This window comes from Bombina bombina, chromosome 3 (genome assembly GCF_027579735.1).
Source record: "Bombina bombina isolate aBomBom1 chromosome 3, aBomBom1.pri, whole genome shotgun sequence".
Lineage (NCBI taxonomy): Eukaryota > Metazoa > Chordata > Amphibia > Anura > Bombinatoridae > Bombina > Bombina bombina.
Window position 1 is genome coordinate 315,821,662 of NC_069501.1, and position 72,089 is coordinate 315,893,750.

The window sequence follows — 72,089 nt, forward strand, 5'->3', positions numbered from 1 at the left end:
TGCTGCTGGCACTGGGGAGCTACAGTTTATTGAGGGAAACATGAATGCCAACATATACTGTGACATACCAAAGCAGAGCATGATCCCCTCTGGGACACAGTGCAGTATTCCAAAATGATAATGACCCCAAACACACCTCCAAGACAACCACTGCCTTGCTAAAGAAGCTGAGGGTAAATGTGAAGGACTGGCTAAGGATTTCTCCAGACCCTATTGAGTATCTGTGGGGCATCCGCAAATGGAAGGTGGGGGAGCGCAAGGTCTCTAACATCCACCAGCTCTGTGATGTTGTCATGAAGGAATGGAAGAGGACTCCAGTGACAACCTGTGAAGCTCTGGTGAACTCCATGCCCAAGAGGGTTAAGGCAGTGCTGGAAAATAAGGGTGGCCACACAAAATATTGACACTTAGGGCCCAATTTGGACATTTCCACTTAGGGGTGTACTCACTTTTGTTGCCAACAGCTTAGACATTAATGGCTGAGTGTTGAGTTATTTTGAGAGGACTGCAAATTTACACTGTTATACAGGCTGTACACTTACTACTGTACATTGTAGCAAAGTGTCATTTCTTCAGTGTTGTCACATGAAAATATATAATAAAATATTTACAAAAATGTGAGGGGTGTACTCACTTTTGTGAGATACTGTATATGTATATATATGTGTGTATATATATATATATATATATATATATATATATATATATATATATATATATATATATATATATATATATATATATATATATATATATATATATATATGTGTGTGTGTGTGTGTTAAAGTCATTTGTTTGCCTTTTTTCAAAACACCTGAGACCTCATATTTTTTATCCTTTATATTTTTTGTGTGCAATATTTTTTATTAATATTTTTTATTAAATAAGTTATGAGTTTAAGTGTACTTTGTAATGTATTTTTGAAGTATTTTGTGAAATGTTTTAGTTTCGCGAAACACTTAGCCAAATGTGCAATGTGATTTGTTAAATTTATATTTATATTATAATTTGCAAAAAAAAAGAAGAAAAGCAAAAGCAAATTAATAAATAATCATGCATACAGGAATTAAATAAGACACAGAAACACACTTATAGGTTTTGTAAAAAAGGGCCTTTTAAATTTGAATGAGTTAAGGGGAAGCAGGATTCAAGGGATATTATAAAGGTGATAATGGTTGAGGGAAGTGTCTGGACTGAAGGCAAAGATGGTAAGGTTGAGAGAGAAGTAATAACTGGAGAATGGATCTACAAAGTGCTTCTGTAGGAAACATGAATTAGGGCATAGTAACACTGAACGCATATACAAAGTGTTGATTGTCTGATGAGTGAGTTGAATGGTAAGATAAAAAGGCACCATAATTATTAAAGGACAAGTATATACAGTAGATTTTTATAATCAACAGATACATTGCAACAAGACAATGCAATAGCACTTATGGCGATATTTATCAAAGTGTCAACTGATAATACGCTGGAATCCTGCGTCGTATTTGACGCAAGATTGATCTGCCATAGTTAACAAAGCGTCAAGATCATCAAATGTTGAAATGTGTGATGAAATATAAGCTCCTGCGATCTCAATCCAACGCCGATCAATGCTTGCATCATTACAGATGTTTTGAATTCACATTCGACTCTTTTTGACCCTTTTCCCAATGTATCAAACATTTAACAGGTACGCTCACACCTATAGTATGATGCAACATACCTAGTTTTAAAACTGCCACCCTTGAGGCCGCGGATGCCATAGAAATCAATGGGAGTCTGAAAACACAGAAAGCTTATGTTCGATACTGCAAGAGAATGAAGCATATTACATAATAAAAGTAAATTAGAAACTTTATTAAAATTGTATACCCTTTCTAAATCAAACAATATTATTTCTCCACATTTGGTGGACTAGTAGATATAGGGATAAAAATGAGAAATATATTACTACTTATGGATTATGTTACATCTTTGTCTCTCATTATAAAGCAAGGGGACAATATTATTTCTCCAAATTTGGTGCAAAGTTTTGCCCCAAACTTGTTGCACTAATAGATATAGAGATAAAAATGAAATAAATACACAACATAATATAGCTAATTTCCTTTTTATGTTTTTGATAAATCTATTTGCATCATGTTTAAGGCATATAATACAAGTCCCACTCTCCACTTTGCACCAAATTTGACGCAACACTTACACCAATTATGATGCAAACTCCTTAACATCCCCCACACTAGTGAATTTTTCAACCACTTTTAATTGGAATATGCATAATCACATGATTTATGACATCAGCCAATCTGATTCAAATATAGATTTTAAACTATCACTAACAAATCAAATTGCTCGATACTTGTGTCATTGATCACTCATCAGAACTTGTAAGCGCCATTTGTTACATTGTGTATTATACTTTGAAAGTATGTATATGTGAATTTAGTATTAAAGATAAACATTGATGCTGAAATTGGGACACACAGTGTAATATTTTAGACAATGATTTTAAAATTCAAATGATGTTCGATTCTTAAACTGATAGCTCAAAGGGATAGCCCACCTAACATTAAACTGTCATGAATCAGATACAGCAGAAATTAAAATCACCTATTTACTGTCATGCTATTTTCAGTGTATTTCTTCCTTCTCTTGAATTTCTTTTTCAGTAAGAAATGTCATCGCATATGGAAGTTCATTTTGGAACACCTGTGTAGCGGTGGTTTTTAAAACTAGATTGCAATCAGGAGGGGTTACACAGGTACAGAGGAAAAACTGAACCAGCTCATAAAATATCAATTGATTGCAAATAAATACATATAATACCCTGATTACATGTTATATTCACAATTATTCCTGCTCAGAATAATAATAAATTTACACTATATACAAATATACATAGATATAAAAGACAACATTGTTTAGAACAAAAAAAGGAATTTAGGGACATGTAAATATGTTTGCAAATGATTTCTGATAACTGATTTTTTGGTATAACAAATAAATATATAAAAATAACTTTCGATGAGATATTGTTTGCTCAGGTATTAATCTAGCTATTTCTTGGACATTAACAGATGAAAAATAAAAGATTAGCTGTAGAGAAATGTGCCTGTTCATAGACAGTAATGAAATGGTATTAATAAAGTTGGGAAAAAACAGAATAACCGCAACATCAATGACTGTTAGCTAACAACAGTCCGATGCTCATCGCGCCGTACTTGACACACGTGTTTTTGACTGTTTTTTTAATAAATAAGGGCATCATATGCAGATATATTGATGCTGGCGAATGCACCGAGATTGACCCTTTGATAAATATTTCCCTGTGTCTGATCTTCAAATGAGTAGTAATTTTTTTAAATTTTTTTTTTCAAAGTTATGTCTATTTGCACTCCTCCTGTATCATGTGACAGCTATCAGCCAATCACAAATGCATATACAGTTATTCTGTGAATTCTTGCACATGCTCAGTAGGAGCTGATGATGCAAAAAATGTAAATATAAAAATACTGTGCAGATTTTGTTAATGGAAGTAAATTAGAAAGTTGTTTAAAATTGTTTAATTGTTTAAAATTGCTTACTATATCTGAATCATTAAAGTTTAATTTTGACTTGAGTGCCCCTTTAACCTTTACCAATGAATGAGTTTTTATGAAAGCACTGAGGCTCTAGATTTAGATATGACTTGTAATCTCTTGGCTAACAGCTCTAAATAATCTTCCATTATATGTTTTTAATATTTGCAGCTATTTGCATGTGAGTGATTGTCAGATGCTTTTTGTTGTTTTCTTATATATATATATTTTTGGTGTAATTCCCTGGTAGATTTTGTACTCCGCTTGCCTTAGATTTGCTGCCTGTGTCACTGAGTGTGCAATAAGATTTACGGAGAATGTTTTGTGAAAAGCTACCAGTTTATTTTTAAATATACTTAGTCCACTTTGACAGTGCAATCTTACACACAATATATTACTATTTTTAATGGAACATCCGTTTTATACAATATATTTAACTGAATTGCAGAAGTAATTTATAGAAAAATCAAACAGCATCTTTAAACCAGTGGTTTAAAGTACATGAAAACATGTGTAATCAATAACATAGGAGCTTTAAAATACTGAGCTAAGTAAAATGATTGATTAAATTTACATTTTTCTATTTTTAGAAGAAAAAGTGCATTTCTACAGAGCACATTTTAAAGATCTCTGCAGGGTATTCATTAAAGACCTTTTCTTCCAGCCTGTCCTAAAGCCTTCAGTTATTTGACTCAGGACATCACAATGCACAAGTAAATATACACTATATACAGTAAAATGGATTTAGTTTAACATTCCCTGTTTGCCTTGACTGTCCATTTAAAGTAACCTTTAAAAGGGCTATATTACAAGGGCAGTTGTAATTTGCGCTCCCACTCATGAGTTAAATCTTCAAGAAGTAAGCTTTTAGTGCGCATCGGGTAACATTCGTATAACAAGGTGAAATTAAAAGATTTACGCATTAGCACTAACCAGACGTGCGGATAAAGCCACTCATGGTATATCATGACCGCGTTAACGTATTCCCCCATAGACCTCAATGGAGCGTGAAAAGTGAAATACAAAACTAACACTCAAAAAGTTGACCTGAACACGTTTTCTCAAGTGGAAGATATTAGCTTTATGCCTCTACACAGTATTGTCTTTTGTTCTGTGTTACCTGGAGGAAGCAGATAATCTAAACACCTACCCGCTTAAAGAGATACTAAACCCAATTAGTTTTTTTCATGATTCAGATAGAGCATGTCATTTTAAGCAACCATCTAATTTACTCCTATTATCAATTTTTCTTTGTTCTCTTGCTATATTTATTTAAAAATCAGGAATGTAAATCTTAGGAGCCAGCCCATTTTAGGTTCAGCACCCTGGATAGTGCTTGTTTATTGGTGACTACATTTAGCAAACCAACACGCAAGCATAACCCAGGTTCTGAACCAAATATTGGCTGGCTATTAAGTTTTACATTTCTGCTTTTTCAATAAAGATAGCAAGAGAACGAAGAAAAATTGATCAATTGCATGCTCTATCTGAATCATCAAATAAAAAATGTGGGTTTAGCATCCCTTTAACCCCTTACTGACCGCAGCACTTTTCAATTTTCTTACCGTTTGGGACCAGGGCTATTTTTACATTTCTGCTGTGGTTGTGTTTAGCTGTAATTTTCCTGTTACTCATTTACTGTACCCACATATATTAAATACCATTTTTCTCACCATTAAATGGACTTTATAAAGGTACAATTATTTTTATCATATCTTATAATTTACTATAATTATTTTTATAAAATATGATGAAAAAATGGAAAAAAACACACTTTTTCTAACATTGACCCCCAAAATTGTTACACATCTACAACCACCAAAAAATACCCATGCTAAATAGTTTTTAATTTTTTTCCTGAGTTTAGAAATACCCAATGTTTACATGTTCTTTGCTTTTTTTTTGCAAGTTATAGGGCAATAAGTACAAGTAGCACTTTGCTATTTCCAAACCATTGTTTTTTTCAAAATTAGCGATAGCTACATTGTAACACTATCTGTCAGGAATCGCTGAATAACCCTTCACATGCATATATTTTTTTTTTAGTAGACAACCCAATGTATTGATCTAGGCCCATTTTGGTATATTTCATGCCACCATTTCTTTCACCACCAAATGCGATCAAATAAAAAAAAAAAGCTTTAACTTTTTCACAAACTTTAGGTCTCTCACTGAAATTATTTACAAACAGCTTGTTCAATTATGGCACAAATGGTTGTAAATGCTTCTCTGGGATCCCCTTTGCTCAGAAATAGCAGACATATATGGTTTTGGCATTGATTTTTGGTAATTAGAAGGCCACTATATGCCATTGCGCACCACACTTGTATTATGCCCAGCAGTGAATAGGTTAATTAGGTAGCTTGTAGGGAGCTTGTAGGGTTAATTTTAGCTTTAGTGTAGTGTAGTAGACAACCCAAAGTACTGATCTAGGCCTATTTTGGTATATTTCATGCCACCATTTCACCGCCAAAAGCGATCAAATAAAAAAAATCGTTAACTTTTTCACAATGTTAGGTTTCTCACTGAAATTATTTACAAACAGTTAGTGAAATCAGGGCACAAATGGTTGTAAATGCTTCTCTGGGATCCCCTTTGTTCAGAAATAGCAGACATATATGGCTTTGGCATTGCTTTTTGGTAATTAGAAGGCCGCTAAATACCGCTGTGCACCACACTTGTATTATGCCCAGCAGTTAAGGGGTTAATTTGGTAGCTTTTAGGGTTAATTTTAGCTTTAGTGTAGAGATCAGCCTCCCACCTGACACATCCCACCCCCTTATCCCTCCCTGACCCCCCTCAAACAGCTATCTTCCCTCCCCCACCTCACCATTTTCAATGCCATTTTAAGTACTGGCAGAAAGTTTGCCAATACTAAAATAAAAGGCATTTCTTTTTTTAGAGTTATTCTGCAGTGTTGGATCCCCCATTAGCACCCAACCTCCCTAATCCCACCAAAAGCTCTGTAACCCTCCCCCCTCTACCTAGTTGCCGCCATCTTGGGTACTGGCAGCTGTCTGTAAGTACCCACATTGTTAATAATTAAATAATACCAACATTTTCTGAAGTGTAGATGCCCACCCTCAATACTCTACTCCCCCGTACCCCCTCCCAGATCCATTGCCAAATATTGGTTTCCCCCCTCCCACTCCCTCCTCATACAATTTAACACTAGGCAAACTAGGAAAATGAAGCGAGCACAACCCCTGCCCCCCCTGCACGTTCCCGCCCCCCCCCGCACGCACTCTACCTAAACAGAAACGGGAACTTAACTAACGATGGGCCGACCACCCGCCTCCCTGCTATTGCTCCCACCCACCAATGATCGGCACCATCAATGAAAATACAGCCTTCAGTATTGTTTGTTTTCTGTTATTTCTCTGCATAATTGGTAGACATACACCAAGAGGGAGTGCCGAAGGGGCCTGATACCTACCTGCCTAACTACTAAGAGCTGTGTTATAGCTCAAAAATGTGTGAGTACCTGACCACTCATAAAAACAGTGATTTGATAAAACAGACTTCACTATTGTCTGTTTTCCTTTTCCCCCTGAGCTCTAATGCCAGGATTAACCCATCACTCAAAAGAATCTGGCGAAAATCTAAATCTGTGGGACAGTGGCGTATTTAGGTTTTGTGCTGCCCTAGGCACTCAAAATTCTGCTGCGTTTTACTGAAACAATATTGTTTTATAAACATACTTGTTTGACTCAGCAATAAAGGGGAGCATCCTATATTCTCATGAATCTCATTTCTTTGCTTCCAATGTTTCTGCATAGGTAGTGGCAGATAGCTTGGTCCATGGAGGGATATGCAGAGCTCTGGACCCGGTACCAATAAAGGGGGACTTCCTTGAGTTACTTCAGGGCAGACTAAGGCATCCGGATCCGGCCCTAGAACTTCCACACGGATCGGTATTGATCTGACTTGGTGTACACCCAATTTCAAGTATCATTGGAATTTTCATCTGATGTTTAAGGCCAAGCATAAACATTCGCTATTACTAAATCTTATGCTGTTTAGCTGCAATGTTTGATTTCAATCTGTGCTGGCTCTGTTGATTGGTTTCAATGCTGGGATACGCTCCTTTATTGGTGCCAGCCGGGTCACTCCAATGCCCGGATCAAGAAGCGATCGCACGACGCACATTACGTTGTCAAGGGTCTGATGCCTTAGTCTGCCCTGAAGTAACCCTTTATTGGTACCGGGTCCTGGTGATACTAGTCGAGCACTCACCTGGTGGATTGACAGTGCAGGTGGTGATTTATGAGTAACTACGTTCTTCTGGGATCTCCTGAGTCTCGCTGTGTAGTAAACCAAGCCGGTATGACTGTGGCAGTCGAATGAGGAAACTGCCACAGTCATACCGGCTCGGTTTACTACACAGAGAGACTCAGGAGATCCCAGAAGAACATAGTTACTCATAAATCACCACCTGCACTGTCAATCCACCAGGTGAGTGCTCGACTAGTATCACCAGGACCCGGTACCAATAAAGGGTTACTTCCTTTAGTTACTTCAGGGCACTGGGCAGACTAAGGCATCTGGCCCTTGACAAAGTAATGTGCGATCACATTTTGATCCAGACATTGGAGTGACCCGTCCGGCACCAATAAAGGGGCGTGTTCTGTCTAAAAACTGCAGCTGCAGGCAGACCCTTGGGAGCAGAGCACTGGAGGAAATGACAGTTAGCGCTGGGCTTCATTAGCAAATATGCAGCTATGAAATGTAGGACTCAGTCAGTTATTTCTTGCTTAGACAGAGTTGTTAGCACTGGGAACCATTAGCAAATATGCAGCTACCGGATATGTAGGGCTTAGCGATTTCTTGCTGAGACAGAGTGACTGTTCAGCTGCCTACTGAGGCTGTAAAAAGTGCCGCCCCCCTCATTCTGCCACTCTAGGCATGGGACTTTTTGGCCTAGGCAGTAATATGCCCCTGCTGTGGGATTAAAGGACTATATCCTTTTATTTTTACTTTATTTTACACAATTGTTTTGGCATGAAATATGAATATTTCACATTCCAATGTACTTCACATAGAAGAATTTTTTCTGTTTATTCATAACTACATATTTCTACATATATAGGATGTGTTTTGTTTGGTAAAATATGTATCTATACCTATATATACATTATATATAAATTATTTTATATAGGTATAGATATATACAGATATATTTAGGAATATTTACAGTAAATACGTAATTAAAACCTTTTCAGCTACTTGACTACTAGATCTCCAATGCACTTATATATACGTCTATTTATGTATACATATGTATTTATGTGTTTATATGTGTGTATATATATGTCTGTAAATACACATATAAATACATAAATACATTTGTACTCACATATGCATACATTTACATATTTAGACATTTGTATGTATGTATCTATATGTTAAAGCCTTTTGCATGCCTTTTTTTTTCTAAGACCTGAAACCTCATATATTTGAGCCATTATAACTTTATATTGCAATTTATTATGAAATACTTTTTATTAGATAGTGTTATTATGAGTGTAAATTTATTTTTGATGTTTTATGTGCAACTTTTTAGTCAAATGCAATAGTTAACCAGAGCTCTGGTCACGCTAACCTGATGCGCCTTAAATTCAATTACTTTTACGCAAACACAATTATTTTCCATTTTTAATATATGTGCTATTGCCAATGTGTGCATAGAGCCGTGATAAACCCCCTTTTGCTCACGAGCAACTGTTGACGTGCCACTCATAATATATTATATATATATATATATATATATATATATATATAAAATCAGTAAACATTTAAAATAAAAATGTATAATTTCTGTTCATCCATTTTGAAGTTTACATATAGCACTTAACATAGAAGATTCAAGAAAGCTTTAACTGGAATATTATATAAGATATAAATACATGGCACTGAATTATTTTGATGACTCATTGACTATAAGAATGAAGGTTCAGTCGTGAAATGTCTTCATTCCCAAGAGATAACAAGTGTTATGTATTAGTATTAAAATGCTTAGGTTTTACTAAGCAATTGTGTTAATCTTTAACGTAGCACATAATTCAATTTACCATAGTTTAACTGACTCCAATAAGTAGTAGTAATACATATTCCGAAACAATGTGCTGGGGTGAAATTTAGCTTCCTTTTCTAAGCCATTACAATATATCTGATTAGCATAAATTTGAATAATAAAAAAAATAAATTAAATTACACAACTAATTTAACAGTTACATTTAGTTAAAGGGGTTGTGCACTTTAATATTGATTTCATCTTAATGTGTTTCCAATTACTTGTTATACCAGCTTCAGAGTTTAACATATATGGGGAATTGTTCCTTTAAGTTTTATTTGTATATGAAATAGCTGATTTTGCTAATTAAAAACCACAGCCCACAGTCTGACCTTATTGGAAAAGCAGATCTCCTTGTCTTATTTGTCTCATTATTTATACAGATTCCTGGTTATCCTTATCTTATTTCTTACTGTTTACTCAAAGACCAATACTTAGAAAACAATGGAAAATTACAATTTTAGGATCTCTCTTTCAACCCCCCCTCACACACACACTGGAAGCATGATTTCATCTAAATGTCCATGTTTTTCTTTAACTAAAGTACTGAATTTGTCAATATTGGTACAACAGGCTAAGGGCAACATACATTTTTTTCACTGTAAGAGCAAATTGTGGAACTCCTTGACTAAGGAGGTATTGAATGCCAATATTTTACATACATGTAAAAATGGGTTTGATACATTTTGGCTAAACAGAATTCATGGATATGATTACTTGTATTACATGGGTTGGCTTTTATTTGTATTTAATGTAAGTTGGAACTTCATTACTTTAAATCCGGTAGGATCGGTTTAGGTTGAACTGAATGGACTTCTGTCTTCTTTCATCCGTATCTACTATGTTATTATGTTACCTTGTAATTACAAGAGTTTTCTGCAGTCTTTAAATAAATTAACATACCAGCACAGGGTGGAAAGTTTAGGAATACATTAATATCTTTTTTTTTTTTTTTTGTCTAAACCTCCTCTACCAAAATGCTATTAGAGTTGTCATGTACTTAGAAAATTACATACAGTACTGTAATTTGATTAATGGCACACTTTAATCTGTGTATTTAAATCCCTGAAAGCCAAAATTAGACCATATCAGGTCTCCTTGTCTCCGGTCCCCTTCACAGAACTCAGGGCTTAAGCAGCCATTTTATCTGCGGTCGGCTCCGCCCCCCCTAGTGTTAGGTTTTTTTAAGATTTTATTGGGTGGGTTTTATTTTTAGGTTAGGGGTTTGGGCTGCAATAGAGCTAAATGCCCTTTTAAGGGCAATGCCCATCCAAATGCCCTTTTCAGGGCAATGGGGAGCTTAGGTTTTTTTAGGTAGGGTTTTATTTGGGGGTTGGTTGTGTGGGTTATGGGTTTTACTGTTGGGGGGTTGTTTGTATTTTTTTTACAATGCCCAACAAAAGGCCCTTTTAAGGGCTATTGGTAGTTTAGTTTAGGCTAGGGTTTTTTTTTATTTTGGGGGGCTTTTTTTATTTTGATTATTAGATTAGGTGTAATTAGTTTAAATATCTTGTAATTTGTTTTTTATTTTGTGTAATTTAGTGTTTGTTTTTTAGTAATTTAGGTAATTGTATTTAAATTAGTTAATTGTATTTAATTTAGGTAATTTATTTAATTGTAGTGTAGTGTTAGGTGTTAGTGTAACTTAGGTTAGGTTTTATTTTACAGGTAAATATGTATTTATTTTAGCTAGGTAGTTATTAAATAGTTAATAACTATTTAATAACTATTCTACCTAGTTAAAATAAATACAAACTTGCCTGTGAAATAAAAATAAACCCTAAGCTAGATACAATGTAACTATTAGTTATATTGTAGCTATCTTAGGGTTTATTTTACAGGTAAGTATTTAGTTTTAAATAGGAATTATTTAGTTATTAATTGTAGGTTTTATTTAGATTTATTTGAATTAAATTTAAGTAAGGGGGGTTAGGGTTAGACTTAGGTTTAGGGGTTAATAACTTTAGTGGCAGCTGCATTGGGGGCGGCAGATTAGGGGTTAATAATTGTTTAGTAGGTGGTGGTGATGTTAGGGACGGCAGATTAGGGGTTAATAATATTTAACTAGTGTTTGCGAGGCGGGAGTGTGGCGGTTTAGGGGTTTTTATGTTTATTATAGTGGCAGCGATGTCGGGAGCGGCAGATTAGGGGTTAATAATTGTATTTTAGTGTTTGCGATGAGGGAGGGTCTCCGTTTAGGGGTTAATAGGTAGTTTATGGGTGTGTAACACTTTAGTTATGAGTTTTATGCTATGGCTTTGTAGTGTAAAACTCATAACTACTGACTTTAGAATGTGTTATGAATCTTGCGGGATAGGCTGTACCGCTCACTTTTTGGCCTAAAAAAAAAGCTTGTAATACCGGCGCAATGGAAGTCCCATTGATAAAAGACTAGATGCAAATTGCGTAAGTTTATTTGCGGTAAGGCAAAAAAAGTGAGCGGGACAGCTGTACCTACAAGACTCGTAATAGACTCGTCATGAGGCTTAACGCTGCTTTTTTACTCATAACGCAAGACTTGTAATCTAGCCGTAAGTAAACATTAAATGCATAGTGAATTCCCGTAACAAAATGAATCTGCTGCAAAATACATACAGTGCATAAATACCATTCAACTATTCATAATACCACGTTTGTCACATTATAAGAATACATTGATTCAAAGTTATATATCCTCGCAGGTATTGCCTCATGTGAGTCAAATTTGGATAAGACATTTAGTATAATATATACCAAACAGATAAAAAAGCAGATAAAAAATAGCTATAAATGTGTATTTTGTAGTGTAATACATCTGATATCTACATAACACTCTGTCATTATGGCAATTTAATCGTCTTATAAGTCTTATCGTAGCTGTATGGACACTGTTCAAACTGAATATGGTCAGAATCAATTAGTAAGTCTTAAAGAGATATATAGCCATTACATACTGTATGTAGAGAAAATTCATACATACAGTAGAGTGTCATAAGGTGGATATATTGCTAACATGATCATGTTATTGGGTTATATTATCTTACTTGCGGGTAACTCCTTCCGTGTATGACTTTATATACGCTGCTAAGCAACAGCTGTCCGATCTGTAACGGATTTGAGCGCAATTTACTGGGCTGACTTATACGTCAATTCTGGTATGACCCAAACACATGGCTAATTAGCATACTGTTGTGACGTATGCTTCACCAGCGCTCCGTTTAGATTCAGCGGGGATAAAGAAAGTTAAGCATATTAAGCTTCTATCGTACATATATATGCCGATCAAGTGCATTATTCTATTGCATATAATTAGAATCAGTATCTACTCATAGGACAAATCCTATACCTATCTGTAAACCACGATGTGTATAATCCGTTGCATATACTATGTATATATCAGAAGGTGTCATAGATGTGATCGGTGGAAGATGATATCCTTAAAGAGTAAAGCAAAACATGTAAGATCCTACCTTAGAATAGGGCATAGTGTATGTCAGTCATGTAAGTGGCTGTATATTAACATTATTTATGTAATTTTATGTAATTATATATATATATATATATATATATATATATAGAGTGCAGTAATATAATATACATCAGTATGCTAATTTATAAGTTTACTAAAAGAAATAAAAAAAAATTATCCAGTGAAACTGGTATTATATAAGGTTAAATAATGTATCAATAAGTTAAAGTAAATAATTTTGTCATTTGAATGTATCAGAAGTTGAACAACAAGAAAATGTGATACTTAACAGTGATATATATTAAAGGGATAGTAAACCCCCAAATTTTCTTTTATGATTCAGATAGAACATACGATTTTAAACAAATTTCCAATTTAATTCTATTATCAAATTTTTTGTTATCCATTGCTGAAGGGACAGCATTGCACTACTGACAGTAAGCTGAAAATATCTATTTAGCCAATCACAAGAGACAAATGTGTGCAGGCACCAATTAACAGCAGCTCCCACTAGTGTATATGTGCATATTCATTTTTTAACAATGGATACTGTGGGCTCTATTTATATATGTGCGGACAGATATGATCCACTATAGCGAACCATGTCCGCCGCACATTGATAAATGCAGACAGCATACGCTGTCGGCATTAATCATTGCACCAGCAGTTCTTTTGAACTGCTGGTGCAATACTGCCGCTAGCAGTGGGTGTCAATCAGCCCGATCATACATGATCGGGCGGATTGCTATACGCCTCAGAGGCGGCGTATGAGTTTAGGAGCAGCAGTTTGTTTCCGGCAAGCCTGAAGGCTCACGTGGAAACAAGGGGAACAGGGCCATTCGGCCCTTGTTAAATAGACCCCTAAGAGAATGAAGCACATTTGAAAATAGAAGTTAATTTAAAGTGTCTTAAAGTGACATGCTCTATCTAAATCATGCTAGTTTAATTTTAACTTTCCTATCCCTTTAAAGTCTCAAAAGGTCTCAATGTGTAGCAAATAGATTTAAATTAATTTATATCTTTTTTTAAAGGAAGATTAAAAGATATGTTTAACATATCCAAGACATTTTTTCCTTATCTTGTTTTCCTACAAGTTTATGATATAATGTACCAGTCTTCCGTTATATGAACAAGTGGGACCTTTAACCTCCCAACTGGGAAACAGAACTTTTGTTGTAGTAATCTCTTTTTTTTTTGTTTCTTTTTCTCCCATAATATATTTGATTTTTTTTTATTTTATTTTATCATAGCATATGTTATTATATGTTTAAATAGTTTCTGTTCATTGCTATCACAATGTTACATATTTAGCTCACAAGATGAATAAATTCTAAGAGACTCATCATGGTTTAAAAGCAAGACATCAATTTAAAAAGATGAATTTCTTCTATATCAATATTCCTTATACCTTGCAGCAACATTAGAGTAGATGTGGTTCCTACCACATAAATTCCCTTATCTAAATGAGCAATGCAAAATGAGACTGCAAATAAATAATCTTATTAAAATTAAGGTTGAGTCAGTAAAAACTCTGGCTGACTAAAACATCTGCCAAAACAATTTCCTATTATTGGAGGTCTCCACATTTATTAAGCAGGAAGTTATAGTAATCAAAACTAGTAAATCTAGTAAAACTAGTAAAACACACATATCTGTATGTGCAAAGACATTTGTGTGTCACACTTTTTCTTTAAAAATCTGGTGCCAAAATGATCCAAGTGCACCAAACTGATGCCATTTTCATTCTTAATTTCACTAACATGCCAAATAATGAAATTATGCACATCCTTAATTAAAACCTTTTTAGTGAATGAGGTAACAATTGAACAAATTTGTAAATAATATATATATATATATATATAAATATACGTATATATATATATATATATATATATATATATATATATATATATATATATATATATATATATATATATATATATATATATATATATATATATATATATATACACTGCTCAAAAAAATAAAGGGAACACTTAAACAACACAATGTATCTCCAAGTCAATCACACTTCTGTGAAATCAAACTGTCCACTTAGGAAGCAACACTGAGTGACAATCAATTTCACATGCTGTTGTGCAAATGGGATAGACAACAGGTGGAAATTATAGGCAATTAGCAAGACACCCCCAATAAAGGAGTGGTTCTGCAGGTGGTGACCACAGACCACTTCTCAGTTCCTATGCTTTCTGGCTGATGTTTTGGTCACTTTTGAATGCTGGTGGTGCTTGCACTCTAGTGGTAGCATGAGACGGAGTCTACAACCCACACAAGTGGCTCAGGTAGTGCAGCTCATCCAGGATGGCACATCAGTGCGAGCTGTGGCAAGAAGGATTGCTGTGTCTGTCAGCGTAGTGTCCAGAGCATGGAGGCACTACCAGGAGACAGGCTAGTACATCAGGAGACGTGGAGGAGGCCATAGGAGGGCAACAACCCAGCAGCAGGACCGCTACCTCCGCCTTTGTGCAAGGAGGAACAGGAGGAGCACTGCCAGAGCCCTGCAAAATGACCTCCAGCAGGCCACAAATGTGCATGTGTCTGCTCAAACGGTCAGAAACAGACTCCATGAGGGTGGTATGAGGACCCAACGTCAACAGGTGGGGGTTGTGCTTACAGTCCAACACCGTGCAGGACGTTTGACATTTGCCAGAGAACACCAAGATTGGCAAATTCGCCACTGGCGCCCTGTGCTCTTCACAGATGAAAGCAGGGGCACACTGAGCACATTTGACAGACGTGATAGTCTGGAGACGCCGTGGAGAACGTTCTGCTGTCTGCAACATCCTCCAGCATGGCCAGTTTGGAAGTGGGTCAGTAATGGTGTGGGGTGGCATTTCTTTGAGGGGCCGAACAGCCCTCCATGTGCTCGCCAGAGGTAGCCTGACTGCCATTAGGTATCAAGATGAGATCCTCAGACCCCTTGTGAGACCATATGCTGGTGCGGTTGGCCCTGGGTTCCTCCTAATGCAAGACAATGCTAGACCTCATGTGGCTGGAGTGTGTCAGCAGTTTCTGGAAGACGAAGGCATTGATGCTATGGACTGGCCCTCCCATTCCCCAGACCTGAATCCAATTGAGCACATCTGGGACATCATGTCTCGCTCCATCCACCAACTTCACTTTGCACCACAGACTGTCCAGGAGTTGGTGGATGCTTTAGTCCAGGTCTGGGAGGAGATCCCTCAGGAGACCATCCGCCACCTCATCAGGAGCATGCACAGGCGTTGTAGGGAGGTCATACAGGCACGTGGAGGCCACACACACTACTGAGCCTCATTTTGACTTGTTTTAAGGACATTACATCAAAGTTGGATCTGCCTGTAGTGTGTTTTTCCACTTTAATTTTGAGTGTGACTCCAAATCCAGACCTCCATGGGTTGAAAATTTTGATTTCCATTTTTTAATTTTTGTGTGATTTTGATGTCAGCACATTCAACTATGTAAAGAACAAAGTATTTAATTAGAATATTTTATTCATTCAGATCTAGGGTGTGTTATTTTAGTGTTCCCTTTATTTTTTTGAGCAGTGTATATATATATATATATATATATATATATATATATATATATATAGTAGTAAAGAATGGAGATGCACTCACCAGGAATTCCAAAGTTACCATTTAATGTAACGTTTTGGGGTGTTATCCCCTTCGTTAGACAAAACAAAATACAATATTATTTTGTATTGTCTGACGAAGGGGGTAACAACCTGAAACGTTACATTAAATGGTAACTTTGGAAATCCTGGTGAGTGCACCCCTATTCTTTACTACTATCAATACCATGGAATCACCCTGGGTGGATGAAATTATATGTAATTTCTGAATGATCCAATGATCAATGAGGAGCACCAGGTAGATTTGTTATATAGAACTTAACCTTTATTCAGCACGTTGGCTTTCATAAAACATCATTAGATTAGACAACACATGAAAGATAGCTCAGAATTCCTCTTGCTTACGCGTTTCGGCAATAGCCATAGTCATAGCTTGAGAAATTTAAATACATAGGACACTTTTAAAATCCCCACCACAATTTGATTGGCTGTAAAAAAAAACTGAACTGCTTGCTACCTGATTGGATGATTGTCTGTGACTAGACCTCCCTCATGTCTACCTGAATAGACCTGTACCGCTTCCAACTTCAATTTATTAATATATGCGGTCACTGTTGCTCTAGCTGAGTGTTTCTACAGCTTAACCAATATGTTGTTTAATTTAGATGGACATCAACAGAACACTGCTCTATATGAACATTACTAAATCGCCATTCACAAATTTTATGATGTTAAGTTTTCCATTCAATTAACTCTGATGATCGATTAAATATCAATGATTTAACCTTCTGTACTGAGCTTTATGTATCGTTTCAACTTAATCAATCTATCTTCTAAATACATAGGTAAAAGTGGTCTGTATAGTTTTCCACACTACTCCACTTATTACAAGCGTATGATACACTCTCTCGTTATGCAGACTGTTGGCATTTTAAGATGAAATTAAAAAATAGTTATCTCTCTATTACATTTGACCTTTTCAACATTGAAATGTACAATAAATATAGAAGTTAATCATAATCATATATGATGAATATGATTATAATCCTACCTGAATTCCTTTATAATAAGCTGAAGTTAGTATAAATGTCTCCTTAATTAAAGCTTCAATTCATTTTATTTGCTTATAAAATTTATAACATTGTATTTGAGAAAACATTGGAACTCAGTATGATTAACTATTTCATTGACTATGTATTCTGCTCTCTCTTTTGTTGAAAGATAAGATTTACTGGAATATTATATTTTATATTTTATTTATTATATTTATTGTAATCTATTCTGTTTAGATTAGTTGTTTCTATCACTAAGTTATCAATCATTTTAGAATGCATGTCACTATTTAAATTTGCCAAAAGTTTATTAGATCGTACTCAGTGTTTAAGCCTAATGGTATCCTGGTTTTGAGTTTATGTATCCAGAATACTTCTCTCAGTTCCTTTTGTGGGTTTCTCTATTATTGTCCATTTAAGGGAAATTGGATTACTTTGATGTTTCATTTTGAAATGTTGTACCATTGGTGTTGTTAGTGTGCCTTTTTTGATACTTCCCTTGTGGTGAGCCCCACATATTGTAGGTCACATAGAACACATGTTAATAAGTATATTACATTGTTCTCTCTGCAGTTAAGGCACATCCTGTGGCTAAATGTCTGTCCTGTGACAGAACATCTAAACTGGTTTCCAGGTTGCAGAAACTCAAATGCCAACAGTCTGAATAACGAGAGAGTGTATTATACGCTTGTAATAAGTGGAGTAGTGTGGAAAACTATACAGACCACTTTTACCTATGTACTTATAAGATAGATTGATTAAGTTGAAACGATACATAAAGCTCAGTACAGAAGGTTAAATCATTGATATTTAATCGATCATCAGAGTTAATTGAATGGAAAACTTAACATCATAAAATATGTGAATAGCGATTTAGTAATGTTCATATGGAGCAGTGTTCTGTTGATGTCCATCTAAATTAAACAACATATTGGTTAAGCTGTAGAAACACTCAGCTAGAGCAACAGTGACTGCATATATTAATAAATTGAAGTTGGAAGCGGTACAGGTCTAACCTTAAATGTTATGCATCCAAATGATTTTAATATACAGAATATAGTATATATATCAAGCTGTATAGATACATTTTTATTTAATGTCTTTGTTCATTCAAGTTTAACACTACATCTGTTCAGGTACACATGAGGGAGGTCTAGTCACAGACAATCATCCAATCAGGTAGCAAGCAGTTCAGTTTTTTTTTACAGCCAATCAAATTGTGGTGGGGATTTTAAAAGTGTCCTATGTATGTAAATTTCTCAAGCTATGACTATGGCTATTGCCGAAACGCTTAAGCAAGAGAAATACTGAGCTATCTGTCATGTGTTGTCTAATCTAATGATGTTTTATGAAAGCCAACGAGCTGAATAAAGGTTACGTTTTATATAACGAATCTACCTGGTGCTCCTCATTGATCATTGGATCATTCAGAAATTACATACGTTTGGGACCAAACGAGAGAGCACAGGTAAAAAAGGAAATAAGAGTCAGACCCTGGGAACAAAAGCAAAGGTGAAGTTCCTGTAAGCATTGCAAAGAATAAAGCGACAGACCAAAGAGGAAAAACCTGAACGTCAGAGCCATCATAGGAGTGATCGAGGAGGGAGCTAACCGAGTGAGTTTATCTGCTCCTGTGGACCGACACCTTTACATTGACGGGGACGCGGTTTTACACCACCACAGTCCAGTGCAGCAGTAAAAGCAGTGGAAGCCATTTTCTGGGTGATCGAGGAGGGAGCGAGGCTAAGGAAAGTCTGTGCATGTACTTCTGTGGACCGACACGTACACACGGACGAGACGCTTATTTACAGCACCTGCATTCGTCGGAGAGTGGGTAAGACAAAATACAAGTCTAAAGGCATTGTTCATTTAACATTTTTTATGGGAAGTAAACATAATAAAAACAAAACAGAGGGGCGCCTCATGTGTAGATCAAAAATGCCACCAGCAAAAAAATATCCATAGATGCCACATGGGTACTCACATGTAGCAATAGCACCCTTATGTGCTGGTAGTTGCAGGCTGATAACCTAGGGTGTATCAGCTAAACCTTGTCCTGGCTTCAGACTGGAAAACAGGATGCAAGTTCCAAGAACAGTAGGCCCCAGGATGCAGCCCCAACAGATAATAAGGTGCTTGCACTTAGCTTTTGTTAAAAATGGTTTATTTAAAAATCACATTAAAAACATCAAGCAATAAGTGGAGGGGCATAGATATATAGCCCCCTTTATGCAACGTGTTTCTCGGCTTCTAAAAAAATCACTGTTTCATCAGGCGATTTTTTTAGAAGCCGAGAAACGCGTTTTTAATGTGATTTTTTAATAAACCATTTTTAACAAAAGCTAAGTACAAGTATCTTATTATCTGTTGGGACTGCATCCTGGGACCTACTGTTCTTGGAACTCACATCCTGTTTTCCAGTCTGAAGGGTTAGCTGATACACCCTGAGTTATCAGCCTGCAACTACCAGGACATAATTATTGTTACATGTGAGTACACATTTGGCATCTATGGATGTTTTTTTGCTGGTGGCATTTTTGATCTACACATGAGTCACCCCTCTGTTTTGTGTTTATTTCTAGTGCCTGATCTGGATTGATCTGAGAGGAGGAGAGCAGCCTTCCAACCTGTGCCTTCTGTTTGGATACCACACACGTTTGTGGACAGTGCATAGCACTACCCTTCCTTTTTGGGACTTTTTATTACTCTACTATTATTATCAATTTTGTATCTGATTGCATTATATATGATATTGTGATGCTGTTTACCTAGCTGTTGTATCTTTATTGCAGCTTGTTTGTTGTACGGGCTTCAGTCCATTGTCCTGTTTTTTGTTAGAGAGCGCCCCCTCTCATTCCTGGTTATATTTGTTTTTATGGGAAGTAAATGTATATAAAGTTATATTATTTTATTTTAACTTGTATAAAACTAAAAAAGGATCTTGAGTATAATCATATTATCACTAGTGTTTTTCCATATATTTTTAATAAATGTTTAAATTTAAAGGGACAGTCTACCATAGAATTGTTATTGTTTTAAAATATAGATAATCCCTTTATTACCCATTCCCCAGTTTTGCATAATATATATGTAGGCGTTGGGATAAGCACTCTAGAGGGGAGCTCACCAGATATACTCAAATGTAGATTATATATAAAACAATTTAATTTTTTTAAATAAAGAAACCATGTGACATATAAAAGGTTTAATATAAAGTATATATCAGCAATATGTGAATACCGTAGTATGCTGAATACCGTAATATACAATCAAACAGTTAAAAAATATATATATATATGATGCCGGCATCAAATGAAATAAAACATTAATAAAAGAAATTATCCATATACAATAGATCGATAATAGTACTAAGAGTAATAGGTAGTGAAATCTAAGGGTAATATTATGCCAATATATGAAAAATAATCTAGGCTTAACTCAGGTAGAGATATGCAATATTATTACAATAAACACAGAAATTGCTTGTACAAATAGTGTTACTAGAAAAGCATGTAGAATCCAAACAGCTCTTAAACCTAGAGCGAGTGTTAGATATGTCCGATCTGTTGACCGTTAGAAACAACTATGGGTGAAAAGCCGTGAGCTGTGAACGTCATGTCACCTGACTTGTAAGAGTCCTCCAATCATGAGAGCCAGACTGGATACAATGATTATTTGAAAAGAGATTCCAGTTGAAAATAGACACTTTATGTCAATTGTAATACTTGCAAGTATCCAATGATTTTCTTTAGAATGTGTGACGGTTTTTGGTTCTCAGCTGTTCAGAACAGCACAATGTTAATCCTTCTTTTATAGTCCATCTTCCATCCGAGTAGGCTCCAAACAGTTTGGTGTCCGCTGTGGTTTGCAAAGGATTTTTGCAAAAAGGAATGATGCTATAGTAAGAACCAAAATGTATCAAACAGGCACACAGGGATTATTCATATATCTATCTCAGTGTGTTCAGGGATGTAGAAATGAACCTGTTTAAGTGCCGCAGGAGAGAGGCTGTAATTAGCACTGACAAAGTTGCACACAGGAATTACTCATATATCTCTCTCTATATATATCATAGAGATCGAAATGAACCTGTGAGCTGCAACATATAACACAAAGTGTAAGTGGATATCAAATATCAAAGTAGAAGTAAGCAAATCTACGCGTTTCGGCAGTGTTAGCTGCCTTTATCAAGATGCTTACTGAGTGTAACCGATGCCTTATATAGGGGAAAATGCAATCAGCACCAGGTGTGATAGTGTGTGATCAGGATTAACTCTATGCTGGCCTTATGGTGACTTTGTGAGAATAGGAGTTGTCAGTTATAGGTGTACATATTAATAGTGTATATGTAGAAGCGGTTAATACATGAGTAAACGATGTGAGAAATATATCAAGAAATTTATATAAACGGTAATAGATCATTTATAGCTTCACATATAACTGATATATATAATATAAAAAAGATTTCCTATATATAAGTTGAGATTAGGGATTGACATATCAAACTATATAATAGTTTTTCCATACGCAGATACTGAACTAACAAAAATATTTTGGAAGAGTTTCTGTTGAGATAAATAAAAACAGATATTGAAGAGGGAAAAAAAAATGTTATATGTATTTATTATTAGTGTCAAGTCTCCAAAATTGTTATGAGATGCAGCAATTGTTCAAGGGATCAGTGATGTTGTAAAAATGGATATAATCTAAATGGAATGAAATAAATAAATTATTACATAAATTAAAATAAACAATACAAGTGTATATGAATATGTCTATCATATGTGAATGAAACCTTACGTAGAATCATATTTATAGATCTATCCACTTGGATCTGAATTTATATAAATAGATATGAATGCAAAAATGTGAAAAAAGAAGTGTTGTGTTAGTGAGAACCAAAAACCGTCACATATTCTAAAGAAAATCATCGGATACTTGCAAGTATTACAATTGACATAAAGTGTCTATTTTCAAATAGGATCTCTTTTCAAATAATCATTGTATCCAGTCTGGCTCTCATGATTGGAGGACTCTTACAAGTCAGGTGACGTGACGTTCCCAGCTCACGGCTTTTCACCCATAGTTGTTTCTAACGGTCAACAGATCGGACATATCTAACACTCGCTCTAGGTTTAAGAGCTGTTTGGATTCTACATGCTTTACTAGTAACACTATTTGTACAAGCAATTTCTGTGTTTATTGTAATAATATCGCATATCTCTGCCTGAGTTAAGCCTAGATTATTTTTCATATATTGGTATAATATTACCCTTAGATTTCACTACCTATTACTCTTAGTACTATTATCGATCTATTGTATATGGAAAATTTCTTTAATTAATGTTTTATTTCATTTGATGCCGGCATCATATATATATATATATATATATATATTAACTGTTTGATTGTATATTACGGTATTCAGCATACTACGGTATTCACATATTGCTGATATATACTTTATATTAAACCTTTTATATGTCACACGGTTTCTTTTTTTTTTTTTTTTTTTTAAATAGTTTTATATATAATCTACATTTGAGTATATCTGGTGAGCTCCCCTCTAGAGCGCTTATCCCAACCCCTACATATATACCTTGCACCTACAGTCTGTATATGGAGATTTACTAGACTACCTAGGGATTCAAGCATACACCATTTTTTCTTTTTTAGCACTCACACCATTTTTCCATCGTTTTCTAACTCTCTAATCTCCAGGTGTTTGCAGTTGCTTTTTTATATATATATATATATTTTTTCTAAGACCAATTTTTTCTAAAAATATCCACGTTTTTTGGGACCTTTTTTTTTCTCTACACAAATCTTTATTTTTTTCACATATAAATATTATTATTATTATTATTTTCTTCACTTAGACTATGGAATTGTTCTCATTTAGAGAAAATATCCTCTCTGAAATTCAAATCACAGATTTTGAAACACGAGACTTACCACTACCAGATGATATTAATTTACACAACACATGTAAAGAACTAGAAGACACACTATTAAAAGAAATAAAATACTCAGTAGAATTATCATATACTCAAAAATATATAGAGTCTAAAATGGTCCTTAGAGGACTTAGACTAAAAAAAGATTGCACTTTTGAGCTCAATGAAGACCTACTTATTGAATGGTATAATATTTTAGAAAATGCTTCATTAGATCTGCTAAAAGTACTAATTAAATCAAGAGATCGTTCATTAACCCAAATGAAAAATGACATTGAAACATTCAAAGACAAACTGAAACCTTTCAGTAATGATAAAGAATATAAAAACAAACAACAAATTATGATTAAAAATATCACAGAATTTAAACAAATGCTATTAGAAGGAAAAAACAACAAATTTAAAAGGGATATAGAAGACTATAAGAATGCTAAAAAAATTGACAGTACTTCACCACCAATAACAATAGAAGAAGATGAGAATGACATTATCCCTTGCTCTTCATCCACAGTAGACCATATAGAAAAATCACATGTTAACACCAATGTACTCAATACCAATATTAATTAATCTATTTTCAGTAAACATAAAACAGGAAAAGATAAGAAAGTAACATATAATAAGGAACATAGTAATACACATACTGATAAAAATTATAAACCGATTAGAAATTATAAGTATCAAAACCTACCATATATTCATAAAGATCAACCCACATTCAAACACAGAAGATTTAATAAATCTAATAATTTTAATAACTTTAATAAAAATCATTATAATGATAGAAATGACTGAGACTATAGATCGAATCACCAACAATATGACCATATGTATGGAAATAATGACCATATATATAGAAACAATGATTATCGCAATAGACATCAGTATGGTGAAAACAGATCTAATTTTAACAGCTATAATAGACCCCACCAAAACAGATGTAACAATTCAGAAACAAACAAACCTTCTTTTAATACCTAAAATTACAGAGAAAGAACTAATACAAACAACTGGAGGATCCCTCTATCAAATAATTTTGAACCATTGTCAGACATTCATGAAGACACAGATAATGACTCCTCCAAAAAATAAATAGTCATTTTTTAGGGCTCAATCCACAACACACCGGACATGAAAGAAATACTTTAAGAACTCAAAATTCAATTTGGGGAACTCCAAAAGGAAAAAGAGAAAGAGAGGGAGAAGAGGGAGAAAACCCACAAAAAAGGCTCAGATAACTACTCCAAGAACTGACTCCAAAACAGGTATATTTAATCTAAGTAAATACAAATTAAATATAGATTAAGAACGAATCCTTAAAAAAAGCCTCACTTTCGCACCTAACTGCAAAATGAATAAGTTTGAAACTCTAATAAATGTCAATCAATTTGTTCGCAAACTAACTTTGAAAAAAATATTTTCTAACCACTCCCCTCACTAGAACACAAAACAAACCAAGCAATTACTCACACTCTAATTTAAAAGAAAAATCAACCTTTTATCCTATGCAAGAAAAGGGAGATTTTATCAAAAATTTTGAAATAAAAGTTAGAGAAGACATAGATAAATTAGAAACTAATAACAAAATAAAAGAACATCTCAAACCAAATGAACGCAGGACATTAAAATCATTGAAAGACATTAAAGAAATCATAATAAAGCCCGCCGATAAAGGCGGGGGCATTGTAATTATGGATGTACAATACTACCTAGAAGAATCATATAGACTTCTACATGACAATGCTACCTATATTGGTCTCAAACATAATCCTATAGATTCTCAAAAAAAGAAACTGAATGCATTGCTAGATAAGGCTAAGACATCTGGGGTTATTACAGATTCTGAATTCAACTTCCTTAAAATAGATTTTCAAAAAAATCCAACATTTTACTTTCTGCAAAAAATCCATAAACATCTCACCAAACCCCCAGGACGCCCCATTATATCTGGAATAGAATCAATATCCTCCAACCTCTCTCAATATGTAGATCATTACCTTCAAAATTATGTCACACAGCTACCATCATACTTAAAAGATTCCACTCACTTTCTAAATATATTAAATTAAATTAAATGGCAAAATAATTACACAATGGTTACATGTGACGTTAATTCATTATATACAAATATTGACCATAACTTAGGACTGAAAGCGATTGCACATTATTTAGATAAAGACCATAATCTGTTATATGAACAAAACAAATTTATTTTAGATAGCATAGATTTCATCTTAAAGAATAATAGTTTAATGTTTAACAATGAATTCTTCCTCCAGACCAGGGGTACCGCTATGGGCACAAGGTTCGCTCCCAGCTATGCTAACTTATTTATGGGTCTTTTTGAAGAATCATTTGTGACCAATGGCCAATGGAGAGCGAACTTTGTGCTCTATAAAATATATATTGACGATATATTCCTGGTCTGGAGGGGTGATCACGAGATTTTAGAATTATTTCTAGAAGACATTAACACTAACAATGTAGGCCTCACTTTCACATATGAACATAGTATGAAATTATTGCATTTTTTAGACATTGAGGTAGAAATTGTGGATAACTCCATTAAAACCAGAACTTACTTTTTTTTTAAAATATTTTTATTGAGGTTATAAGAAATGTTACAGAAAATGCTCGTCTCTTAACACTAAGAGTTTGGTATTGAAACATATACAGTATAACCAAAAACATAATGAAAAAATAGAAATATAACAATTCTGGGCATGTATTCTATGCTTCTCCAGAAGAGTAGCAAAACAGTAGCTATGTAATATGAAACTATATCTGGTATTCTTATTGTACAAGTTGTGAGTAGCGTAATTTGTAACAAATATCTAGTCAACGGAAATAATGTTATAAGATATAGATAACTGGTAAAACCACAAATGAAATTGAAACCTCATTTTTATATTATAGGAATAATAAACCTGGTCCCCACATTGCAACTTGTGCGGTTATTAAATATGATAAAAAAGAGGATTGGGGCAAGTGGAGATTAGCTGTTGTTTGGTCACTTTTGGACCAAATTGGCGGGGAGTGGGAAAAGGAGTTCAGCGGACAAGTGCCGCTCTAAGTGGAGTGGGGGGGGAGGGGAGTTGTGGGGGGCGGAGCCTTAGACTGCCTCAGAGTTATAACGTGCAAGGGGTGAGTATAGAATATATTATAGAGCTAAAGGGATGGACTATAAGGGACAATCTATTAGATATGTAATTGAAAGTAGATAATTGATAATTGATAAGGGGGCCCATAAGTTGCTCAGAGCATAGTGGTTTATATACGTAGTGGAGGGTCTGATCGGGAGGTCCTATCTGGCTAAATAGAAAAGTTTTGGCCACATATCTATAAGCATAGGGGGTGGGGGGCTGATAATGCCCTATGAGGAGACAATCCATATAATCAGGCATCTAAATTCCTCTGTAAAGGGCAATAAAACATGTAGGTTGGTTGCTAAAGGTTATTATGTAGCACTATTATATAATGAGGGGTCATAGTGATGTAGAAGGCAACTGGTTTCCGACCCAAAACACATTACAAATAAATCTGTTTTCTATAAGATGAGCTATGTGGGAGGGGGAAATAGTTGTGTATGGAATATTAGGGACTTCTGGGTGAGTTCCTCTCCTGGGGAAATGCCAGCTATAGGCAATGTGGGAAAAAGGAGTGAGGGTATGACCCGCAGGCAGCCAGTACCGGCGGGAAAGGGAGGAGAGGGGCCCAGCAGTAACATATAAGTTATACTAACCATGAATTCACCTTAGGGGACCTCATTTTCCAGAGGAGTAGCTATAATTTAAGTCATAATAACAAACTTCACATATAAAACAAATGTATAAGTAGAGGGCGAAAGGAACTGCTAACCGCAGCACCAGCAACTTTCAGCATGCAATAAATGACATTTCTAAGAAGGTAATGCAAAGTCTCTAACATCTATGGAGTGTGATTCTTTAAGAGAGATAAGATGGTAGCTTGTAAGGGCATTTCTAAGATCCCTATGTCGCAACCATCCCGATACAAAGGTTACCATAAGAGATGTTATATTATGGCAATACGAGATAAACCCAAGCTGAAATATATGGTGTCAGTAAATGATTATACACAAGAATAAACTGCATATTAGTTAATATAGCTATACAAAGACAAGATATGAGTTCAGGTTAATCTAAGAAGCTAAGTGATCTATAGTTCAACATTGCATAATGAACGGGGGAAGAACACAAAATCAGAAACACAAATTCAAAATCACAGCATATTATGTAATGCGATACCCAGAGCTATAGGAGAGTAAGGTTTGTACCCGTGTGTGAGCTCCTGGGTTTACCTGAGCAAGTCCTCTTGACGGAGTGAGTCCTAACAACTAGTTCTGAGCAGTCAGAGCAGAATTGGAGTAAGTTATGTACCCGTGTGTATGCTCTGTAGGTGCTTAGGGTTTTGCCAGGGCGAACATAGCAAAGGTATCTGAAGGTGTAAATCAATGTCTTGAATAGTCAAGATTATCCGTGTAGGTCTTCTTCTTCTTAGGGAGGAGGTCCCTCACCTGGGGGATGCCATTCTGGTGCTGTAGTGCTAAGCTCGTTGGAGTTGTTTTTCCGTCTATCACTGGATTCCCGGGTGAGGGTAAGTTTCAGGTTGTGTAGTACTTTCAGGCCCTGCTCGAGAGTTGAGATAACGTAGGATTGTTCCTCATGTCTGAAGAAAATCTTTACCGGGAACCCCCACCTGTATTTTATGTTGTGATGTCTCAGGGTTTGTGTTACCTGTTGAAAGGATCTTCTTTTTGCTAAGGTGCGGGGAGATAGATCCGGAAAAATTTGCAAGTTGTGGTAAGGTTTATTGAGGGGCTTGTTGGCAAAAGATGCTCTGAGGATCTTCTCTTTCGTTGTAAAATAATGAAGTCTCAGGATAACATCCCTTGGAGCGTCTGAAGGTGAGTTACGAGAACGTAATGCCCTGTGGGCTCTGTCCATCAGAAGATCTGAATCAGAAACGGGACCTAAGAGGTCTCTGAAGAGGCCGAGCAAATAGTTGTTAAGTTCCGCTGGGGCTATTTCTTCTGCTATTCCCGTAAATCCTCAGGTTGTTACGGCGGGATCTGTCCTCGAGATCCGCCATCTTATCTTCCAAGTCAGAGATTTGCACTGCTACTACTCTGTGAGTATGCAAGAGCATTAGAATGGTCTATAGCCAGATCTTCATGTTTCTTTTCTAAAGTTTCCATTCTGTCATCTAGTGAGGAGATATCACGTTTCAATTCGCTAACTGATTGGCGTAAGTCCTGTCTTATGGACGCGTAGTGAGTGTCCATTTTATCTGACAAGGTCTTGATAGTCTCGAGGAAGGTCGCCTGTGATAGAGCTGTTCTGTCTTTAGATGAATTATCCCCTTCCAGGCGTCTATACATGGAGAAGTTAGAGTCCCTTGAATCCTCCTCTGAGAGGTCTGGATCAGACGCATTTTTACTGTGAAAGTGGTCTGTTAGAGTTCTTTTGGGGATTTCTCGATGTTTTTGTTTCCTCTTTCCAGATTGTGCCATGTTGAGTAGAGAGTTGCCGTTTGTAATCTGGCCGGGAAAAGAATTTCTGCTCTAAAAAAGACTCCTGGGGGGACTCAGGCTGGCACCACACTTATGGGGAGCCTAGACCTTTATCGTGTATGGAGGTTGTTTAGGTAGAAGAAGGGGTAGCAGATGAAGCCGAGCGCCAGTTGTGCCCCCTGAGCGTTTGTTTTCCCTCAAGAGAATTGCAACTGGTATTCTGAGGGAGTGAATATAGTCTTTTTGCAAGGCTGAGCTCTTAGAAGGTTCCCCCCTCCCAGGATAGTGCCACCTCTGGGCGAGTCCGGAAAAGGGAAAGTGGGTATGACCCACAGCCTATAGTGACTGCAGGAAAGGGGGGGAGGGGGAGAGATTTAGTATAGTTGGTGGCAGGTAGCGTGATAGACTGTTTAATGAGAGGAAATTAACAATCTTTTGCAAAAGATCTCCATTTGTAAAAAAGATAGGGTTTCTCTTCCTAGAAACTCTGGGTCTGGAGGTGGGAGCAACGAAGCAGATCACCTCAGTTAAGGTAGTAGGAGAGGCAGGGATCCTCTGCAACTAGGGTCTTCATTAATTGGTGTCTCTGAGCAGTGGATTGCCTTCAGGAGTTTAAGGTTTAACTTTTTAGTTATGGCTACGTGGCCTTTCTGTTGTTGAAAGCTGCAGGGATGCTTTAACTGGGGTGTTATGTGATATAAGAGTATATGATGAATTGCTTGTAATGTGAGGGGATGCAGCCAATAAGAGCAGGGACCAGATGGTATAGTGTAGGTAGCGCTGGGAAACAAAGTCCTCTGTGTCTGTCTCTTGCAACTGAATAAACAATTTTCCTTCCCTGCACACCTAGATAGTGCACTGCAAGAATATTGGTAATAGGAGTAACTTTATGCAGCCTAGTTAATCAGGGAACTGACTTTCCTGCCCCCACTCTATCTCAAGAGTAAGCAATTCGTTGCGAGCAGAGGGGCTTTCCCTTAACTAGTGTGGAAGTACTTAGTAAAAATGGCGTCTATTTGTGCCAAAAAAAACTGTCATTGCTCCCGCTGCAGCCTCTGTGTCCCATCTCATAAAGTCAATTCAAGTGTGGGCTCCGATCTGTCCCCCCAACCACCAGACCCCAGGAGTGCTGTGAGTTTACTTGTAACTTACCCCCAATTGCGGTGGGTAGGGATGTGAGAACTCCTCTCTGCAGTGTGTGTCGTCAAGTGCTGTTATAGCGCAAGATGCACCACTGTATCAGGGGCCCTGCAGGAGACCCGTAGTATGTGGCTGAGTGCTCGATGTTGTAGCAGTGGCCGGCGGTATCAGTCAGGTTCAGGGTAGCCGATCTGGGTGCAGCTCCGTATTGCGGCTGTGTTCCGCTATATGTCCTGCGGGCTGGCGGCTGTGAAGGGGGCTAAAGGAAGCTCTGGGGTGACAAACCAAGGAGGTTAGGAGCTAGATTATATTACCCATGCCCCCAAGGCTAAAGCACTTAATTACATATATTAGAAAAAGGTTATATGGGCTTTTGTTGAGGAGAGCTCCTGTAAAACACAACCGCTCAGTACAGCTGCTGGCTCCGCCCCCCCAGAACTTACTTTAAAACCATAGATTCAAACAATTTTATCCATTATCAAAGTTGCCACTTAAACAGGTGGAAGGATAACATTCCAAAAAGCCAACTGCTTAGGGTCAGAAAGAATTGCTCCGACCTAGAATCCTATGACACACAAACTAATATCCTACTCAATAGATTTACAGAGAAAGGATATAATAAGAAAAAAAATCCTGAACACTATAACATCTGTGAGAAAAACTAATAGATCTAGCCTATTACATAAACAACCCAAAAAAACTAAAAATCCACACACAGATAATCTACCCTCTTCTATTGGTCAAAATGTTATCCCTTTCATCACTGAATATAATTCACACCATAAAGAGATTAGAACCATTCTTACTAAACATTGGCACTATATTGAACAAGATCCCATACTAGGAACCATAGTCAAAAACACCCAGACCTCATTTTTAAGAAAGCAAAAAACCTCAAGAACTATCTATCACCGAGTGAATTTAAAAGAAAAAATAGTAATTTCATTGATATCGACCTAAAAAAAGGAATAAATATTTGGATTTTATCCATGCTACAAGTGCAAATATAGCAGTAAAAATAAAAAGATAACTTCCACCAACCAACAAGTTACATTCACTATTAAAGACACTATAAAATGTAGTGACTCAAATGTAATATACTGCATAAAATGTTCATGTAATTTATTCTATATAGGTCATACGAGTCGTACACTCAAAGATAGGATAAGAGAGCATATCTGGAATGTTGAGCACAAGACCACTAAAACAATACTCTATAAACACTTTACTGAAATACACTTTGGAGACCGTAAATGCTATCAATTTTGGGGTATGAAAAAAGTCAAGCAGAGCAATAGAGGGGGAAACATGGAAAAAGTACTTTTAAAAAAAGAAGCAGAATTAATTTTCAAGTTTAAAACAGTATACCCACTAGGATTAAATAGCTCTTTTGACCTTAATTCTATCTTATAACTAGCTTTCTGTACACTAACACAACACTTCTTTTTTTCACATTTTTGCATCCATATCTATTTATATAAATTCAGATCCACGTGGATAGATCTATAAATATGATTTTACGTAAGGTTTCATTCACATATGATACACATATTCATATACACTTGTATTGTTTATTTAAATTTATGTAATATTTTATTTATTTCATTCCATTTAGATTATATCCATTTTTACAACATCACTGATCCCTTGAACAATTGCTGCATCTCATAACAATTTTGGAGACTTGACGCTAATAATAAATACATATAACATTTTTTTTTTTCCCTCTTCAATATCTGTTTTTATTTATCTCAACAGACACTCTTATAAAAAATTTTTGTTAGTTCAGTATCTGCGTATGGAAAAACTATTATATAGTTTGATATGTCAATCCCTAAAAGAAGCTTATCTCATACATCTATTGGACAATCTCCACTTATATATAGGAAATCTTTTTTATATTATATATATCAGTTATATGTGAAGCTATAAATGATCTATTACCGTTTATATAAATTTCTTGATATATATCTCACATCGTTTACTCATGTATTAACCGCTTCTACATATACACTATTAATATGTACACCTATAACTGACAACTCCTATTCTCACAAAGTCACCATAAGGCCAGCATAGAGTTAATCCTGATCACACACTATCACACCTGATGCTGATTGCATATTCCCCTATATAAGGCATCGGTTACTCTCAGTAAGCATCTTGATAAAGGCAGCTAACACTGCCGAAACGCGTAGATTTGCTTACTTCTACATTGATATTTGATATCCACTTACACTTTGTGTTATATGTTGCAGCTCACAGGTTCATTTCGATCTCTATGATATATATATAGAGAGATATATGAGTAATTCCTGTGTGCAACTTCGTCAGTGCTAATTACAGCCTCTCTCCTGCGGCACTTAAACAGGTTCATTTCTACATCCCTGAACACACTGAGATAGATATATGAATAATCCCTGTGTGCCTGTTTGATACATTTTGGTTCTTACTATAGCATCATTCCTTTTTGCAAAAATCCTTTGCAAAGCACAGCGGACACCAAACTGTTTGGAGCCTACTCGGATGGAAGACGGACTATAAAAGACGGATTAACATTGTGCTGTTCTGAACAGCTGAGGACCAAAAACTGTCACACATTCTAAAGAAAATCATCGGATACTTGCAAGTATTACAATTGACATAAAGTGTCTATTTTCAACTGGGATCTCTTTTCAAATAATCATTGTATCCAGTTTGACTCTCATGATTGGAGGACTCTCACAAGTCAGGTGACGTGACGTTCACATTTCACGTTTTTTCAACCATAGTTGTTTCTAACGGTCAACAGATCGGACATATCTAACACTCGCTCTAGGTTTAAGAACTGTTTGGATTCTACATGCTTTTCTAGTAACACTATTTGTACAAGCAATTTCTGTGTTTATCGTTATAATATTGCATATCTCTGCCTGAGTTAAGCCTAGATTATTTTTCATATATTGGTATAATATTACCCTTAGATTTCACTACCTATTACTCTTAGTACTATTATCGATCTATTGTATATGGAAAATTTCTTTTATTAATGTTTTATTTCATTTGATGCCGGCATCATATATATATATATATATATATATATATTTTTTTTTTTAACTGTTTGATTGTATATTACGGTATTCAGCATACTACGGTATTCACATATTGCTGATATATACTTTATATTAAACCTTTTATATGTCACACAGTTTCTTTTTTTTTTTTTTTTTTAAATTGTTTTATATATAATCTACATTTGAGTATATCTGGTGAGCTCCCCTCTAGAGCGCTTATCCCAACCCCTACATATATACTTTGCACCTACAATCTGTATATGGAGATTTACTAGACTACCTAGGGATTCAAGCATACACCATTTTTCTTTTTTAGCACTCACACCATTTTTCTATCGTTTTCCCAGTTTTGCATAACCAACACAGTTATATAAATATATAATTTTTACCTCTGTGATTACCTTGTATCTAGGAACCTTCTTCCAGCCCTCTGATCACATGACTGTGACTGTTTATTATCTATTGTGTTACATTTAGCATTGTTTTGTGCTAAATCTTAAATAACCCCTTGTGCCTGAACACATTGTTATCTATATGGCCCACGTGTATTTTCTGTCTCTTTGTGTTGAAAAGAGATTTAAAAAGCCTGTGATAAGAGGCAGCCCTCAAAGGCTTAGAAATTAGCATATGAGGCTACCTATGTTTTGTTTAAACTAAGAATGCCAAGAGAAAAAAAAATTGATGATAAGAGTAAATTGGAAAGTTGATTAAAATTAAAAGTCCTTTCTGAATAATGAAAGTTTAATTTATACTAGACTGTCCCTTTAAATAATTTTCGATCAATCATTTATTGTCTTGTAAAGGCAGCCAAAGTTTGTTTAACCAGAGATCTATGTAAGAGGTCAAGAACTTTTTTCTAATTATTCATAATATAACAAACGAAAACATCAGCCAAATATTTATAATAAACTAGAAATATTTTTTTTCTTTCACCCAAATATAAAATTAATATAATGTAATTATTAATATTATTCAATTGTCTATGGCAGCAACAGGTGTTCCTTACTTAGACTATTCATATAGCTTTTAATTATCTCAGTAAACACAGATCATCATGAACGGTTGTAATAAATGTGAAAAGTGAAAAATATTTGTGTCTATGTATTTGCCATTTTGAAAGTTACATAAAAATATTCATATTTTTATGGTAAATGGTTTTTGTGATGGTAGCTAACATTTATCAAAAATATTAGACAAGTACCATACATTTCAAATGGGATAATCACTACATAAGGTGCTAGAAAATATTTGAAAAGTGAGGTAATTTCCACTATACTCAGACAGCTTGGTCTTCAATTCCTAAACAACATTATTCACATCTTCCTCAAAAAGTGGGCAGGAGCTATTTCCCTAAAAGACAATTATAATTTAATTAAAATTTGGCAAACTGTTCTATGAAGTGAATATTCAAGTACTACCCCAAATAGCTTTAGAACCACAGAGTGTCATATGTACCCTATGTGGAAACTATTTACATAAAATTATGTGGAATGCAATACTAACACCAGTCATGCATTACAATCAGACAAGATGACAGAAAGCCAAAAAAGACTGAATAAGTACAACTGGACAATGGGTGAAGTAATTTCTGTTCAAGAAAAAGAAAAATGGCCAGCAATCATGGAGCATAAAATGTAATCCTTTATTCAAACCAAACGTGTTTCTTGCCTACACCGAGCACTTATCATAGGTGACCCACAATGCTCAGCCGGCCTCTCTTAAAGGGACATCATTAGAGAGGATCCTCCTAGTGAAAGAGTATGGTTGTAACATATCTCAGCCTAATGTCTCTATCCCTTTAAGACTTCCTTCTCTGACTGCTGCATTTGGGCAGTATTTACATTCAGCTTGCTTGCCTGCCTGATTAATCATTCATGCACCTGATTACCTCAGCCTCTTTTTAAGCCTTCTCAGGTCTAATGTGCTTTGCATTAACTTTGAAGTTGTGATCCTGAACAACTGAGATCTGTGACTGTTTCCTGCATGAATTTACCAACTATTCCAAGATACAGCATTTTCTATCTACCTATGCTAAATATCATCAAACAGCAAGTATCAAAAATAATCCCATTCTGTTTCCTGGACACAGCTACTTAACAAACTCTGAACTTTATTATAAATCAAGTATGCTTTTGCTTATCATCACTCTCTAATTACAATAACATCATCTTACTCAGAAATTTATAACTATTTCTCTGCTTCTAGTTGTCATTGCTGAAATAACCTGCAACAAATTTAGAGTTTGGCGTTAGCCGTCAAAACCAGCATTAGGGGCTCCTAATGCTGGTTTTGGGCTACCGCTGGTATTTAGAGTCTTGTAGGTAAGGGTCTAACGCTCACTTTGCAGCCGCAACTTTTCCATACCGCAGATCCCCCTACGCCATTTGCGTATCCTATCTTTTCAATGGGATCTTTCTAACGCTGGTATTAAGAGTCTTGGCTGAAGTGAGCGTTAGAAATCTAACGACAAAACTCCAGCCACAGAAAAAAGCCAGGAGTTAAGAGCTTTATGGGCTAATGCCGGTTCATAAAGCTCTTAACTGCTGTGCTCTAAAGTACACTAACACCCATAAACTACCTATGTATCCCTAAACCGAGGCCCCCCCACATCGCTGCCACTCTAATAAATTTTTTAACCACTAATCTGCCGACCGCACACCGCCGACACCTACATTATCCCTATGTACCCCTAATCTGCTGCCCCTAACACCGCCGACCCCTATATTATATTTATTAACCCCTAATCTGCTACCTTACCTACAATTATTAACCTCTAATCTGCCGACCGGACCTCACCGCTACTATAATAAAGTTATTAACCCCTAATCCGCCTCACTCCCGCCTCAATAACCCTATAATAAATAGTATTAACCCCTAATCTGCCCTCCCTAACATCGCCAACACCTAACTTCAAGTATTAACCCCTAATCTGCCGACCAGACCTCACCGCTACTTTAATAAATTTATTAACCCCTAAAGCTAAGTCTAACACTAACACCCCCTAAATTAAATATAATTTAAATCTAACAAAATAAATTAACTCTTATTAAATAAATTATTCCTATTTAAAGCTAAATACTTACCTGTAAAATAAACCCTAATATAGCTACAATATTACGAATAATTATATTGTAGCTATTTTAGGATTTATATTTATTTTACAGGCAACTTTGTATTTATTTTAACCAGGTACAATAGCTATTAAATAGTTATTAACTATTTAATAGCTACCTAGTTAAAATAATTACAACATTACCTCTAAAATAAATCCTAACCTAAGTTACAATTAAACCTAACACTACACTATCAATAAATTAATTAAATACAATACCTACAAATAAATACAATTAAATAAACTAACTAAAGTACAAAAAATAAAAAAAGCTGTTACAAAAAATTAAAAAATTAATTACAAACATAATAAAAATATTACAACAATTTTAAGCTAATTACACCTACTCTAAGCCCCCTAATAAAATAACAAAGCCCCCCAAAATAAAAAAATGCCCTACCCTATTCTAAAATTAAAATAGAAAAGCTCTTTTACCTTACCAGCCCTTAAAAGGGCCTTTGCGGGGCATGCCCCAAAGAATTCAGCTCTTTTGCCTGTAAAAATAAACATACAATACCCCCCCCAACATTACAACCCACCACCCACATACCCCTAATCTAACCCAAACCCCCCTTAAATAAACCTAACACTAAGCCCCTGAAGATCTTCCTACCTTATCTTCACCACACCGGGTATCACCAATCCGTCCAGGCTCCGAAATCTTCATCCAAACCCAAGCGGGGGCTGAAGAGATCCATCATCCGGCTGAAGTCTTCTATCAAGCGGCAAGAAGAAGTCAAGAAGAGGCTCCAAAGTCTTCATCCTATCCGGGCAGAAGAGGAGATCTGGACCGGGCACCATCTTCATCCAAGCGGTATCTTCTATCTTCAGCTGATGACGAGCGGCTCCATCTTCAAGACCTCCGGCGCGGATCCATCCTCTTCTTCCGACGTCCTAAGTCCGAATGAAGGTTCCTTTAAATGACGTCATCCAAGATGGCATCCCTCAAATTCCGATTGGCTGATAGGATTCTATCAGCCAATCGGAATTAAGGTAGGAAAAATCTGATTGGCTGATGGAATCAGCCAATCAGATTCAAGTTCAATCCAATTGGCTGATCCAATCAGCCAATCAGATTGAGCTCGCATTCTATTGACTGATCGGAACAGCCAATAGAATGTGAGCTCAATCAGATTGGCTGATTCAATTGGCCAATCAGATTTTCCCTACCTTAATTCCGATTGGCTGATAGAATCCTATCAGCCTATCGGAATTCGAGGGACGCCATCTTGGATGACATCATTTAAAGGAACCTTCATTTGGACTTAGGACGTCAGAAGAAGAGGATGAATCCGCGCCGGAGGTCTTGAAGATGGAGCCGCTCGTCATCGGATAAAGATAGAAGATGCCGCTTGAATGAAGATGGTTGCCGGTCCGGATCTCCTCTTCTGCCCGGATAGGATGAAGACTTTGGAGCCTCTTCTGGACTTCTTCTTGCCGCTTGATAGAAGACTTCAGCCGGATGATGGATCTCTTCAGCCCCTGCTTGGGCTTGGATGAAGATTTTGGAGCCTGGACGGATTGGTGATACCCGGTGTGGTGAAGATAAGGTAGGAAGATCTTCAGGGGCTTAGTGTTAGGTTTATTTAAGGGGGGTTTGGGTTAGATTAGGGGTATGTGGGTGGTGGGTTGTGATGTTGGGGGGGTATTGTATGTTTATTTTTACAGGCAAAAGAGCTGAATTATTTGTGGCATACCCCGCAAAAGGCCCTTTTAAGGGCTGGTAAGATAAAAGAGCTTTTCAATTTTAATTTTAGAATAGGGTAGGCATTTTTTTATTTTGGGGGGCTTTGTTATTTTGTTGGGGGGCTTAGAGTAGGTGTAATTAGCTTAAAATTGTTGTAATATTTTTATTATGTTTGTAATTAATTTTTTTATTTTTTGTAACTTAGCTTTTTTTATTTTTTGTACTTTAGTTAGTTTATTTAATTGTATTTATTTGTAGGTATTGTATTTAATTAATTTATTGATAGTGTAGTGTTAGGTTTAATTGTAGATAATTGTAGGTAGTTTATTTAATTAATTTATTGATAGTGTAGTGTTAGGTTTAATTGTAACTTAGGTTAGGGTTTATTTTACAGGTAATTTTTTAATTATTTTATCTAGGTAGCTATTAAATAGTTATTAACTATTTAATAGCTATTGTACCTGGTTAAAATAATTACAAAGTTGCCTTTAAAATAAATATTAGTCCTAAAATAGCTACAATATAATTATAATTTATATTGTAGCTATATTAGGGTTTATTTTACAGGTAAGTATTTAGCTTTAAATAGGAATAATCTATTTAATAAGAGTTAATTTATTTTGTTAGATTTAAATTATATTTAATTTAGGGGGTGTTAGTGTTAGGGTTAGACTTAGCTTTAGGGGTTAATACATTTATTAGAGTAGCAGTGAGGTCCGGTTGGCAGATTAGGGGTTAATACTTGAAGTTAGGTGTCAGCGATGTTAGGGCAGATTAGGGGTTAATACTATTTATTATAGGGTTAGTGAGGCGGATTAGGGGTTAATACATTTATAGTAGCGGGGAGGTCCGGTTGGCAGATTAGGGGTTAATTATTGTAGGTAGCTGGCGGCAACGTTGTGGGGGGCAGATTAGGGGTTAATAAATATAATATAGGGGTCGGCAGTGTTAGGGGCAGCAGATTAGGGGTACATAGGTATAATGTAGGTTGCGGCGGTGTACGGAGCGGCAGATTAGGGGTTAAAAAAAATATGCAGGGGTCAGCGATAGCGGGGGCGGCAGATTAGGGGTTAATAAGTGTAAGGTTAGGGGTGTTTAGACTCGGGGTACATGTTAGGGTGTTAGGTGCAGACTTAGGAAGTGTTTCCCCATAGGAAACAATGGGGCTGCGTTAGGAGCTGAACGCTGCTTTTTTGCAGGTGTTAGGCTTTTTTTCAGCTCAAACTGCCCCATTGTTTTCTATGGGGGAATCATGCACGAGCACGTTTTTGAAGCTGGCCGCGTCCATAAGCACCGCTGGTATTGAGAGTTGTAGTGGCGGTAAATATGCTATACGCTCCCTTTTTGGAGCCTAACGCAGCCCTTCTGTGAACTCTAAATACCAGCGGTATTTAAAAGGTGCGGGGAAAAAAAAGCCAGCGTTAGCTACGTGGGTCGCTACCGACAAAACTCTAAATCTAGCCGCTACTTTGCATATATATGCTCAAACAGTAATTAATGCCTGAGACTTGTAACTTGTCTATCACTTGTGCTACTCTGATTATACTGATATACAGCTCTTCATAATATTATGAACTGTGAACCTGCAACAAACCTTGGTTTGCACATATATGCACAAAACAGTAATTAATGCCTAAGACTTGCAACTTGTTTGTCACTTGTGCTGCTGTGCTTAACGCTGACATGCAACCTTATATAATATTATATACTATGAACCTGCAACAAACCTTAGTTCGCATCTAAGTGTCAAACTTCTACCTGTTTACTCTGAAGCCTGTACATTCCACATTGCTATACATTTCTCTCATTGAATCCTGCAGCTACTCTTGTTAACTAATTATAACTTACAGTGAAGCCAGAATATATTGTATACAAATATTGCACTCTCCATTAATTCTTCAATAACTTCTATCAATTATGAATCACAGAATATCATCTATCCACTTCCAGGATACTCCCCCCCTGGTCAGGGGTCGGTGTCTTCAAATCCCTACCACTGCCCAGAGGGTCTGTTTCCTGAGCACATGTACACCGGATCATGACAATGGTTATCCTGTGAACCCTTTGAAATGTATTATAAAAAAAAACAATGGCCCCTATTGTCTAAAGATCATGCCCTAGCAGATACCTTTAAATAATAACCTTTATTCTCATATAAAAATAGCCAAACTTATGAAAAGAATTAGTGAGGGGGGATATAGGGTCTAACATTAAAAAATTTGACAACAAGTACATACTTATGGGGATGTACCCATGCAATAATTGTGCTCAATGTTATTATCGGTTATTTGTAGAGCGCCAACAGATTCCGCAGCACTAATACTGTCATTCTATTCAGTTAGGAAACACAGTTACTCACCATAAATCAGGAAAGTATTTTTCTATAAATGGCCATTACACATTTAACTCAATATGTGTTATATGTGATCAAATATCTGTGCGGGCTGGCCGTGCGGGCTGACCTATGATAGGGAGAACAATAAGTGTAAAAAAGATAGAGTAAAACAATAGCAATAGGTACATTTTACATTATTGGAACATAATAAAAGTCAACTAAAATTTCAAGTACTGGATAGTGTAGGCCCTTTAATAAGAGGAGGGAAACAGACAGAAAATGCTGTTTGAGAAAGAAGCAGAATGGATTAGAAGATTAGATACTTTGATCCCCAATGGGTTAAATAGGGAGATCGCCTGGATACCTTTCTGTGAAGACATTACTCTATCTTTAATAATATATTATCATATGGTAGATGAGACCTACAACATCTATCTCTTTTTTTAAATATGCACTTGTAAAATATTCAATCATGGAATTTATAATATATTATGAAAATCGTGTATTGTGACATTAATTGCAGTTGGTAAACTTTGGTTGTAATGCTTTGAATCTAACACAAGATGGCTCCAGAGTAGTGCTTCATTTGAATGATGGAACAGGCCATGTGGAAGGGCAGAGCCTGAAACATGCGTCGCCTGATTATGATGTCAGACACCAGTCAGCTACACTCAGAAGTGTGAAATTATGCATGCTGTGCATGCTGTACTTGACCTTTTAAAGTCGTCAATCCCCGGCCTTAACCTTATAACCATTATAAGCTAACATAATAACATAAATAAAAGAGTTACACACAGCTTTGGTATAAAATTTGGCCGCAGCCATTTTATTAACATCACAAGTTAAATATTGAGTAATAAATATTTTCAAACATTTTCAAACATTTTTTCACAGAACATACCTGAATATATATATATATATAAATAACATTACTGTCAAATAAAACTGTCAATTACCCACAGCGGTGCTAGTTCCCAAACCCACAAAACAAGATGGCCGTTATTCAACAACTGGACTCAACTATATCCCTGTTGAGTCCGTCCAAGGACACCTAAACTTTAATAGGGAACCCCTTGCCCCTATAAAACCAGTTGTCCACTCACCCCATGGAGAGGCAACTACTTAAAATCCTCCAAATCACTTGGCCATATTGCATACCATATTTGTCTGGGAACTAGCACCCCCGCCTTGCTGCGACGAACACGAAACAAGGAAGGAAAACAAAGATTAGGGAGGGAGGGAGGGAGCACTTTCCAGAAAGGTTTGAAAAATAATCTGATGACAGATTCTCCCGCTCTTTCCTTAAATGCGTAACAGCGCGTGCTAAGCCCGCCCCCTTACAGGTACCAACCAATCACACCCAAGGCCTAATTCCTCCAACGGTCAAGTCCCCTTCCCGTTACTTCGAACTCCCAGGGGTTCCCTGACCTTTTAAAGTCGTCAATCCCCGGCCTTAACCTTATAACCATTATAAGCTAACATAATAACATATATAAAAGAGTTACACACAGCTTTGGTATAAAATTTGGCCGCAGCCATTTTATTAACATCACAAGTTAAATATTGAGTAATAAATATTTTCAAACATTTTCAAACATTTTTTCACAGAACATACCTGATGTTCATAAATAACATTACTGTCAAATAAAACTGTCAATTACCCACAGCGGTGCTAGTTCCCAAACCCACAAAACAAGATGGCCGTTATTCAACAACTGGACTCAACTATATCCCTGTTGAGTCCGTCCAAGGACACCTAAACTTTAATAGGGAACCCCTTGCCCCTATAAAACCAGTTGTCTACTCACCCCATGGAGAGGCAACTACTTAAAATCCTCCAAATCACTTGGCCATATTGCATACCATATTTGTCTGGGAACTAGCACCCCCGCCACCGACTGGACTGACCGAACAGCCCAGTCCCGCCAAACCCAATATTTTTCCCAACGCTTCTTTTATATAAAAAAGAAATAGCTGCAGCCCAAATTGGTTAAAATGAACACCATCTTTTAAGTAAAATTCCTCAGCCCCATCTACTTCGAAATCTGGGTGGAAAACTACACCTCCCCCCAACCTCTTAACAAAAGAGCTAACTATTTTGTTAATTTTCTTGCGGCTCTTTTCTAGCCTATCATAATCCCTCGCTAATCTCCAAACCAGCCTAGGAGTAATCTGTGACCAGATTATTTTAATTCCGGGATAAAGTTCCTTTATATTGCCCAGATCCCTTTTGATTCTTCTCACTAATTCTTTTTGAGGAATCATACCTAAATCATTTCCCCCCAAATGCACTATCAAAACATGAGGACGAGGAAACATTCTGCCATAGTCTAGAAACAACGGAAACAAGAGTTCCCAGCACATGCCCCTAATCCCAAACCATTTGACCTCCCATTGATCAACAGGACACCCAAGCTGAAGGCCGCCCATTTTCTTACTGGCCTCAGCATTGGCCCAGTATATAAACGAATGCCCCATCACCCATACGATCCTTACACCTAAAATAAAAGAAATAAAGAGAGTATTCAGGATGATTACAGCTCAAACATTCCAAAACATACACTCTATTCAAGGTTTTTTTTTTTTTTTTTTTTTTTTTTTTATATCCTTAAATCAGGCCTAACATAGGATTTATAATGACTTGAACCCCATCTACCAATCTTTTTAACTATATCCTCTCTGAGACCTAACATAGCGGCTTCAGTAGCAGCTCCAATCCGGAAAGAATGAGATCCGAACTCTAAAGGATTAAGACCCAATAAAACAATTGAACCTTTTAAAATGGCTCTAAATTGATACTGTGATAAAAAAGAACCATCTGAGTGAACCAACAAAGGGCCATCCTGCAAAGGCCGTATGGACCCATAAAGCATCATTACCAGACATGGACATATCTCTCCACCACTAGGGAATAGCACTATGTTCTTGCCTTTCCCATATATGTCCGTTTTACTACTTCTCAGTAATATTTCTACTCTGCTATCATTCCATATTACATCTTCTTTTTGTAAACCTCCTGAAACTTTTTTGCTAGGGCTTACCAATTCCGAAACTCTAAATGCCCCAAAAAAGGCCAATACAAAGGCCGTTCTAAACAATATTAATTCAAATCTTGATGCACAAATCTCTGCTAATACCACCCAAATTTTTTTAAGTAAAGAAAATGTAATAGGCCTTCTCTTATCTCTAACCTTTGTCTTTTTCTTCAAGCCTTTAAGAACTTGACGGACCCAAAAAACCTTTGTAACATCAGACAAACCTAATAAACGAAATCTAAAAGCAAGGGCCGCCAATCTTCTTTCCATATTAGATGGTGACAAACCCACATTTCCCCAATGCCACATCCATTCCAATAAGCAACCCGTGACATCATCAGACCCTTCTTTAATTTCAGATTGACATAACCACATTTCCCATTCCTTCCAAACTGATACATAGGACGTCCAAGTACCTGGAGCCAAAGATTTTTTAATTAATTCAGCCAATCCTCCGTCCCAAGCTTCCAAAGTTGGACAGGAAACATCGCTCCAACTACATCCGCCTGAGGAGCCAACTCTCGAAAGCGAGACCACTGTGAACGAGATAAAGAATCTGCTATCAAATTAAGCTTACCAGGGATATGCTTTGCCCTGACAAATACATTCATACTTAAACATTTCAGGACTAGTACTCTTAATAAACGCAAAACTGGTAATGATGATGCAGATAAAGAATTAATAGCAGAAACAACACCCATATTATCCGTATGGAACAATATGGATTTATTCATCAAATCAACTTCCCACACAAACAGAGCCACCAGAATAGGAAATAGCTCAAGGAAAACTAGGTTCTTAGTTAAAACCAAATTGACCCACTCTTGAGGCCACACTTCTGCACACCAATGCCCTTGAAAATAAGCCCCGAAACCAACACCCCCGGCTGCATCAGTTATCAAATCCAAATCAACATTAGAGATCCTAGCTTCCATAAATATTGCAACACCATTAAAATTTTTAAGGAATTCCAACCAAACTTTCAAATCATCCTTGTGGCCTTTTTTAATCCTTACAAAATGATGAGGCTTACTAACACCAGACGTAGCCAATGACATTCTTCTAGAAAAAACTCTACCAATAGGAATTATTCTGCAAGCAAAATTCAATTTTCCCAGCAAAGATTGCATTTTTCTCAAAGTCACCTTACGGACCGCCAAAAATTGCTGAATCATTTCTGACAAATCCACAATCTTTTCTGCAGGTAGCCTACATTCCATACTTTCAGAATCTATCGTAATACCCAAAAATTTAAGGGCCGTAACTGGACCCTCAGATTTTTCCATTGCAATAGGAACCCCAAAATCAGATGCCATTGAATAAAAACAATCCCTTAATTTCAAACAAACGTCCGAATCAGGGGGACCAACAAAAAGAAAATCATCCAAATAATGAACTACTGACGAGAAACCAGACTTGAATTTAACAACCCATTCCAAAAAGGAACTAAAGCATTCAAACAAAGAACAAGAAATAGAACAGCCCATCGGGAGGCAGAGGTCGATGTAGAAAAAACCCTCAAAACAACAACCCAACAGATAATGTGAAGAAGGATGAACTGGAAGTAACCGAAAAGCCGCCTCAATATCCACTTTAGCCATTAAAGCAAATTGACCAGCCTCTCTAACCAAATTAACTGCCATGTCAAATGATGTATAAGACACAGACGATAATTCATCCGGAATATCATCATTAACAGATCCACCTTTTGGGAATGATAAGTGGTGAATTAGACGAAATTTACCAGGCTCTTTCTTAGGAACCACTCCTAAAGGAGAAATACGCAAATGGGGGATAGGAGAGATTTTAAAAGGACCTGCCATTCGACCCAAAGTAACCTCTTTCTCAAGTTTAATCCTGACAACCTCAGGCCATTCTCTAGCAGACTTAAGGTTACCCCTGTAATGAACAACACCCCCTGAAGATGGAATTCTGAAACCAAACTCAAAACCATGTAGCAATAACAAGGCCTTATCACCACAACCCTTCTGTTTAGCGTAAAGTACGAGCCACAGCTCCATCCCGCTTAGCCTCACCGGAGTTAATCCCTTTTTCAAGAAGCTCCTGGGTTCCTCCCAATTTGTTCTTTTTGAAACACTTAATGGAAGGGTGGGATCCACCACACCCAGAGCATTCGTGTCTGAATTTACATGATGCTCCCCATTTACAGAACTTTTCATTGAAAGCAAAACAGAAACCTTTTTTGACTGTTGCCGATGAACCGTTTTGAAGAGATCCGCCGGCACTCCCGCGAAAGGGCTGCGAAGACCTTAACGGGGTCATCACTTTTAACCATAGACCCATATCACGATCGTCCCATTTCATCTCAGGCTTAACCGACAAACGTTGTCTAAATTGTTCATCATAATACCACCAAGCCATACCACCGTATGTTCTCTGAGCAGCGGCAATTTCATCTAAATAACAAAAGAGGGCCGCGCCTTGATCAGGGAACTTAACAGAAAATACACTAGCATAAATAACAAAAGCCTGGAACCAGTTAGTAAATGTTTTCGGTAATTTTCTGTAACGTCTTTTCCTTTCCTCCTCCTCCTTCTTGGCCGAATCCTTTTTTGAGTCTTCAGGTATCTCAAAAGACTGATCAAGAGGAAGGAGGGAAAATAATTCAATAAAATCTCTCTTGTATATCTTTTCTCTTAACTCGACCGTCAAATGCATGCCCAAAGGCCCGATAGAACACAAACAAGACCTGGCCAAAGCCGTGTCAGCAATCTTAAGCTCGGGACCCCCAGCCGCTTTATTATCAACATTAGCCACCTTTTGCTGGGATAAACCGACCATTTGAGATTGAGGTACTGACCCTACCTCTTTTATTCCCTCACCAACAATCCCTAATACCCTATTTTGGATAGCCAATTCAGGGGGAACCCATGAATTGGCGACTCCCCCCGTGACTTTGGCTCCTTCTAATTTGGCTAACAAGTCCCTTAAACCCGCTACAACAGTTATAGATAAAGGATCAGCATGCACACCAACTGTATAAACCCCCACATTCAGATTCACCACCCCGGATCCCTCATTACCTGTACTCGGATCCTGAGTCACTGCAGACTGAACCCCTTGAGATGCAGCCGTAACCTTCTCTGTATTCTGGAAACCAGTAGCCCTGGGATCCGTATTAGTCATTAATTGCTGCCCTTTTTCCGTCTGTAAAAAAGAAACATGTGACAAACTCCCAGAAGGTGCCCAAATTCCAATGCCCCTACTAGCTGTAGACGTACCCAACCTACTATCCACTAAAACACCCTTACCCTTCTTAGCTGATGGAACTTCAAACCCTTCTCCCTTTAAATCCCCATACCTCTTGCGTTGTCTACCTCTACCTTGTATTCTCCCAATCCCAGACCTGTTTGGACGTTGAACAGAGTTAACCGAGCTATGAAATGTATTATTAATACTCTGACCCATCATGCCCTGAAGACCAAAATTAAGATTGTTGGCCGTACTCACCCTTGTTTCTTCTCGCCTTGCATTAAAACGTTCCACCCCTGGAACGCCGTTCTCAATATCCAGCCTGATATTTTCCGTCCAGGATTCCTGCAGACCATAAGCATCCCCACTTAGGCCGTCATTTCCCACCATTAAAAGACCCTGGGAATTCTCAGGCCATGACCCAGTCTCATTCCCTTCTAAAAGAAAAACATCATTAGTGACAGGTACATTTTTAATTACTTCAACGTTCCTATCCCTCAAATTTCTTAACTCACCCTTTAAAACCGAATCACTCGGGACCCTGACTGACGGTTTAAACTGGCGAATAGGGTTAACTACACTGGGAGAAGGTGGAATAAAATCCTCCTCAGAAGAATCTAAATATAAATCTAATTCTACCACACCGTTATCAACCTCGGTATCATGCTGACTTTCACTGACTTCAGGCCCTTCCACCCTCTCGTCTAACACTCGATAAGCCTGATCCTCAATATTACTGCAAGGTCTTAAAATCTGTGCCGTCTTTGAAACATTATGTAACTGAAACTGCCTGAGGTAGTTCAATCGGCCCCGATACATTCAAACCCTCACCTTTCTTTTTCACTAAGGCACTACCTAAACTACATATACTCACTTGTTCATTACCCCCACATGGAAAACTAGGCCTCGGCAGGCCGTCACTTTTACTAGCTTGCCTTTTTCCTCTAATTACTACTTTTTGGCCTAAATTGGCCATCTTACCCTTAGGCAAAGAATCACCCTTCATTACAGGCTCAATGAATTGTTCCGTAAGGGAACAGGTGCTCCCGGACTGCATCACATTATCAGCAACCTCCGCTCCGGTCTGCCGACTTCCGGAACTAGAACTTGACTTCTTCCTCACAGACGCCTTTAACCCCGGACTGGGGCTGGATTTTCTCTGACCGCTATTACCCCCTTCAGGATCCGGATCCGAACGAACTGGGGGCCTCGTACGCCTCGCTGGTCTAGAAGCCACATCCACGATATCCTCCCTGGGTTCAACAACCGGGCTAAGCAAAGGACGTAATTTATCTTCGAGCCAGGTAGGGCCCATTTTAGCAGCTTCCAACTTAAGTTGGTCGAAAATCGCATCAAAATGCGCCATCACAGAATTACCAACTGACAAGCACTTTCCAGAAAGGTTTGAAAAATAATCTGATGACAGATTCTCCCGCTCTTTCCTTAAATGCGTAACAGCGCGTGCTAAGCCCGCCCCCTTACAGGTACCAACCAATCACACCCAAGGCCTAATTCCTCCAATGGTCAAGTACCCTTCCCGTTACTTCGAACTCCCAGGGGTTCCCTACTGTGTTTATTGTGACTACAGCTCTACCCATTGGAGTACCAGACCCAGTTTATATGAGGCTCTTTATACTTACATGCTTACTGTCAGGAATCTGGCTGAGACCATTTCTTTTGCACATTTCTTTGGCTGATGTATGCATCACAGTAGATTGGAGACTTATCCACTTATCTTGGTGGACATTGTCCTTGAGTGCAGGATTATCTATCCATATATACACACAGTGGATAAATGTGTTTGATATGTTTATTCAAAGCCCTTGATGTAACACCTGGTGGATATAATCGTTGAGTGCCGGTATTATTATTATTATTTATTTATAAAGCGCCAACAGATTCCGCAGCACTGTCCATAGGTACAAAGATAAAAATACAAGAGTGATACAATACAATATAAGACATCGGGCAAAATTAAACAAACAAATACACGGTGAATTGAGTGCCCTGTTCTTGTGGGAACTTACAATCTAGATATAGTGCTTTCACTTCAAAACTTGGATGCTTTTACTCCAACACAGCATCTTAATACAGAATCTGCATTCTCTTTTCTTACTTGCTTGGCATCACTTTGGCTTGTTGCTTTATGCTTGAAAATAACTTTACCTGCTTAGCGTTATTGTGGCTCTTTGCTTCATACTTAAAGAAATACATGGAAAAGTTTAAATGCTTTAACTAAATTGCAGCTGCCTTCATTATACCAAATGCTGACTTAATCATGTATGGTACTTTCTTAAACATATTTAGCAATGATTTGCATTACTTGTTCTCATTCATGCATAAAATTCCCAGAGGACTGACTGTCTGTGATTTTATTGAGAATGGGGATGCCCATTCTTTGTATCTTTTAGTATTTGATGCATCACTTTTTTGAATACTTTGGTCATAATAAATTGTTTACTTTTTTTAGCATTATTATTTCTGGAGGGAGTCCATTATCCCGAAAATGAACTCATTAAAGTTAATTGATTACATTTAAAAACACTGAGGTGCTCTCCTAATATATATATATATATATATATATATATATATATATATATATATATATATATATATATATATATATATATATATTATGTATATTATATGTATACTGTATATACCTGTATATATATATATATATATATATATATATATATATATATACAGTATATATATATATATATATATATATATATATATATATATGTCTTATTTGTCATTTATCTTTAATTAAGCTTTTAAATCTTAATAATATATTGTTTATGATTTGTTTTTAACTTTCCAGTTTTCTTCTTTTGTCAGATTTACTTCATTCCCTTGGTATAATTAATTGAAAATGCTTAGATAGGAACAGGAGTGTGCATGCATCATGCATCCCTCCCCTTCACCAGCTGAAGAGATGGAACCAGTGACGAGTGATGAGGCACTGTCTATGATATGCCCGAGAAACATATATGAACCCAACATAAATCTGAAAATAGAAATGTTAATTGATAGTAGAAAATATAATCACATTTAAATAACAAACAAATACAATATTTTGGTCTCACTAAAAGACAGTCAGCATTTTCCGCAAATCTAAAATCCACAAATTTTGTGTGGTCCTCCTACTGTGCATATGCCATCTTGGATCTTGCTTCCTTTCTTTAAGCATCACTCACTGAAACAGCTTGATTTGCATCCAACTGTGCAAGAGCAAACCAGGATACACACAACACTTTGTTTAAAAAAAAAAAGAAAAAAAAAGAGAGAATAAATATGAGAGCAAGATCCAGCCACTATGGGATGAAGGATATTTTATGTTATTACAAAAATACTGTTTTAGTTAAAATGTAAGAACGCAAAATGTAGTTATTTATCATGTTAGATTAATCATGTAAATATTATTTGGAATAACCAGGGCACAGGTGACATTTAGATTTTAATTTTAAACATATCACATTAGATATTTCGGTTTACAGACAAAATGAGTTAAAACATTCCAAATAAAGCTGCACAAATAGTAAAATCTCTAATAAAGTTGAGATTTCTTTTTTTTTCTCTTTACTTCCATCCCTTCTTTTCAGTCTCTCCCTTATTTTTTTTTCTTTCTTTCTTTCTTTCTTTCTTTCTTTCTTTCTTTCTTTCTTTCTTTCTTTCTTTCTTTCTTTCTTTCTTTCTTTCTTTCTTTCTTTCTTTCTTTCTTTTTTTCTTTCTCTTTCTTTCTTTCTCCCTCTCTCTCTCTCTCTCTTTCTTTCTTTCTCTCTCTTTCTTTCTTTCTTTCTCTCTCTCTCTCTCTCTCTCTTTCTTTCTTTCTTTCTTTCTTTCTTTCTTTCTTTCTTTCTTTCTTTCTCTCTCTCTCTCTCTCTCTCTCTCTCTTTATTTCTCTCTCTCTCTTTCTTTCTTTCTCTCTCTCTTTCTTTCTTTCTTTCTTTCTCTCTTTCTTTCTCTGTCTCTTTTTCTCTCTTTCTTTCTCTGTCTCTTTCTTTCTCTCTCTGTCTCTTTTTCTCTCTTTCTTTCATTATAGAAAAATTGGTGTGAATGTTTATGAATGAAAACAAGTAATACATTATAAAATGAACAATATAAAATCAATTTACAATTGAAATAATTTATTTGGAATTTTTACAAATATGTTTATTATATATAATACTACATTGTGGAATATTATTAAAAATGGTCTCTCTTAAGCAAATACTTAACACACATCTGTGTCGCTGAACAATAATTAAGCTGGTTGTTTTTCTTTTGACTGAGACACATCTGTTAAATTGCCCAAAAACAGGAGGTTTATGATGATGATACATATGCTGCACTTTCAAATGAATGCCTCTTTTGATTTTGATCTGTAAGCAGTGATAAATGAGTTCAGCTCTCATATATAAAGTATGTGTATGATTAGTTGGAATTTTTATTTAGTTGGAATTTTTTTATGTAAAATACTGTATTTGATGCATCCTCAGCATTTAATTACATGCCTTGAAATTTTATTTTTACCTATTTTTACTATGCACCAAGAATAAGTACAGATATTTTACAGTTATAAAGATATGGTCTCAGAATTTATAAAGGAAACTTTGAGCTGTTTGTAAAGTTTATTTTTCAAGAGAAATAACTAGGGCCAGATTACAAGTGGAGTGCTAATTAATGCTCCAGCTCAAGCGTTAATTGTGCTAGAAGTAAGCTCTTTGCACTTACTGGGTTGCGCTCGTATTACGAGTTGAAAGCAAACTGTATTCGTTTAAGCGATAACCCAATGAATGCAAAAAGCCGAAGTTAGAATATTGAATTTGCGTATTCCCCATAGAAGTGGGAAAAAAAACTAACACCCCACTCTTGCACAAACTCAATCACATATGCTCATGTGCGTTAAGTTGACAAGAAAATATCATTATTTCACATTCCAATGTTCTTTCACATGGAAGAATATGTTCTATTTATTCATAAAAACATATTTCTACATATATATTTTTAAATATATATAAACACATGATTATATATGGTATACCTATATACAAATATATATATATAGGAATATCTATTTAGAAATACTTAGAACATATTCTTCTATGTGAAGAACATAGGATTGAAATATTTACAGTAAATACATAGTTAAAACCTTTGTTAAAAATTAATATGGCATAAAAATATTTTTTCAGGTTTTCATGTACTTAACTGCAAAGGGCTCCAAAGCATATATACTTTTTATGTGTGTACGTATGTATTTATGTGCTTATATGTGTATATATGTTTGTAAATACATATACACACATATACATATTTAGACATTTATATGTATGTATCTCAATGTTAACTCCCTTTGCCTGCTCATATCTTTGAGCCTTTATAACTTTTGTGTGCAATAATGTTTTAAAAGTTTTTATTAGAGAGTGTTATTATTAGTGTAACTATACTTTTTAATGTATTTTTGATGTGTTTTGTGCAACTTTTTTGTTTTGCAAAACAGTTAACCAGAACGTAATTTGCGATGGCGCTCAAGCGACTGTGTTTACTTTCAACTCGTAACATGAGCAGTAAGCCCAACGAGAGCAAATTCCCGCTATAAACCCCTTATCGCTTGCACGCAAACGTTTGCACTCCACTCGTAATCTTGCCCCTAATGTTAACTTTACAAATGGCCTTAAAAATGATACATGATACTTCTAGAGCTTGACAAATTTTATATCTAAATGCTATTTTTTAACACACCTATATTCAAACCTAATTTTCCCTTAATCCCCAAAAATATATGGCTGACCAATAAAAGGCCTATTAAAATCACTGGGTTCAGTAAAACACATCTCTGACAGAGGGCAATGCACAAATAGTGAAACAAACTACATACAAAGGAAAGCACTAAATGGATTATACTCACAAAGCAAATATATGAATATACTTATTATGGGCCAGATTACAAGTGGCTCACTAATTCCCGCTCAATCGTTAATTGCGCTAGAAGTAAGCTTTTTGCGCTGGTTGGGTTGAGCTCGTATAATGAGTGGAAAGTAAACAGTTTTTGCTCGTTTGTTGATCCAACGAGCGCAAAAAGCCAAGGTTATAATATTGCGTGCGCATTCACATATTCCCCCATAGAAGTAAATGAGGGAACTTTAGCGCAAACCCAATCGCATATTCTCATGTGCACTAACCCGACATGAAAATATCAATATTTAAAATTTCCAATGTTCACCGACAAGAATATGTTCTATTTATTCATATTTGTTCACTAGCAATACTTCTTCTCTAGCACTACTTCTTCACTAGCACTACTTCTTCACTAGCACTACTTCTTCTTGAATGCAACTTCTTCACTAGCACTACTTCTTCACTAGCACTACTTCTTCACTAGCACTACTTCTTCTTGAATGCAACTTCTTCACTAGCACTACTTTTTCACTAGCACTATTTCTTCACTAGCATTTCTTCTTCACTAGCACTATTTCTTCACTAGCATTACTTCTTCACTAGCACTACTTCTTCACTAGAACTATTTCTTCACTAGCATTACTTCTTCTTGAGCACTACTTATTCACTAGCACTACTTCTTCTTGAGCACTACTTCTCGAGCACTACTTCTTCTCGAGCACTACTTCTTCAGTAGCACTACATGGTTGTGCTGCACATGGAAATATCTTTGCTACTAAGCATTTCCAATTAGACAGTAGCATATACAGAAAAAGTATTTAAATATTTTTTATAGCACAAATTATTTATCAGAGTACCTAATAACAACAATCAGTTATTTAAATTTTTCAGAAATATTCAGGTATCTTAAATACACTGTATGGTCCTAATTTAAAAAATTCCAGATGGACAAGGTTCTGTGCTGGGAACCTGTCTGTCTGGCATCAAGACAAGTGGGCAGCATATGCCTGAGCTGCTTGGGCTCCAAAGCTGCATCTGCAGCTTCATAAATGGGGCCCTATGTACCTTTTTTGTCTGTTTTAGCATCAAAAAATGATAAATACTTTCTCCATCACTGACTCATATGTATTTGTATCAGCATGCATATCACCCAACCATTCTAAATCCAATGGGGAGGTATGGCCTGCTTTCTGCCTGCATCCCCTAGGTGTTCCTGTTTGTATGGACTGACCAAATATTGCCCACAACCTGACCTTACATGCCCACAACCCACCTACACACCTACACACACCTACAGACTTCCCATAACCTTGTCCCTTTGTGTGTAACTTAGTCCCTCCCATGTAAAATAATGGTGGACACTTGCTCACAAGCTCTTTACCTCTCATATCCTCAGTGAAAATCATCTGGCAAATGTTTAAGAGATATGAGCATGTAATAAATATGCTTATATCAAATTTAGATTATATTACTTAAGATAACTTAATCACGTACAGAAACAGAAATATTGATAAGTGTTGCTTTTAAATTCAGCAGTGATGGTATAGATGTATTGATTCAGTTTCATTAGAACATATGCCCTTTATTAAAGTTTAGTTCAATATTCATTACAGTAAACTGTTTAACTGTTTTACTTAATAGTTCAACATGCTGAACTGAACAAAAACATTTATACAACTTAAATATACCACATAAACTGATAATCTACCTTTATTCAAGTTTCTACTTATTTCATCACAGAAGCTAATTAGATTAATCTTGCCTAAGTTATTTCTCAATGAAGCTAAACAGTCTTTTTCTTATTAACATATGTCATTTTAACCTTAGGTGTAATCGTTAAACACCATTAACTTCCCACAGTTTACAACAGACTACTACAAACGTTGTAATAAATCAAGAAAGTGATTATACCAATTCACATATAAAATGAATGTCCAAATTAAAATTTAAAAAAATATTTGGCCAGATTACTAGTGGAGCGCAAATTAATTCTTCCACTCAAGCGTTATTTTGCACTAGAAGCTTGTCGGCTTGCGCTCATATTACGAATTGAAAGTAAACTGTTTTTGCTCTTGCATTAACCTGACAAGTGCAAAAATCTGAAGTTAGACGTAGAATGGTCACAAGGGGTTTTCCACCCAATCCGCTTGTCCAATTTTCTTGTCCAAATCAAGATCTTGATAAAGCCTGTCCTCAGACAGAACTCATTGATGGCATTATACTGAAGATACATATAGTGTATTAAGTTCACAAAATACTCTGCGCAGAGTATAGTTATAGAGTCTAACTATATCACACAGCCGAGAACTGGACAAGCCGATTGGGTGGAAAACCCTTTGTGACCATTCTACATCACTTACAGCTTATCTGGGACCTGAACGGATCATTCACTGAACGCAGACAGCGGAAGAACAGACTGAGCTCCCACCGCGAGTGTGGCGTCTGGCATATACAAGGTAATACCCAGGCCGGGGAGTAAGTTAAGTTTACAGTGAAACCGTGTGAAATTCAAGAAAATAGAAAAGTTATGTCGGTGGTTAACCCGTGAATAGCCGTATATAGTGTAATAAAAGGTAGTCCTCAGCTCTCAGTAATTCGTTATCATAAGCATAAGCATAAGCACTTGTATATATCTGAGCAATATCAATGCACTAGAAATAGATTAGTGTCCGTATCAAACTTTAGTCATGAGTCCTATATGAAAGCATACGTGAATATGCCGACTCACCCGCTTTGATCCTCGGTAGAATTTCACGAGTATCCACACTTCGCGGAAATGAAGCTGTAACTTGCTCCACTACTACTACTCGTGAAAAGTAGCTCAACAGGAATATAAACTTACGGCTGCCGCTGACAACGTACTGCTCCTGCAGTGACTCCGGTCAGGCAGCTTCCTTCCAAGCCGTTTTCAGTATTCCTCTGAGATTTCAGGCAGTTAGATCCAATCTGCCAATGGCGATCCAGATGCGGGGTCACGTGATGAACAATTGACCAATCATGTGCAATGCTCGTACCTGCTGCTTAGCTGCTTAGCTGGAGCTCTGTAACGGGTAAATCGATGGGTCTGCCTGGGGTTGCCTGTGAATACTTGCAGATGAGGGGTACCATATACAGGATTCCTTGTAATCCTATGAAGACATGTAGAAAAGGAAAAGAAAAAGCGGTCCCGACATCCAGTAAGTTAAAACAACAGCTTTATTTGGTCCATTTAAAATATAAACATGGGTCACACAGTAAAAAATAGGTTTTACGCGTTTCGGCCCAGTGCCGTACTCATAAACCTAATTTAGACACAGGTGAGTGTCTGTTTAAAAGGGTTACAAACTTCATGGCTATTGGTTGGTGTGTAACACACCCCTATTAACCATGCAATTACAGAATCTGCAGAAGTAATAGAACACTTAATAAAGCATTACTCTGATCAAAAGACAGGTATGGAACTATAACAATATATACCTGATATTGAGCAACATTATAATTTTAGACAAAAGATTCACTTGGTGTAGGTATATGAATAATACAAATATATAGATATATTTTCACAAGCTGTTTAGATAGCGGCTGTGACCATATTGTATAAACATATGCACTTAAGATCTAATGTATCCTATATTTAATGTGCCTTATACAGGAATTAAGTACTATTGTTGTACCATGTGCGTTTATTTCATCATATATATTATAGATAGTTTTTAACTTCATAAAGAAATTTATTTCCCATTTTAATCTTTAATTTTTACTTTTAGTTTTAGATCATTTGATTTCTAAATGGTACTTATAATAAATGGATCATAAGTACCAAAATAACATCAAAAGTTTCTAATCATGATCTATTATATAATGAAAAAAATAAATAAATATATAAAAATAAAATTAAAGAACATATAAAACATGTATTTTGATCACAATGTGATAGCTTTGTGGTGTACATTTGGGAAAATGATGAACGAATGAACAAAACACCTCCTATACATATGTTGTTAAGTAAATATGTATGTGTGCACTGGACCATGAAACTGTTTATTTCCAATGGTTGATAATATCAAACTCAGAATTGAATCCATTAGGAACCTGAGTATTTAGTTTCATGATCCAGTACACCTCCTGTTTTGCCAGGATCTCGTCCTTATTGCCACCCCTGGGAGGCAATTTGATGGTCTCGATGCCTTGCCATCTGAATGCTCAAGTGTCTTTGCCGTGCACCTCAATGAAATGCCGTGATAATGCAGAACATGGTTTCTCATATTTTATATATCCTAGATGTTCTCTAATGCGGGTACGGACTTCCCTACTAGTCATTCCAACATATTGTTTGGAGTGTACCCGGCATTCAATGAGGTACACTACATAGGTGCTGGAGCATTTTATGCACCCTCTGGATGCAAATTTTTGAGTAGTAGTGCAAGAGTAAAATTCTTTGCCTTCAGTGTCCACTACATCAACCTCACACAACCTCTCTAAAGCAGAAAAAGAAGCAATCACTACAATACAGAATAATGACAAGATTGTCATACGCCAATCTGATAAGGGTGGTAGTGTGGTGGTACTTGATCGTGTGGACTATGTTAGTGAGGCTTTACGACAATTAACTGATTCTAGTACATATACAGTTATGGATCGGAATCCTACTAAAAGTTTCCAACATGAACTGGGGCAGATGCTGGATGATGGGGTTGAACTAGGAATCTTTGATCAACAAACAGCTGATTCCTTGTATGTGACACACCCGGTTACCCCCATCTTCCATCATCTGCCCAAAGTTCACAAAAGCCTCGACAATGTAAAAGGTCGCCCTATTGTTTCAGGGATAGGCTCTCTTCTCGAGCCTCTGTGTGATTGGTTGGATGGGATACTGCAGCCATATGTTTTGGCATTACCAAGTTACATCCGCGATACCACACATGTGTTGGGTATGCTGGAGAATATTGAGTGGTATTCACATTACAGTTGGTTAACCATTGATGTGGTCTCGCTGTACTCCAGCATACCCCACGACATGGAGTTGGAAGCCGTTAAATATTTTTTAACCTCCAGCGCAGATCTGACATCCGAACACATAGCGTATCTTTTACGCATCACACAGTATTTGCTTGAACATAGCTACTTCTGCTTTGAGGGGGTGTTTTACCTCCAGAGGCAAGGAACAGCCATGGGGGCCAAATTTGCCCCCTCCTATGCGAATTTGTTCATGGGCTGGCTTGAACGGTTCTTCATTTATGGAGATGGTAACCCCCTCAGAGCGGAAGTAGTTTTTTATCGTCGCTTTATTGACGACCTTATATTCATCTGGTCGTCTACTGAAGGACAAGCTACCCTCTTTTTTCAGTACCTAAATGAAGCTAGGCATGGCCTTTCATTCACTTATGAATGGCACAGCCAAAGTGTCAACTTTTTAGATGTCACCCTAACAGGAGATTGCCAAACAAACAAGATTGTTTCAAAACTCTATAGGAAACCTATCTCAGGGAATACAATCCTTCACCACAAGAGTGGGCATCCCTCCCATGTATTTAAGGGAATAGTAAAGGGACAATTCCTGAGAGCCAGGAGGGTTTGCAGCAATGACTGTGATTTTTTGAAAGAATCAAAATTACTCAAGCAAAGATTAAAGGATAGGGGATATCCACCGAAGCTTTTAAACAACATAGCCAAACAAACAGCAATGGAGAGAAAGAATACCTCTGTAGTGCCCAGTCGTGGCAATAGAGATAAAAGACCACTCACCTTCATTACACAATACTCTTCAGACTATTCAAAAGTATGTGACATCATCCGGAAGTATTTTCCTATACTTCTAGGTGACGTACATTTAAAATCCACTGTTGAGAAGGGATTTAGGTGTGTTTATTCCAAAAACCTAACTTTGGGTAACATGTTGTCCCCAAGACTTCTGCCTTGCAAACAAAAGAACAGGGGCTCTTGGATGCAAGTTAATGGCACTTATAAGTGTGGAGATCATAGATGTAAAGCATGTGATTTCATCACTGAAGGCAAAGAATTTTACTCTTGCACTACTACTCAAAAATTTGCATCCAGAGGGTGCATAAAATGCTCCAGCACCTATGTAGTGTACCTTATTGAATGCCGGGTACACTCCAAACAATATGTTGGAATGACTAGTAGGGAAGTCCGTACCCGCATTAGAGAACATCTAGGATATATAAAATATGAGAAACCATGTTCTGCATTATCACGGCATTTCATTGAGGTGCACGGCAAAGACACTGGAGCATTCAGATGGCGAGGCATCGAGACCATCAAATTGCCTCCCAGGGGTGGCAATAAGGACGAGATCCTGGCAAAACAGGAGGTGTACTGGATCATGAAACTAAATACTCAGGTTCCTAATGGATTCAATTCTGAGTTTGATATTATCAACCATTGGAAATAAACAGTTTCATGGTCCAGTGCACACATACATATTTACTTAACAACATATGTATAGGAGGTGTTTTGTTCATTCGTTCATCATTTTCCCAAATGTACACCACAAAGCTACCACATTGTGATCAAAATACATGTTTTATATGTTCTTTAATTTTTTTTTTTTTTTTTTTTTTTTTAATTATATAATAGATCATGATTAGAAACTTTTGATGTTATTTTGGTACTTATGATCCATTTATTATAAGTACCATTTAGAAATCAAATGATCTAAAACTAAAAGTAAAAATTAAAGATTAAAATGGGAAATAAATTTCTTTATGAAGTTAAAAACTATCTATAATATATATGATGAAATAAACGCACATGGTACAACAATAGTACTTAATTCCTGTATAAGGCACATTAAATATAGGATACATTAGATCTTAAGTGCATATGTTTATACAATATGGTCACAGCCGCTATCTAAACAGCTTGTGAAAATATATCTATATATTTGTATTATTCATATACCTGCACCAAGTGAATCTTTTGTCTAAAATTATAATGTTGCTCAATATCAGGTATATATTGTTATAGTTCCATACCTGTCTTTTGATCAGAGTAATGCTTTATTAAGTGTTCTATTACTTCTGCAGATTCTTTAATTGCATGGTTAATAGGGGTGTGTTACACACCAACCAATAGCCATGAAGTTTGTAACCCTTTTAAACAGACACTCACCTGTGTCTAAATTAGGTTTATGAGTATGGCACTGGGCCGAAACGCGTAAAACCTATTTTTTACTGTGTGACCCATGTTTATATTTTAAATGGACCAAATAAAGCTGTTGTTTTAACTTACTGGATGTCGGGACCGCTTTTTCTTTTCCTTTTCTACGTGTGAAATTCACTATCTAAGAGGTCGTATGTCCAAGGCATGATTGCGTAAAGGTAACAATGACAGCACTCTGACAACTTTGATCAGCCAAAGTTTGTTTCTGCTATAGGAATAGCAGTATATGCGACTGTTGGGATTTGTCAACCTCATTATAAAGGTAATACATGACTCCTAGTATATTAGCCGTAGTGAGCAGTATTTTTAGCCCTATATGGTGGACTTTCAAATACAGACTTTTATTCTTGGCTTTTAAATTTTACATGGTATATCATTGAGCATTTTATATTGTTAGTGACCGGTCACATATTGTTATTGTTTTTTAAACCATACAATTCTTTATAAAATCTGTATGATATTATCTGTGGGATCATTTGTATATTTGATTTTTATCCGTATATAGATATATGTATACATATATAGTGCCACTAGTACTTTGCTCTGCACTTCTTGTGCTTCTCATAGATTATCTTCCATACACATATACCTTTTAGTCATAGGGGTGACTTCCATATCTTTGGGAAGCTTCGGGACAGTTCAGGTCAGCGCAAGAGTTAAACCTTTTACTATTTTTACCAATGGCTAAAAGAGTCTACTACAACCATTAAGTATTTATTTTGGTGGTCAGTATTTTGGTGTTCACCAGTATAATCTATCAGTATGCATTCCCATAGTCCCATGGGTGCTTGTCTCATCAAAGCCCCTCTTCTTTTCTTGTTAACAGGATCATGTCTAAGCAGGAAAGTATATGATCTTCCATATGTGCAGCATTTTGGGGCCACCATGCAACATGATCTAATCAAGTACTAAAAGGGAGCTATAGATGCCCTCCTACCGGAGAGCCATTTATCCAAGTAAGAATATCTTTTCTCACACCTTTTGGGGCCACCCATAATTGTATGTCATTCTTAGAAGTTACTAGAAGTCCTTCCCTTAGATCCAGTTGTTGTCCCTCATATTGGATATGGCGTGCCTCACAAGACCTTTTTAATGGGCCTAATTCATCCTCATTTTCCTTTAACTTAGCCAATTCACCAGCTGTTTCACTTACCATTTTAGCTTTTGATTGTGTTACTACAGCTAAAGACACAGACATAATAGCTGCTAACAATGGTAATCAAAAGGTTGTTGAACACCTCTGAAACTTGCATTCTGTAACTTTGTTCCTAATACCTGACATTTATGTGTTAACTCTCTACTATCACTCCTCCTGCCAAAACACTGGGTTCTTTTAGCATCATTCCTTTTATGTTTTCTGACAACAAAGCAGTAGTCCATCTAGCCAACCTCTTACTGTTCACATCACTTTCTTTCAATTTTCCACAATGGGAGTATGGTGACTTGCAATAACGACAATTTGAGTTCCAATCAAATATCATATTCTTAGTCTTCTCAACTGGGTGTAACTTATCTCCCTGTCTCCAATCAATTAAACTCAGCTATCTGCTGTAGCCTTACAAATTTAAGACCAGTTAGAGGAGAGCGTTTGCTGGGGCCTGAGCATTTGCAGAGTATTTCTTCTCTCTAAGCTTGACCATCTTTAAGTGGCAGCACTAAGAATTAGACAAGAATTGAACAAGATTTAAAGAAGATTTGAGGCAAGCTAAATATTTTCATTTCAAAAACAATCTTTTGCACTTAACATTCTGCTATGTTTTCAGGACTGCTTTTCCTTTTAACAGCCTCATCTCTATTCCACAGGCATGCTCACGTGCTCATACCTTACCCTTCTCCACATGCAGTTTATATAGGACCCTCTTTCCTTTCTTCTCCATACCTTAGCTCTCATGAACTACTTTCTATTTTAAAATCTATATCAATAATCTTCACCACCTCACAAAAATACCCCCACTGCTATAAATCTCATTCTCACCTACTCTTACTTTCCATCTTGCTGCTATTAGCATCAGGTGACATCTGTCCAAATCCTGGGCCCACCCTCATTCGCACCATTACCCAATCACGCACTCCTTATAGAAACTTTAATAAAAGCAACACACATAACCTAATTTCCATCCAATGCATCCCATACGCACACACTCCTTCCACCTGCGCACTATGGAACTCCCGCTCTGTCTGCAACAAACTTACAACCATTCATGACCTGTTTAAATCAAATGCTTTAATCATTTTAGCAATTACCGAAACCTGGCTATCTCCGTCTGACACCATTTCCACTGCTGCTCTCACACATGGTGGTCTTCACTTTAGCCATACCCCTAGGCCAGGTGAGAAACGTGGCGGAGGTGTTGGGATCCTGCTCTCCCCCTCCTGCACTTATCAGTACCTACTTCCAATCCCATCTCTCTCCTTCTCCTCATTTGAAGTCCACTGTATTCACCTGTTTTCCCCCCTCTTCCTCGAAGTGGCAGTCATATATCGCTCTCCTGGATCGACCTCCCATTTCCTTCACAATTTTGCCGCCTGGCTTCCTCACTTTCTCTCTTCAAATATACCATCCCTAATTCTTGGGGACTTCAACATTACCATTGACAACCCATCTGCCCCTGCTGACTCTAAACTTCTTTCACTCACATCCTCCTTCGGTCTCTCACAATCCACCCTATTTCCTACTCACTGTGATGGACACTCCATCAACCTGGTATTTTCCTACCTCTGCTCTATATCTGACACCAACTGTCACCCTTTTCCCATTTCAGACCATTACCTGGTCACCTATAATATTAATTCAACAGCTAAACCCACTTCTTCATCCCGCCCCCACACCTGTAGAAATACACATGCTGTGGATCCGCTCCAATTTTCAAAATCTCCTCCCTCACACTTCCACTATAAACTGCCCTGATCTTGCTAAAGCCCTCTATAACAAAACTCTCTCCTCTGCATTAGACACACTTGCCCCTCCCCAAATGCACAAAACATCACGCCGTCAGTTACAGCCCTGGCATTCTCAGCAAACACGCTATTTGCAAAAATGCTCCCATACTGCTGAGCGTGTCTGGAGGAAAATTCACTCTGAACCTGATTTCATAAACTATAGGTTTATTCTTCGTTCATACACTTCTGCCCTTCACTTAGCCAAGCAAACCTACTTCTCTTATCTCATATCTACTCTTTCCTCAAACCCTAAATGACTCTTCTCCACCTTTAACTCTCTCCTCTACCCACCTGCTCCACCACCAATCTGTCTTTAGTGCTCAAGACCTGGCAGACTACTTTTTAAACAAAACACGTACTATCTGAAGCAACATCCCAACACCAACCTGCAATATTCCAACAACAGGCCCAGTTACTCCCTCTGTCACCCTCTGCATCTTCCATCCAGCCACTGAGAATGAAGTTTCTTCCTTACTATCTTCCTCACACCTCACTACCTGCCCGCTTGACCCTATCCCTTCCCATCTAATACCCTCCCTATCTTCCAACCTCACTCCTCCCCTTACCCACATCATCAACCTATCTCTCTCTACCAGCTCATTCCCATCTTCTTTCAAACATGCAAAAGTCACTCCCATATTCAGAAAACCCTCCCTCTACCCTAATTCTCCTGAAAGCTACTGCCCCACATCACTGCTTCCACTAACATCAAAACTCCTTGAAAAACTAGTTTACAATCACCTAACCCACTTCCTGTCCACCAACTCTTTGCTTGACCCCCTGCAATCTGGATTCTGCCCCAAACACTCAAATTAGACTGCCCTTACCAAGGTTACTTACAATCTTCTCTCTGTTCAGGGAAGCCTACCACCCAACTTAATAATACATTAATTTCACTTACCTAATATTTCCCTCATCTAACTCTATATTAACATCTTTCTCAATCTTGCAGCTCTCACCTCCTGTTTCTCAACCTCCTACCCTTCTAGATTATAAGTTCTCATGGGAATAGGGCCCTCAATCCCTCCTGTATGTGTTTGTAAATTTTGTCCTGTGTCTTACAAGTCTTACATTGTTTTATTTAAATGAATTGAATCCATGGACAGTGCTCTGGAATATGTTGGCGCTTCATAAATAAAGTATTATAATAATAATATCAAATTTTGTTTATTGCCCAATAACAACACAAAACCATCCTTGTACACAAGGGATATTTCTGTTCCACTGCAGTAAGTAACCTGGATGCATAAGCTATGGGTCTCTGTTTGCCAAGACAATGCTGTGTGAGTGCAACTGCTACAGTAGTGGGGCCAACATGTGGGTATTTCCTAAATTGTTTATTGGGATCAGGGGCAGCTAAAGTTGGAGCATTACCTAAGGCTCTTTTAAGATTTTCAACAGCATGTGTATGTTCCAGTTTCCATTTCCACTGATCCTGTTTTAGCAAGTCATACAGGGGCTCTGTAATTTCAGAATAATATGGAACAAAGTCTCTACAAAATCCTGTCTTAAACATCTTTCAGCTGTGTGCCTAAAAATATGGCCTGTTAGGGAGGCCTAAGGAAAGGTATGAAAATCCCTGCTCTATAGAAAAGTATTTAAGGAGAGCAAGTTTCAAACCAGTTCCTCTGAACAATTTTAACATCTCATGCACATCTTTTTCATGTTCCTCCATAGAAGGAGAACCAATCAGAATATCATCCACATATTGAATAATCCTTTCTGGTTTTGAAAAGCTATCAATCACTTATTTCATATGAATATGAAAAATTGCAGGACTATCTTTATAGCCTTGAGGTAAAACTTGTCAAAAATATTGAACCCCTAGCCAACTAAATGCAGTACAATACTGACATATTGGATCCAGTCCTAAAGCCCAAAATCCATTATTTACAGTACATCAATCACAGTAAACAATTTCATATCTGGTGTTACTTTTGCAATAATTTCAGTATAAGTAGCTACTACAAGGTCACACTTTTTGCATGTCTGTTCAGAACTCTGTAGTTAATTATTAACCGGTATGATCCATCAGGCTTAGCTACAGGCCATACAGGGCTATTACACACAGAAGCACCCCTTACAATTGTTCCTTGTGCTTCAAATAGTTTTATTACCTCACTAATCATTTGAATAGCTTCCCTAGGTACAGAAAAATGTTTCTGAGCTGGTGGATCACTCCCTTCCAGTAAAGCCGCTGTAGGCATTTTCCCACAATCCTGTTTATGTTTTGCTATTACATCCTGATATTTCTCAATAAGATCCTCCCATAGTGGGTCCCACAAACCCATTACCTCCCCCACTGGCTTCACTGTTGCTGTTGCTAACTCCATTGGAGGATGCCATACATGCCCTGAATTTCCTACTCTTTCCATTTTACACAATTTTAAATTTGCCAAATCTAAAATCAGTCCTTGTTCCAAACAAACATCTGCTCCAATTATCATCTGCTCCAATTATATCTTGATTTTCACAAACAACATCACATTTCCATGTCTCCCCTCCAATCTTCATTTCCACATCACGTACCAAAGGGACCTCAATGGAATGTCCTGTAATACCTTTAATTTTAATCTTCTCATCACTTGGATTTACATGTTTGCTAAAACTTACAGCTGCCCCACTATCTAACAGTGCCTGTACTCAAGTTCCCCCTAATGAAACATCGACAGTGAGTCGCCCCCAGGGATCTGGTGTTAAATCAGTTAAACACTTACAATAAGGGGTGAGGGGGACTCAGATTTCCTAGCACATTTGGGTGAGTCACATGACTATCTTCTACAGCAGCTACCTTAGACTCTGCCTTCTTGATCTTATCAAATTCACACTAGACTTTATTTAATTCTTCCTGTAAGCTATCTCTCTCATTCTTAATTTCATGAAAAGGTACCCATGGTTTTAATATTTTACCACTCTTTTCCTTCTATCTGTCTAGTCTCGCTGACCTCTATAGCCCCCTATATGTTGTGATCTATTCAGTCTAGATGGTTTCTGTAAATACAAATCAGACCTTTCTCTCCTCTCATGTCCCTCTACCCATCAACAGCAAAGCTTTCATTTTTAATTTTCCTTCGCCACAGATTATTAGCTCTTAATAAAATGTCACACATTTCTGATGGATCTGGGGTTACAAATAATATTTCATCTCTAATCTCTTCTTCCATTGCATCTAAAAACATTACTCTATGCACTAGTCCCCCCTTTCAAAACCAGGATTACTAACAATCAATTGTTCCATAACTGTGGCAAACCTTGCCGACAACTCATAGGTAGACTCTTGTTTTAACGGCTTAATTTTTCCAAATAATGACACATTAGATGAAATTCCATAAAGCGCTCTCAAAATTTCTCTCAATATATCCCTTGTTCTACGCTGCTCACCACATGTTTGTACAATCCTGATGCACAATCCATTTCCATCCACTCTCTGCAACACTCTTTCCCTGTTATCATTTGTCAGGCTATACATTTCTTTCACTCTTTGAAAATTACAAAATCACTGTAAAAAACGATTAATATCATGCTGTGGAATATTACCAATTTCCCTTACTATGGCACCCATTTTCTGTGGCTTTAAGTGTTTAGTGACTAACTGCACCTCCCCAATATTATCATGGTTCAGTACAGTAGTTGTTCTGGTTGGGGCAGCAGGGAGAGTTGTTACTATTGCTTGTTTAAGATCTTCCCATGGATAAATACTCTTGTATCCTGCATCTCCAATTCCTGAATTACTAACAGACTCAGGAATTTTAGTTGCAGGAGACCTATTACCAGGAGCCATGCTTTCAGTCATTTTATTAAATGCCATATTAGTTGCATGCCTACATTCATCAACTTCCCTTTCAAGCTCCAAAATTCTCTCTTTCAACCTTTCATTCACTTCTGTTAACATGTCACACAACTTTTCTTTTTCAATCAATTCTCCACTAGTTGCAACTGCATGCACTCTTAAATCCACAATCTTATAATTCAGTTCATTACATGATTTATCGTTGTTCTCAGATTTTACCACCATTGGTTTTCAGTCATATTCCCAAACACACACTGTAACCTATCTAACAGTTATTACAGGGTGGGGGTCTGTGTGTGAGTGTGCACTTATCAAAAACCTTTCTTCCTAAACTGTGTGTGTCCTAAACCTTCTTTTAAAAGGTTGTCCTCCCATGTTAGAGACAGGCCATTCCTCAGGCCATCCCCTGTTATGTTGGCTATCTCCCCAGGAGGTAATTTTAGTGTCTCCAACCAATCAATTCTTTCTTTGAAGTGTCATGTCTCCCAGAGGATGAAAGCAGCTCACCCCCTACCTTACTTTCCCACCTGACATTGTTACCACTTCCCCTGTCTGCTTACTAAGGGGACGGCATGTGTAATATCTCCACAGGAGGCAGACAGCTACAACCTCTATTACTATTCAATGTGTAATATCACCTAGGGAGGTAACTAGAGCTACACTTTTGTTAGAAGGGGACTGCCTTGTGTTCTATTTTGTATGTGTTACAACTTCTATTGTGTATGTGTTCTATTGTGTATCCCAGGTAGAGAGATTGCTTTGAAGTTGGCATCTCTCTGTGTACTCTATTCCCACACATACACATTTATACATAACTTTTTAATCAAATCTATATTTGTACACTACATAGTCATTTTAACCATATTTGTCACTACACAGCACATAACAAAACATGTTCTATTTATTCATAAATACATATTTCTAAATATATAAATACAGATATATAGTGTAAATAATTAAAGTGGGAATTAAAGCAGTTGTGAATAATGTAAAGTCATATAAATAGGTGAAAAGAGTATGATGTGAGAAGAAAACGTTTTTGAGTGTTAAGACTAATAATCAGCACATAAAAAATGTCTATAGATAATGTAGTGTATCCAGAATCAAATCAATATTCATATATTTGTGAAACTAAGAAACTGAGAAAAGTTCTTTACTGATATATTCCAGATGAAATAAGATAATAATTATGTGAAGCTATTATATATGAATTGGAAAATTGGAAATATATAAGAATATAGATTTTAATATGATGGACTGTAATGTTATTAACCCTTATGAGAACAGGAAGTTGGAATAGGTCCAACCAAAGTGGGGGTTTATTAAAGCACTCTTCCCTATTAAAGGAGTAGCGATGATTATTAAAAGCTATATACTTTAATAATTCATATTAAAAGAGAGAATAATTACTCTCCAAGTGAACAACAAGTCAACAACAAGTCAAAAAGAGCTAAAATTAAAAATGTACAATCACCCCCCTGTTTCCTGGCCGATATCTGCAACCGTCGGCATCAGGTGTCAGGGATGAAATACATGTAAAACTGTGTATTCAGTAACAAACGTGTTTCGTCTGTCTGGGCAGCCTTTGTCAATGTTTAGAAGTAGGCAAATCGAAGCCCGGGTGGCACCTTGTCTTATATACTATCAAACCGATATTCAGCCAATCAGAGGGTACCTGGCCAAACAACGCACTCCCATCTACCAATCATGACATAAAGGTTGTATACCCAATCGATGCTAATATTTGCCTATCCGGCCCCCCCTGTGTGTCAAATTACAAGTGCTCGTATATCCTAGGAACATGTAAAAACTGCTCTCAGCAGCGTGGTTGGTCGGTGATGTAAAGCAAGGGGTGGTATCCTCTAAATGTTATAGTAAACTTGCCCACATTTCTAGTAATCCAAAGTGCCATAACATCTTAGTTATGGAACACACCTAAGACATTTGGCTACATCATAGCACAAACCCCACAATGGATTACTAGAAATGTGGGCTAGAAACAGTATGATGAGCCCCAAATCAGTTTTGAGATGTCAGTGACATACACAGTTTATGAAACATTAAGAGGATACCGCCCCGGCCTTATGTCACCGACCAACCACGCTGCTGAGAGCAGTTTTTACAGGCCCCTAGGATATACGAGCACTTGTGATTTTACACATAGGGGGGCCAGATAGGCAAATATTAGCATTGATTGGATAAACAACCTTTAAGTCATGATTGGTAGACGGGAGGGTGTTGTTTGGCCAGGTACCCTCTGATTGGCTGAATATCAGTTTGATAGTGTATAAAACAAGGTGGCACCCGGGCTTCGGTTTGCCTACTTCTAAACATTGACAAAGGCTGCCCAGACAGCTGAAACAGGTTTTTTACTGAATACACAGTTTTACACGTCTTTCACCTCTGAAACCTGATGCCGACGGCTGCAGATATCGGCCAGGAAACAGGGGGGTGATTGTACATTTTTAATTTTAGCTCTTTTTGACTTGTTGTTGAGTTGTTGTTCACCTGGAGAGTAATTATTCTCACTTTTAATATGAATTAATTAAAGTATATAGCTTTTAATAATCATCACTACTCCTTTAATAGGGAAGAGTGCTTTAATAAACCCCCACTTTGGTTGGACCTATTCCAACTTCCTGTTCTCATATCAGTTATTACTGGGGGGGAAGCACCAGACTAAGAGTCCATTATTCCCTTACACACACTTGTAACTAGTGCCAGCTTTATAAAACCAATCCTCCTTTTTGAAAATTTTATTAACCCTCTCATATTGGTATTATAAGATCAACAAGCTTATAAATATGCGTAGAAGTCAATGTGTTCTTGAGTATAAGCGTGGTAAAATAATATATATATATATATATATAAATAGATGCAATAGGTCAAGAGAAACCAAAGGAGGCCATGGGATACAGTATTAATCTACAAAGTACCTTAAGTCAGTGATTTCATTAATACCTAAGAGGTTACTTTCCTATTAAGAACAGCTAGTCTATCTCCCCCTTTGATGCTTCTGTGTATGCCCTGAAATCCAAACATAGTGCAAAGGTTACTATCATTCAAAGGCAAATTATGTGTAACAAAATGGGAAGCAAAATGTTTTGCAACAGGGGTTCTGGGGAGATCATGTTTTATAGACAGTAAGTGTTCCCTAATGCGATCCTCCAATAATCTAGTGGTTCTACAAAAGTATTGTTTATTGCATATATAGCATGTGATAAGATAAACCACAACATTTGAATTACAGGTCAACCTGTGTCTAATATCAAACAACCTTCCCATTGCAGTAGAGATGAAATGTGTACCTAAGATAACATAATCACAAAGTTGTAAACATACATATTGGTTACAAACTTAAAGCTGTTTGCTAGTTTGTTGGCATGTCTTATTAACTCTAAATCCTAGTGAGGAAAAGTATTTAAAGTGCTGTATTTATAAGAAGGCTGCTAGATCTATGTCTTTGTTCATGCCCAAGGGTTTGAAAGTTAAGGTAGTGGATCCAGAATGTTTCTCTTTCTCTCTCTGAGCTCCATTAGTCTTTCTCCACCTTTTGACTTCAATATCTGTTATATTGCTTTAATTTTGAAATCTCTGGGATCTTTGTTGTGAATTTCTGCAAAGTGTTTTAAAACTCCATATGACATATCCCCATCTTTGATGCTGTTTATATGTTCCAAGCATCTTTTTTTTAAAGTTCTTTTTGTGCGACCCACATAAAGAAGGTCACATGAGCACTGTATAATGTAAATCACATATTCTGAGAAGAAGATATCAAAGAGACAAGGGTGTAGAGGAGGAAAACAGGTAAAGATTAAAGGACAAAATAAGCAATGACATTAAATAAAAAGACTATGGAACAAGCAAAAGTTAAAAGTATATAACCTTTCAAAACACACATTTTCTAATATAGAGCTAGACCTTTTTAAAAGGGCCTATCTTTTACCCCTATCAAGGGCCCAAAATTATTCAATTTATTTAATCGATGTAAAAAAATGTACTTGCAAATTAACTTTACAGAGACTCTTCCTGAAAAAGAACAATGAAAGAACAAAGGATAGCAATACAATCACACTCACCCAGGGAGACGAAGAAGCCCTAACACACTTAATGCAACTAAGTGAGGAAAATACCACTACCGATATGGATATTTACACAATTTTGGAAGTGGAAAGAATTGTTCAACATACTAAGTTTAAGCCAAAAATCGATTTTCTATCCCGTACATTTGAAAGGGAAATTTATATCACTGTTTAAAGAGTTAGTGATACAAGATCTAGAAAATCTATGCAAAAATCTCAAAGAGAAAAAACGTAATCTAACACTAAAAGAAAAAGATGCCCTAATAAAACTAAAGACAAATCAGGACATTGTTTTCAGAGAGGCGGACAAGGGAGTGGCAATTGTTATACAAGACAAGTCAGACTATGAGGCCCATTTATCAAGCTCTGAATGTAGCTTGAGGGCCCGTGTTTCTGGTGAGTCTTCAGACTCGCCAGAAACAGCAATTATGAAGCAGCGGTCTAAAGACCGCTGCTCCATAACCCTGTCCGCCTGCTCTGAGGAGGCGGACAGGAATCGCCACAATTCAACCCGATCGAGTACGATCGGGTTGATTGACACCCCCCTGCTGGCGGCCCAGTGGCCACGAGTCTGCAGGGGGCGGTGTTGCACCAGCAGCTCTTGTGAGCTGCTGGTGCAATTCTGAATACGGAGAGCGTATTGCTCTCTGCATTCAGTGAGGTCTTGCGGACCTGATCCGCACTGTCGGATCAGGTCCGCAAGACCTTTGATATTTCGGCCTATATATGAAAGAAGCGAACAACCTTCTATCAAATACTAAGACATACCAAATCTTAAAGTCAGACCCCACTGCCACATACATTACTCAATATACTAATCTGCTAACACAAGCAAAAAACTAGAATATACTCACTAATGACGAATATAAATTCTTACAGGACAACCCAAAAGTGGCAGTTTTCTATCACCTCCCTAAGATACACAAAAATAGACAAAATCCCCCAGGTAGACCCACATTAATAGCTTTTTACAGCCAATAGTATTAAACTTAAGAACTTATCTGAGGGACACCCCACACTTGTTATCAATTCTGCAAGGGATACAGTGGGAAGAAACATATTATCTGGTAACATTAGATGTATCGTCATTGTACACCTCCATCCCACATGAAATGGGGATAGAGGTGTGCAGAGATTCAATAAAAAAAAACACTAACATACGGGAGGACCAAGTTTGTTCCTAGAAAAGTGCATTAAATTTGTCTTATCAAAGAATTACTTTGAGTTTGATAAAAAGATCTATCTCCAAAAATGGGGAACGGCCATGGGAACAAAATTTGCTCCAAGTTTCGTCAACTTGTACATGGGAAATTTTGAGGACACTAAAATCTGGCAAAACAACAGGTATCAAAAAGATATAATACTATGGAAAAGATTCATAGATGATATCTTTCTGATTTGGAAAGGCACTGAGAACAGCCTGACAAAATTCATACAGCATCTAAATGATAATTG

General features: G+C 36.8%; 1 protein-coding gene and 1 pseudogene across 1 annotated transcript; both read right to left on the bottom strand.

Moving 5' to 3' along the window:
- Nucleotides 1–29,827: 29,827 nt before the first annotated feature.
- On the bottom strand, nucleotides 29,828–46,712 carry LOC128652334 (uncharacterized). The gene is made up of 4 exons (XM_053705270.1): nucleotides 46,607–46,712; nucleotides 42,707–43,025; nucleotides 32,794–32,878; nucleotides 29,828–30,046 (listed from the first exon to the last, which is right to left on the bottom strand). Exons 1-4 carry the CDS (start codon nucleotides 46,707–46,709, stop codon nucleotides 29,828–29,830), a joined length of 726 nt encoding a protein of 241 aa, XP_053561245.1. The 5' UTR covers nucleotides 46,710–46,712.
- Nucleotides 46,713–65,794: 19,082 nt separating this feature from the next.
- Nucleotides 65,795–66,777, bottom strand: LOC128652335 (uncharacterized; annotated as a pseudogene).
- Between the last annotated feature and the right edge of the window lie 5,312 nt (nucleotides 66,778–72,089).

Coding starts and splice junctions, on each gene's coding strand:
- LOC128652334 (XM_053705270.1), bottom strand. CDS start 46,709: ATGACTAATACGGATCCCAGGGCTACTGGTTTCCAGAATACAGAGAAG. Junction 32,879..42,706: donor CCCGGAATTAAAATAATCTG/GTCACAGATTAC, acceptor CGTCTTTTATAG/TCCGTCTTCCATCCGAGTAG. Junction 30,047..32,793: donor CAAAAAGGAATGATGCTATA/GTAAGAACCAAA, acceptor TGCACTATCTAG/GTGTGCAGGGAAGGAAAATT.